This window comes from Atractosteus spatula, chromosome 13 (genome assembly GCF_055471065.1).
Source record: "Atractosteus spatula isolate fAtrSpa1 chromosome 13, fAtrSpa1.hap1, whole genome shotgun sequence".
Classification (NCBI taxonomy): domain Eukaryota; kingdom Metazoa; phylum Chordata; class Actinopteri; order Semionotiformes; family Lepisosteidae; genus Atractosteus; species Atractosteus spatula.
The window spans coordinates 628,073-696,456 of NC_142718.1; the positions used below are offsets into that span (position 1 = coordinate 628,073).

Here is a 68,384-nt window from a genome sequence, read left to right on the forward strand (position 1 = left end):
CCGCAGGAGCAAGACGGGTCGACAGGAAAGGTGTCGCTCCAGAGCTGGATTAATGAGCACGTCAGAGAAATTGAGCCTCTTGCCGGTTTCTCATGAGAGCGCAGCTGCTGTCCCCGCAGCGTGTGCCTCAGCGCCGCAGCCCGCGCAACCCGACCCGCTCACTGTGAAAAAGACTGACCACAGTATGCCTGAACATTTCATATTTCACAGCTGATTGAGATCTCAGCCAACCGCTGTCGGCTGTGAAAGAGTCTCGGCTCAGTGTTTGTTCACGGCAGGCCGGGGTCCGCTGGCGGTTTCCAGTAAAGTGTCTCGGTCTCAGTGCACTGATTACTGTAGTGTCTCGATCTCAGTGCACTGATTACTGTAGTGTCTAGATCTCAGTGCACTAATTACTGTAAAGCGTCTCGATCTCAGTGCACTAATTACTGTAGCGTCTAGATCTCAGTGCGCTAATTACTGAAGTGTCTATATCTCAGTGCACTGATTACTGTAAAGCGTCTCGATCTCAGTGCACTGATTACTGTAGTGTCTAGATCTCAGTGCACTGATTACTGTAGTGTCTCGATCTCAGTGCACTAATTACTGTAGCGTTTAGATCTCAGTGCACCGATTACTGTAGTGTCTAGATCTCAGTGCACTGATTACTGTAGTGTCTAGATCTCAGTGCACTGATTACTGTAAAGCGTCTCGATCTCAGTGCACTGATTACTGTAGCGTCTAGATCTCAGTGCACTAATTACTGTAGCGTCTAGATCTCAGTGCACTAATTACTGTAAAGCGTCTCGATCTCAGTGCACTGATTACTGTAAGGCGTCTCGATCTCAGTGCACTGATTACTGTAGTGTCTCGATCTCAGTGCACTAATTACTGTAGCGTCTAGATCTAAGTGCACTAATTACTGTAAAGCGTCTCGATCTCAGTGCACTGATTACTGTAAAGCGTCTCGATCTCAGTGCACTGATTACTGTAGTGTCTAGATCTCAGTGCACTAATTACTGTAAAGCGTCTCGATTTCAGTGCACTGATTACTGTAGTGTCTAGATCTCAGTGCACTAATTACTGTAGTGTCTAGATCTCAGTGCACTGATTACTGTAAAGCGTCTCGATCTCAGTGCACTGATTACTGTAGTGTCTCGATCTCAGTGCACTAATTACTGTAGCGTCTAGATCTAAGTGCACTAATTACTGTAAAGCGTCTCGATCTTAGTGCACTGATTACTGTAAAGCGTCTCGATCTCAGTGCACTGATTACTGTAGTGTCTAGATCTCAGTGCACTAATTACTGTAAAGCGTCTCGATTTCAGTGCACTGATTACTGTAGTGTCTAGATCTCAGTGCACTAATTACTGTAGTGTCTAGATCTCAGTGCACTGATTACTGTAAAGCGTCTCGGTCTCAGTGCACTGATTACTGTAGTGTCTCGATCTCAGTGCACTGATTACTGTAGCGTCTAGATCTCAGTGCACTAATTACTGTAAAGCGTCTCGATCTCAGTGCACTGATTACTGTAGTGTCTCGATCTCAGCGCACTGATTACTGTAGTGTCTAGATCTCAGTGCACTAATTACTGTAAAGCGTCTCGATCTCAGTGCACTGATTACTGTAGTGTCTAGATCTCAGTGCACTAATTACTGTAAAGCGTCTCGATCTCAGTGCACTGATTACTGTAAAGCGTCTCGATCTCAGTGCACTGATTACTGTAGTGTCTAGATCTCAGTGCACTGATTACTGTAAAGCGTCTCGATCTCAGTGCACTGATTACTGTAGTGTCTAGATCTCAGTGCACTAATTACTGTAAGGCGTCTCGATCTCAGTGCACTGATTACTGTAGTGTCTAGATCTCAGTGCACTAATTACTGTAGCGTCTAGATCTAAGTGCACTAATTACTGTAAAGCGTCTCGATCTCAGTGCACTGATTACTGTAGTGTCTAGATCTCAGTGCACTAATTAGTGTAAAGCCTCTTGATCTCAGTGCACTAAGTACTGTAAAGCGTCTGGATCTCAGTGCACTGATTACTGTAGTGTCTCGATCTCAGTGCACTAATTGCTGTAGTGTCTAGATCTCAGTGCACTAATTACTGTAAAGCATCTCGATCTCAGTGCACTAATTACTGTAGCGTCTAGATCTCAGTGCACTGATTACTGTAAAGCGTCTCGATCTCAGTGCACTAATTACTGTAAAGCGTCTGGATCTCAGTGCACTAATTACTGTAGTGTTTAGATCTCAGTGCACTAATTGCTGTAAAGTTTCTCGATCTCAGTGCACTGTAGAACTCTTCGATCTTCGGTGCTTGAATGATTATATAGCGCCTTGATTTGTATGGACCCTCTGTCCACTCTGACAGTCCCTGGACCTGACTGACCTGTTGTGGATCAGGGAGTGTCTGTGCAGAGAGACTCTTCAGTTTCTGGTTGCGAGACAACCGGTCAATTTTCATGCTCTTGCAGTCTGTGGAAACTGTGGAGCGTGAGCTGGAATACCAGTCATTACAGCTGGAATACCAGTCAGGAGAGCTGGAATAAAGGTCAGTAGAGCTGGAATACCAGTCAGGAGAGAATACTGGTCAGGAGAGACAGAGCTGTAAGAGTCCAGGATATCGGCTTCAACAGCATGGCTATACTGCTTGTTCAATGCTCCCACCACACTTTGTGTAGAGATGTGCCTGCTGCTCTCAGTTCTATAGAGTTTGCCCCTGCTGTATTGGGTCTGCACACAGTTCTAGTTGACTGATTTCTGGACCAGGCTGACAGGCCAGTAACAGTGAGGTCAAGGCTCGAACCCGGGTGACCTGGTCAGGAGGCTGTTGTGATCAAGCAGCGCCGGACAGGCCCTGCAGCTCAGAGGGCTGCACACAGGCTGGCTGGCGCCGGTTCAGTCTGGTTTCAACTGGTTTGTCAACCGCAGCGTTCCTGTCAGCGGCTGGAGGGGAAACCTGGAGTGGAGTTTCTATAGAGACACACACACACTAATACACACACAGCACCACACACACACACCAATACACACACAGCACCACACACACACACTAATACACACAGCACCACACACACACACTAATACACACACTCACACACAGCACCACACACACACACACTAATACACACACAGCACCACACACACACACCAATACACACAGCACCACACACACATACTAATACACACACTAATACACACACTCACACACAGCACCACACACACACACTAATACACACACAGCACCACACACACATACTAATACACACACTAATATACACAGCACCACACACACACTAATACACACACTCACACACAGCACCACACACACACACTAATACACACACTCACACACAGCACCACACACACACACTAATACACACAGCACCACACACACACTAATACACACACAGCACCACTCACACACAGCACCACACACACACGCTAATACACACACAGACTGAGTAATACACACACTAATAGACACAAAGACTGACTAACACATACACACAGCATCACACATACTCTACACCACTCACACACACTCACAATCCTCAGAGCTGGTGCTGACACACTGGTGACACAACTCCAGGATGAGAAAGCCACTCCTGTGTGTCTGGTGTTCAACTCCCAGGACCCCAGGACACAGCTGTACCCCTGGGGTACCTGACCCTGTTTGTCCCAGCAAACCCAGCTGGACAGGCAGGAGCCCCACCTCTGCTCAGCTGACACCCCTGGGAGTGAGAGTACCCCCAGAGTCTCCCCTGGTTGTTCAGGGGTGCAGCAGGAGTCAGGGATATGAGGGTGACTCTCTGCTTTCCTTGGGTTCCTGAGCTTTGGGGCGCAGCAGGAGAGGGGACAGACAGGAGACCAGAGAGACCAGTGAGGGCTGTGAGGTGGGGAGCCGTGCAGAGTCTGACAGGAGAGCAGCAGGAGGTTGAAAACCTGCCGGGAACCAGTGCAGAGACTCCAGGACAGGAGTGATGGGATCACTTGTACTGGACCTGTCGGGCTCCAGGCTGCTGGATTCTGGGCAGACTGGAGATTGTTCAGTGAGGGTTCAGAAACCCCAGCGAGCAGGGCGTTACAGTAGTCAACACGAGGGAAGAGTGAAGTATTGACCAGCTTTTCAGCACCAGTTAGCAGCAACATCGAACGCAGTCTGGCAACATTTCCGAGGTGGAAGAACGATGTATTTATAATACTTTACAACACTCAGCATGGAAGGGTCAAAATTCAAGCCAGGATCGATTATCACCCATTCATTCTTCAACTGTGATTGAAGTTCACGCACCGTGCCAGTGAACCCAGCGGACATCCTCAGAACCAACAGTGAACTGTGCCCCAGAGGACACCGGTAAACACTACTGAAGGGCAACTATAAGTGAGAGCAGGAGGCACGTCTCTACACAGAGGGTGGTAGGAGAGTGGAACGAGCTCCCCAGCCATGTGGTTGAAGCCGACACCCTGGACTCTCTGAATAATACAGCCCGTGTTCAAGCCCCCGTCGCCGACAGGGACGCAGAGAAAGGCCGATTCACGAAATCCGTGAACCCGCACCACACCGCCTGCAGGAGCGGCCCCCGCCACGTGACCCGCGTGCCTGGGCGTCAGCGTGGCGGCCAGCTCGTGGTGACCTTTGAACTGTGACGTGCGCGCAGCCCTCGAACCGCGGCCCAGCGGCCTGTGCAGCGCCGCCGAGAGACTGTGGGCCAGCGGACGGGCTGGGCAGCTCGAGGTCGCCGGACTCCGTGGAAATGTTTTCCCTTGAAAATAGATATCAAGTTAGCCCCAGCGTCCGGAAATAAATAAAGATGGCATCCGTGCATTAGTTTAATTATAAATTGCGCCGCCGGCTGTTTGCTGATGAATTAATTGAATTGCTTTCAGCGACCCGCGGGCACGTGACCGGCCCGGGCTGCTGACGTACCCCGGGCGCGCGGGCACGCGGGGCGATTGCGTCACAGGAGCGCGGGTCTCGAGACGCTCGCACGCGTTTTTAACGTTTTTCCCACCAAAAAACCGTTTTTTGAAAACTGAGCGCCGAACCGGACCAAACCGGACCGGACCGGACCAGACCAGACCGGCCCGGCACGCAGCGGAGCTCGCCGTCTGCCCCGGCACTGTGTGTGCCAGGCTCGGTTCGGGACCGGCGGCCGGACTCGGGTGAGTTTGTATTTCTATCGTGAGAAAACCGGAGTCCGAGAGCCGCCTGAGAAGTGTAGAGCTGGAGTAAAGCTGTAGTACTGTTGTCGTACTGTACAGGCCTGTGAGTACTGCTGTAGTACTGTTGTCGTACTGTACAGGCCTGTGAGTACTGCTGTAGTACTGTACAGGCCTGTGAGTACTGCTGTAGTACTGTTGTTGTACTGTACAGGCCTGTGAGTACGGCTGTAGTACTGTTGTCGTACTGTACAGGCCTGTGAGTACTGCTGTAGTACTGTTGTCGTACTGTACAGGCCTGTGAGTACTGCTGTAGTACTGTTGTCGTACTGTACAGGCCTGTGAGTACTGCTGTAGTACTGTTGTTGTACTGTACAGGCCTGTGAGTACGGCTGTAGTACTGTACAGGCCTGTGAGTACCGCTGTAGTACTGTTGTCGTACTGTACAGGCCTGTGAGTACTGCTGTAGTACTGTACAGGCCTGTGAGTACTGCTGTAGTACTGTTGTCGTACTGTACAGGCCTGTGAGTACTGCTGTAGTACAGCTGTAGTACTGTACAGGCCTGTGAGTACGGCTGTAGTACTGTACAGGCCTGTGAGTACTGCTGTAGTACTGTTGTCGTACTGTACAGGCCTGTGAGTACTGCTGTAGTACAGCTGTAGTACTGTACAGGCCTGTGAGTACGGCTGTAGTACTGTACAGGCCTGTGAGTACTGCTGTAGTACTGTTGTCGTACTGTACAGGCCTGTGAGTACGGCTGTAGTACTGTTGTCGTACTGTACAGGCCTGTGAGTACGGCTGTAGTACTGTACAGGCCTGTGAGTACTGCTGTAGTACTGTTGTCGTACTGTACAGGCCTGTGAGTACTGCTGTAGTACTGTTGTCGTACTGTACAGGCCTGTGAGTACGGCTGTAGTACTGTTGTCGTACTGTACAGGCCTGTGAGTACGGCTGTAGTACTGTACAGGCCTGTGAGTACTGCTGTAGTACTGTTGTCGTACTGTACAGGCCTGTGAGTACTGCTGTAGTACAGCTGTAGTACTGTACAGGCCTGTGAGTACGGCTGTAGTACTGTACAGGCCTGTGAGTACTGCTGTAGTACTGTTGTCGTACTGTACAGGCCTGTGAGTACTGCTGTAGTACAGCTGTAGTACTGTACAGGCCTGTGAGTACGGCTGTAGTACTGTACAGGCCTGTGAGTACTGCTGTAGTACTGTTGTCGTACTGTACAGGCCTGTGAGTACTGCTGTAGTACAGCTGTAGTACTGTACAGGCCTGTGAGTACGGCTGTAGTACTGTACAGGCCTGTGAGTACTGCTGTAGTACTGTTGTCGTACTGTACAGGCCTGTGAGTACTGCTGTAGTACAGCTGTAGTACTGTACAGGCCTGTGAGTATGGCTGTAGTACTGTACAGGCCTGTGAGTACGGCTGTAGTACTGTACAGGCCTGTGAGTACGGCTGTAGTACAGCTGTAGTACTGTACAGGCCTGTGAGTACGGCTGTAGTACTGTACAGGCCTGTGAGTACTGCTGTAGTACTGTTGTCGTACTGTACAGGCCTGTGAGTACTGCTGTAGTACAGCTGTAGTACTGTACAGGCCTGTGAGTACGGCTGTAGTACTGTACAGGCCTGTGAGTACTGCTGTAGTACTGTTGTCGTACTGTACAGGCCTGTGAGTACTGCTGTAGTACAGCTGTAGTACTGTACAGGCCTGTGAGTATGGCTGTAGTACTGTACAGGCCTGTGAGTACTGGTGTAGTACAGCTGTAGTACTGTACAGGCCTGTGAGTACGGCTGTAGTACAGCTGTAGTACTGTACAGGCCTGTGAGTACGGCTGTAGTACTGTACAGGCCTGTGAGTACTGGTGTAGTACAGCTGTAGTACTGTACAGGCCTGTGAGTACTGCTGTAGTACAGCTGTAGTACTGTACAGGCCTGTGAGTACTGCTGTAGTACTGCTGTAGTACTGTACAGGCCTGTGAGTACGGCTGTAGTACAGCTGTAGTACTGTACAGGCCTGTGAGTACGGCTGTAGTACTGTACAGGCCTGTGAGTACTGGTGTAGTACAGCTGTAGTACTGTACAGGCCTGTGAGTACGGCTGTAGTACTCTTGTAGTACTGTACAGGCCTGTGAGTACTGCTGTAGTACTGTACAGGCCTGTGAGTACTGCTGTAGTACTCTTGTAGCACTGTGAGTACTGCTGTAGTACTGTGCAGGCCTGTGAGGAACGAGCTCTGCAGATCTCGACCGGTCCCATCATGTGTTTTGGCCTCCAGTACGTCTGCTTCTGGCAAGCTGGTTAAACAGACCTTCGATTCTGCCGGTGTGCTGGCTGACCCGTAACGGCCCAGTCGTGTTCTGACTCAGCGCTGTGGTTTTCCTGACTCGGCCTGTTGCAGCAGTAAGAACACCTGCGCTTCTCCAGTCTGCTCCCCTCAGTCCACGCGGGCAGGACAGTCTTGGTCAATCTAATGTTTCTGTCAGCTGTGCTTGAAGCTCATTCTCCTGTGTTTCTAGCTCTGAGTCCTGGGCCCTCCTGCAGTCTGTGCAGGTCTCTCTTCCTTCAACCAGTTCCAGGAGGGTCAGTGTGTCTCAGCTGTGGCTCTGAGCTGCCTGTTTTCTCAAGGCAGGCCGGTTTCCTGAGCTGCCCTCCCCTCCCCCTCTCTTCCCTCCCAGCGCATTCCTGCCACTGGCATCCTGCAATCCCCGGGCCGGAGCGCGGATCGGCGCTCCAACGCTGTGTCTCCGTCACCAGTCACTCTGAGACGGGCTGGTGCACACTCCCAGACTCTCTCCTCTCCCTGGGGGCGCTAGTGCTTGAACTCCACTGTCCCCTTGTCATGTGAAGGGTGCCGTTCGGTTTGAACCCGGGCTCGACAGTCCAGCTCTGGAAACGTGGGTGCGGTGTGTGTGAAGAGCTCCCTCTGTCTCTGTGTCTGTCTGCTCAAGACAGGAGACTAACAGAGCAAGACTGACTTCGCCACAGCCAGGCAGGGCAGTGCTCACGAATAACTTTTATCTCTCAAGCGCCTTTCCGGACACAACTGATACACACTGATAAAGAAAGAGTGTCAATACAGAGGAGATCAGAGATGTGTGATGCAGCCAGATTTCTTGGAGCCTTGAAGGTCAGACAAGCTCTTGTGTTGAATGCCAGACTATAGGCAGCCAGTGCAGGAGGGAGGTGAGTTAGCAGTGTAACTGCAGAGTTCTGGAAATGTTGCAACTTACTAAGACGAGAATTTGGGAGCCTATAAAGTAGAGCTGCAGAAATCCAGCCTTGATGTTATAAATGCAGGGAACAGGCACTTGGTATTACAAGGTTATGACTCCCTCCCTCTCCAGGGGACTGACCAGTGTCCAGGCAGGCAGGCAGGGCTGTGCTGACCCCTCCCTCTCTAGGGGACTGACCAGTGTCCAGGCAGGCAGGGCTGTGCTGACCCCTCCCTCTCCAGGGGACTGACCAGTGTCCAGGCAGGCAGGGCTGTGCTGTCTTCTCTCTCCCCGGGGGACTGACCGCTGTCCAGGTGGGCTGCAGACCACTGTCCCCTTGAGGGGTGAGAGGGGTGAGCATGACCGTTTCGTTATGTCTGTACGCGGGCAGGTCTGTAGTTCAGGTTAAAGGACTTTGTCACCGGGGGGTTCCAGGTTCGAGTCCCACCTCTACCTGACCCGTGTTGTGCAGTGCAGCCCTGCCCGTGTCCCTTGCTGCGGCTGTGGTTGTTAGGGTGCGCTGTTGCTTTAAGAGCAGCCCTGCGGTTGTGCTGCTGTCTGTGAGACAGGCAGGCTGGCACTCTGACCTCTGCAGGGCAGTCTGGGAACAGCAGCGGCGGCCATCTTAGCTCTGAGCAGAGAGAGCCAGGCTGGGCCCGGCTGCCTCGGGGACGAGACAAAATGGCCGACAGAGGGGGGGCGGGAGGGGGGGGGTCTCAGCAGTGCCCAAGTGGGCCATGATGTTTTCCAGATTTTCTGAGAAATCCTGTTTGTTTTGTCCTTAAATAATTTGAGCGGCCTGAATTGTATGTGGGCTGTTTCCATAATAATAACCGCAAAGATAAATAAACTTTCAGCAAGGTGCTCTGCTACAAAGATGCAGCGCTTGACCAACTCGTTGGCCCTGTGTGTTGCCTGGGATTGCCCTCGGGGCAGCTGTGCCTGGGGCAGGAGCGTTTGCCGGGCTGCCTGACTGGACCGGGCTGGACCGCTGCTCAGGCCGTGTTTCCTGGCGAGACGAGGTTTGCTAGGAAAGCTCCTGGGAGCTACCTGGCGGTCTGGGCCAGCTCCTCTGGGGCCGCTCCGAACCGGCTGGCCGCTCTGCTGTGGTCCTGCTCTGACCGTTTGGTAACGGGGAACAGCAGAGCCGTGCGCACCACCCTGACACCCTCCCCTCCCCCGGAGCCCTGTCTCCGTAGCGACGGAGCTACAGCACGCTCCAAACCCCGGACCGGAGTCGGCGCGCGAGCCTCCCCTCCCTCCAGCGGGAGCAGACAGTGGCGCCGCAGCGCTGTCTCTGGCCCGGGCGCGGAGCAGAGGGCTCGGGGCTCTGCTGTGGGGGCAGCGGGGGCAGGCGAGGGCTGGGTTCCCACCGGCTCCGCCCCGAGCCGCCGGAGCTGTGCTGTGCTGAGAATCTAGCCCTCTGTGGGCTGATGAGCAGCTCATGAGCGTGATGTGACACCACACACACACACAGAGGCTCAGGCTGCATGGCTGCTGCATTGAGGAAGTGCCTCCTGTCTGTACAGCCAGCCAGCCGGCCGGGGGGGGAGGGGGAGGAGGAGGGGGAGAAGTGAGGGCAGGAGGGAGGACACATAGCGTGGCTGGGGGGAGGAGAGAGAGAGAGAGAAGCAGGAAACGGAGAGCTGAGCGATTAGGGGAACGAATGACTGACTTGATTCTCCCCCCAGCAGGCACGCGGTCCTCCTGCGTGTGCAGTCGTGAGGCGGGCACGAGCGGGGGGGGGGAGGGGTGTGCACTGGTGAAAAGGGGAGGGGCGTGTGTGTGTGTGTGTGTGTGCGCGCGCGCAAGTGTGTGTGTCGGCCCTGCCTCCTCCCCCCTCCCCCCTCCTCCCCCTGCTCTTTGTGTGTGAGAGGGAGGAGGGAGCTGCTCTCAGTACAGGCAGCGCTCGGCTCCGCCAGGGGCCTCGCTGTGCTCTCTCGGTCTCTGTCCCCGGGCCTGCTGCAGACGCACCCGCCACGACTGCGCCACGCCGCGAGCTCTCCGGCACACCAGTAAGTGTTGGCGGGTTCGGGGGTTTCCGGGCTTGGTTGCTGGGCCAGCGGGGACCAGGCGTGCCGCGTGCCGTGCGGCGGTGAGGACAGAGGGGGCGCTCTCCCGGCCCGGGCTGGGAGGCGGGGCATGGGGCGGTAGCGAGCGGGTCTGCGCGGTCCGCCCTGTCTGCTCTGGAGGCCTTTGTGTTTTTAAAGGGACTTTCTTGCTGTTGCTCAGCTCTTTCTGACTTGCCGGGTTTTTGGGGTGCGAGTGTGTTGGGGTTCGGGCCAGGGCCGCCGGTGCTGTCGCCCCCAGGGGCGGAATTGTGTTCTTCAGGGTGTTTTCCGCGGAGCTGGCCCTTCGAGCTCGGGCTCGGAAAATCCGAGCTCGGTACCGGAGCGCAGCTGGGGCAACAGCGATTCCTGGGGGGGGGCTGAAGAGCGGCCCTGTCCTGCGGCTCCGGGGTACAGCACCGAGCACAGAATGGAGCAGGCACAAACCCGGCAGTGCTGTTTCCTGCAGGGCCTGACGCAGACGCTTGCGGCGTTGGTTCTAGAGTCTCAACAAAGCGTGTTGGTCTGTGGTAGCTGGTTGAGATTCCTGTCTTCAGACCTGTTGGAGGTCCGGTCGTACGGTGCCTACCGTCCGCCCAGGAGGACTTGGGTTCGATATCTGCACAGCGTGTGACCAGACTGTAGCCAGGACATGCCCAGCACCCGGGTGCGATTGTCAGCACTATCCTGGTGGGCCCAACAGCCTCCTCGTGTTGGTAAACTTGTAGAGGTGTCTGTACTTAGTGAGAATTTGTTCCTCTCTGGCATTACAGCTCCTTTGTATAACAGAGGATTGTAGATGACTACATCTAAGACACTCTTGGTGACTGGGTGAGAGGATTGTACTCGGTACGCACTGGGGCACAGGGTCCTGCGATCCCTCTGGGTCTGCAGAGGACTGTAGACTCCGACTCCTGGCGCTACGTCCTGCTGGTGTGCTCTGAACCGCTCTGCTGCTCCGGGAGCTAGCCCTGAACTGCAGGGGCTGCTGAAGTATCCTCTGGGTTCAGCCTTTCTTCTCTGATAGAAGCCTTCTCTGCAGGCAGCTGCTTCCCCAAATAGTTTGTCCTATCCTGCGTCGGGGAAAACTGAAATGACATCATAAATCCTGACATACTGGAGTGACATCATCGTACCCCGACGTACAGGAATCACATCATGGGTGCTGGCTCATCGGAGTGACATCATGTATCCCTGACATACTGGAGTGACATCATGGATGCCAGCTCACTGAAGTGACATCATAATACCCTGACATACTGGAGTGACATCATGGATGCTGGCTCACTGGAGTGACATCATAGTACCCTGACATTCTGAAGTGACATCATAAACATTCAAAGGCTTGAATTAGTTCAGGCGTTGAGTTACTGTAAAAACTGTGGAAGTGCTCGGGCATTTTAGTGTCCCCAGAAGCGTTGAAGAACTGCAGTGACGCCATTTATGGAGTCTCCTGTGGGAGGTAGTGATTGTTCCCAGGCGACAGCAGGTCGCAGTGATGGGAGCCCTGTTGTTGCCTTGTGTGGAAAGGCTTCATGATCACTGGGCTCGAGGCTGGCGGCCCGAAGACCTTCTTTCTTGTGAGTGTCTGATTCCGGTGAAGAAGAAGAAGCCGTTGTCTTCACGGTTCTCTGTCTCGGTGAAACTGGACTGTGCTGGAGCTGTGGGCGGAGATCACTGTGCCTCTTCATAAACAAGCAGGCAGTCCACTGGAGTGAGGACTGCAGTTCCCCACACGGAGACAGCAGGCCACACCACCCATGGCAACAGCAGCAGGGCCTGGCTGTTTAAGGTTCTCTCTTGACCTTTCTGTGATGATGGGATGTCCGGTCTCTGTAACCCCACTGTCACCCTGACACAGGACACAGAGGTGCAGACGTGTTGTTACACACTGAGTGTCTGTTCAGGAGTGATGATGATGATGAAGGGTGTCAGTGAGGGGCTCTGGGTGACTCTATCCTCTCTCCAGCTCCAGTGTCCAGTCTCTGTCTGTAACCCCACTGTCACCCTGACACAGGACACAGAGGTGCAGACGTGTTGTTACAGACTGAGTGTCTGTTCAGCTGCTCTACAGGAGTGATGATGATGACGATGATGATGACGATGCCTGGCTCCGTGTCCCTTGCTGCGGCTGTGGTTGTTAGGGTGCGCTGTCGCTTTAAGAGCAGCCCTGCGGTTGTGCTGCTGTCTGTGAGACAGGCAGGCTGGCACTCTGACCTCTGCAGGGCAGTCTGGGAACAGCAGCGGCGGCCATCTTAGCTCTGAGCAGAGAGAGCCAGGCTGGGCCCGGCTGCCTCGGGGACGAGACAAAATGGCCGACAGAGGGGGGGCGGGGGGGGGGGTCTCAGCAGTGATGTTTCCTTCAGGAAAGTGTGTGGAAGTGCGCTGGAGATCCTCTCACACTGGCTCTGTCGTTTCCAGGCTTACAGTGTGAAACCTCTTCATGTCAGACGCCACTCTTTGACGCTTGGAGCGAACTTGCCAGTCCGGCCTGCGAGGCCCGGTCAGCCCTCCGCAGCCTGAGTGTACCCCTGTACCCCTGAGGGCGCACCCAGCCGTGCAGCCTGGCGCCACACAGGGGGCAGTTTCTCTCTTCTCACCCCTCAGCCCGGCCTGGGCACGCGGGGGGGGTTGCCTTAGCCTGGGGTCAGCTGACTTTCCTCCTCCGGGGGGCGCTGTTGGCTGTGTTTGTGTCACAGCACTAGCCCCAGCGCCTGAGCCTCGCCCGGCTCGGGGTTTATAGAGAGACGGCTCTCGCTGCCTTCACACTTCCTGCAGCCGGCCGCGAGCGTCTGCGTGTGGCCCTGTAGCTGTGCGTGTTGGCGGCGGCCCTGCCGTGTGCACGCTGGCGGAATTGTGCGGTGTCATTTGCACAGCCCCCCCCCTTTGTGAGTGTTTGTTTACTGCCTCTGCAGGGCCTGTGGAAGTGTGTTATTGTAGCTGGTTGCATCATCCTTGTTGCCGAGCAGACTTGGGGAGCTGCCCCGCTGATTGGCTGGGGGCTGTGGGCCAATGAGATCAGGGGGAGGGGCGGGGGGGCGGGACTGTGATGTCAGCGGGGACAGTGTGCTGCTGATCTCTGCTCGGCTCTGATAGTTTCATAACGGCACAGAGTCCGGGCCAGGCTCCGCCCCCAGAAATTCACAGGTCTGGCCCACCTTCACCTCTGGCACGAGTGTCTGCATCAGGCCCTGCGGGGTCCACAAAAGGCCCCAGCCCTGCCAGATATAGTGCTGCTGTGTTAGTGTCTGCTCCGTTTCGTGCATGGTGTTGTGCTGTGTGTGCATTCTCCCAGTCGTGGGCTGCCAGCGGCCCTTTGCAGACCGTACTGGTGACCTGGACTTCCAGCCTCGCGCCCCTGTGAGCGGGTTTGTTCAGAGTGTCCATCTTCTGGTCCCAGTGCTGTCGGAGTGCTGCTGGTAGTTGAGCCTGGGGTGGATCAGACTGCTGTGGACTGGCGGTCCCGCCGCCTGCTGTGGGCGGGTCGCGCTCGGGTTTTCTGCGACTTGTCGCGAGTGTTTCGTGTTCAGTGGGTGTGGGCGGGGCGGGGCCACGGCAGCTCAGCTTGGGTGTGACCCCTTGACACCTCTCCGCCCTAACCGAGAACAAGCGGGGCTGTACACAGAGGGTGGTGGGGGTGTGGAACAAGCTGCCCAGCCGATTCCCTGCACTCTTTCAGGAAGCAGCTGCGTGAGGTCCTTGGACCACTGAGCTACTGACTCCTCTTGTCTGTGACCTTTCTGATGAGATCTAAGAGCAGGGCCTGCTGCCGTGACTGAGGTTCTGAACCGGCTCTCAGCAAGGTCGGGCAGAGCCCGGTTCTGTACTGGGTCAGGGAGAAGGCCGTTCTTCACTGGGTCGGGCAGAGCCCGGTTCTGTACTGGGTCAGGCAGAGCCGGGTGTTGTTGAAGTTCTGGTTGGAGCTGGGCTCTGGAAGATTCAGGGTTGCCATGAGGTTACAGGCAGGAAGGCCCAGTTTCAGCTGCCTGTGAGCCCTGAGCCACTCGGAGCGAGGCCGGGAGGGAGGCCCGGAGCGCCACAGGCCCGGTCCACAGGCTTTCAGGAGTGCAGAATGCGGAGATGTCAGCACACTGGACCCTCAGCACACCGGCGATCAGGCCTCTCTGCTCTCCCTGCGCTGTCTCTGGGGTGCAGTTATAGCCCTGCATGACTCGGGCTTGCAGAGACGTTATTAATTCAGCAGCGGGATACTGGGAGTGAATATCTCGCTCACACCCTCCTCAGTCTGCGGCCGATTCGGGGATCTCCCAGCCCCCTGAGCGCGGGATGGTGTGAGCCTGGAGGGAGAAGAGGCCTGAGATTAGTTATTTCAGTGCTCTCTCCTTTCCAGTTGTGTTCAGTGACGCTGCCTGTGAAGATGGGGTGTTCAGGCAGCCAGCAGAGCCAGGGAGTGTGGTTCCCGGCGGTCCTGCCGGGGATCGCCTCTCTGCGCTCCTGAGCCAGGCCGATTCGCAGGGCTGCCGGCGTTCCCCAGGGCTCTGTGCTGGGTCCTGACTTGTTAGTTTGCTGCTGTGGAGTCTAGGAGTCTCTGCTCTGTGGTTTCTGGGCTTCATGGGTGTTTGTGTGATGGGGAGCGGCAGGAGTTTCTTGAGCTGGACCGTGAGGCAGTGACAAGGCCTCCCAGTATCGGCCTCAAGAAGCTGGGGACTGGGGTGTAGCAGCTGGAAACTGGGGTTACTCTGGACCCTGCATCGTCGTTTGAAGGTCAAGACTGGATCCTCACCAGGCCCTTGTTCCTCCTCCTGAGTGAAGCTTCTGTTCCAGTGTGCTGAAGTCCTGACACAGCCTGTGAGCTCAGTGAAGACCCCAGACCTGTCCAGTGTGGCTGAAGTCCTGACTCAGCCTGTCCTGTGAGCTCAGTGAAGACCCCAGACCTGTCCAGTGTGCTGAAGTCCTGACACAGCCTGTGAGCTCAGTGAAGACCCCAGACCTGTCCAGTGTGCTGAAGTCCTGACACAGCCTGTCAGCTCAGTGAAGACCCCAGACCTGTCCAGTGTGCTGAAGTCCTGACACAGCCTGTGAGCTCAGTGAAGACCCCAGACCTGTCCAGTGTGGCTGAAGTCCTGACTCAGCCTGTCCTGTGAGCTCAGTGAAGACCCCAGACCTGTCCAGTGTGCTGAAGTCCTGACACAGCCTGTGAGCTCAGTGAAGACCCCAGACCTGTCCAGTGTACTGAAGTCCTGACACAGTCTGTGAGCTCAGTGAAGACCCCAGACCTGTCCAGTGTGCTGAAGTCCTGACACAGCCTGTGAGCTCAGTGAAGACCCCAGACCTGTCCAGCGTGGCTGAAGTCCTGACACAGCCTGTGAGCTCAGTGAAGACCCCAGACCTGTCCAGTGTGGCTGAAGTCCTGACACAGCCTGTGAGCTCAGTGAAGACCCCAGACCTGTCCAGTGTGGCTGAAGTCCTGACACAGCCTGTGAGCTCAGTGAAGACCCAAGACCTGTCCAGTGTGCTGAAGTCCCGACACAGCCTGTGAGCTCAGTGAAGACCCCAGACCTGTCCAGTGTGGCTGAAGTCCTGACACAGCCTGTGAGCTCAGTGAAGACCCCAGACCTGTCCAGTGTGCTGAAGTCCTGACACAGCCTGTGAGCTCAGTGAAGACCCCAGACCTGTCCAGTGTGCTGAAATCCTGACACAGCCTGTGAGCTCAGTGAAGACCCCAGACCTGTCCAGTGTGGCTGAAGTCCTGACACAGCTTGTGAGCTCAGTGAAGACCCCAGACCTGTCCAGTGTGGCTGAAGTCCTGACTCAGCCTGTCCTGTGAGCTCAGTGAAGACCCCAGACCTGTCCAGTGTGCTGAAGTCCTGACACAGCCTGTGAGCTCAGTGAAGACCCCAGACCTGTCCAGTGTGCTGAAGTCCTGACACAGCCTGTGAGCTTAGTGAAGACCCCAGACCTGTCCAGTGTGCTGAAGTATAGATACAAAGCAAATCTTCAGCTGAGACAAGCTGATCCAGGCCTCTTCACTCGGGGTCACGCAGTGAGGTATCAGAGCCTCCTTTCTCTGATGAAGACTGGGGTCACCAGTGAGGTATCGGAGCCTCCTCACTCTGATGAAGACTGGGGTCACCAGTGAGGTATCGGAGCCTCCTCTCTCTGATGAAGACTGGGGTCACACAGTGGGGCGACAGAGCCTCCTCTCTCTGATGAAGACTGGGGTCACCAGTGGGGTATCGGAGCCTCCTCTCTCTGATGAAGACTGGGGTCACCAGTGAGGTATTGGAGCCTCCTCTCTCTGATGAAGACTGGGGTCACCAGTGGGGTATCGGAGCCTCCTCTCTCTGATGAAGACTGGGGTCACACAGTGGGGTATCGGAGCCTCCTCTCTCTGATGAAGACTGGGGTCACACAGTGGGGTATCGGAGCCTCCTCACTCTGATGAAGACTGGGGTCACACAGTGGGGTATCGGAGCCTCCTCTCTCTGATGAAGACTGGGGTCACACAGTGGGGTATCGGAGCCTCCTCTCTCTGATGAAGACTGGGGTCACACAGTGAGGTATCGGAGCCTCCTCTCTCTGATGAAGACTGGGGTCACACAGTGGGGTATCGGAGCCTCCTCTCTCTGATGAAGACTGGGGTCACACAGTGGGGTATCGGAGCCTCCTCACAGTCACTGGTGACTGTTTTGGACCTCAGTCTCAGGACCAGCCTGCTCGTGCGGCTCATTTTGCTGTGGGCTGGTGTGGGCCAGCGAGCTGCGCTGCACCCTGTGGCTCTGAAGTGCGGCGCTGTCGTGCCAGAGTGCCGGCGCGCCCTCTGCGCCTCCCTCGCGGCCCGGCAGCGATGCATGCAGGGAGCAGGGGGCTGTGGGTGCCTCGTGGTGCTGCCAGCTTCCACAGCAGCTCTGGCGTCTGCAGGAAGAGCTCTGTCTCCCTCCGTGTCTCGGACTGCAGCTCCGCTGATGTCTGCCCGCGGCCCCTCCCCCGCCGCGCCGCCGTCGCCTGGCAACCTCTGCGGAGCGGGGGAGGGGAGCAGCTCGGCTGGCCCCGTGCTGCCGAGCGACTCGGTCCTCTTCGCAGAGCGAAGCAGCTGGCAGCAGTGCATGCTCTTGCTGCAGCGCGGAGCAGGGGATTTCCACAGACATGCAGGCACTCATCCCCCGACCAGCTCGAACCGGCAGCCTCCTGGGACACAGGGCCAGCGGTCAGACAGGACAGTCCCTCTCCCTCTTCCTGCACTGCAGCTGCAGGCTCTTAGTCTTTGGGTTCTCCCATCTGATGAAAGGCTCACATTTTAAACAGTGAGGAAGCAGTCTTTGCCCTTTAGATGACTGACGTGCCTGCAGGATTCTGTACGCAGTGCCCTGTTCTCTCTGTGCTCTCTGTGCTCTGTGCCCTGTTCTCTCTGTGCTCTGTGCCCTGTTCTCTCTGAACTGTCTGTGCTCTGTGCTCTGTTCCCTCTATGCTCTGTACAGTCTGTGCTTTGTGCTGTATGTGCCCTGTTCTCTCTGAGCCCTCTGTGCTCTGTGCCCTGTTCTCTCTGTGCTCTGTGCAATTTGTGCTCTGTGCCCTGTTCTCTCTGTGCTCTGTGCAATCTGTGCTGTGTGCTCTGTTCTCTCTGTGCTTTGTGCTCTGTGCCCTGTTCTCTGCTCTGTGCAATCTGTGCTGTGTGCTCTGTTCTCTCTGTGCTTTGTGCTCTGTGCCCTGTTCTCTCTGTGCTCTGTGCAATCTGTGCTGTGTGCCCTGTTCTCTCTGTGCTTTGTGCTCTGTGCCCTGTTCTCTCTATGTCCTGTGATGTCTGTGCTCTGTGCTGTATGTGCCTTGTGCTGTCTGTGCTCTGTGCCCTGTGAGGGTTCTGCTCTGCTGTCTGATCTAGAACCGCAGCTAAGGGTCCGTTGGCTCTGGAACGTGACCTCACTGCGGTTCTAGAGCGAGGGAGCAGCTGTGACTCGCCCCTCCCCTGCGGCAGACCGGCTCAGACCAGTTCTCCAGCTGCCTACCCATTGGCTGAGCGTGGGCTGTACCACGGCGCAGCGGGGGAGGGGAGGGCCGGGGGAGGGGACCGCTGGCAGAGTGTTCAGAGTTACCCCCGTCATGGCTGTCGGGAACAGGGCTGTGTCGTGCCGAAAAGGACGCTGAGTTATTTCCTGTGCTGTCTGGTGTTCTGAGCAGGGCTCAATTGAGACAGTTTGCTGTTTACCAGCGTGGGAGGGAGGCTATGAATCTCTCGCTGCACAGCAGTCTGATCCACTCCAGGGTTTACAGTGCTGTCAGACAGACTCCCAGTGCACAGCAGTCTGATCCACTCCAGGTGTTACAGTGCTGTCAGTCAGACTCCCAGTGCGCAGCAGTCTGATCCACTCCAGGTGTGACAGTGCTGTCAGTCAGACTCCCAGTGCGCAGCAGTCTGATCCACTCCAGGGTTTACAGTGCTGTCAGTCAGACTCCCAGTGCGCAGCAGTCTGATCCGCTCCAGGTGTGACAGTGCTGTCAGTCAGACTCCCAGTGCGCAGCAGTCTGATCCACTCCAGGGTTTACAGTGCTGTCAGACAGACTCCCAGTGCACAGCAGTCTGATCCACTCCAGGTGTTACAGTGCTGTCAGTCAGACTCCCAGTGCGCAGCAGTCTGATCCACTCCAGGTGTGACAGTGCTGTCAGTCAGACTCCCAGTGCGCAGCAGTCTGATCCACTCCAGGTGTGACAGTGCTGTCAGTCAGACTCCCAGTGCGCAGCAGTCTGATCCACTCCAGGTGTGACAGTGCTGTCAGTCAGACTCCCAGTGCACAGCAGTCTGATCCACTCCAGGTGTGACAGTGCTGTCAGACTCCCAGTGCGCAGCAGTCTGATCCGCTCCAGGTGTGACAGTGCTGTCAGACTCCCAGTGCGCAGCAGTCTGATCCACTCCAGGTGTGACAGTGCTGTCAGACTCCCAGTGCGCAGCAGTCTGATCCGCTCCAGGTGTGACAGTGCTGTCAGACTCCCAGTGCTCACTAGATTGATCCACTCCAGGTTTTACTCCAGGAAGTCGTACAGACTGTGCTGTGATTATTTATAGGCCTCATCCATTGAAGTTATTTTAGCTGCACGGCGGTGTTAGTGTTGTTCTGACTCGGGTAAGCGGGTGTTTAGGGAGGCTGGTGGTAAGTACAGGCGTTTCTCAACAGGGTGCTGACACCCCAGTTTTCCCAGTCTCTGGGAGAAAGGACTGGGAATGAAGGAGGTTCAATATAAATCTGTCGCTGGTCTGAACACCACGTAGAGCTGGGGAGATGTGGAGCACGCTCTCCGCTCCTGCTGCAGAGTAACCCTTCACTGGTGCTCTTGAGCACTCTTCATTTCCCAGGCAATTATTGTCATTAGCTGGGGCACCAGGATTGGTGCTGCCATCTTGTTGTTTAAAAAGTCATCAATCAGCTCAGCTGAACTCCCCTCCCCCCCTCACCCCCCCTCCTTGTGGTGCTGAGTGGTACAGTCCAGGCTGCTGTAATTTTCCACTCGCTCTGCCTGTGTGTGTGTCTGTGTGTCTCCCTGCGGCCACTCTGCCAGGCCGGCTCCACCCCCTCACCCCCGCGCCCCAGCGCTTGGTCCGGCCCTGCTCCTCCTCCTCCAGCCTGCTCTCCGGGGCTGGCGCTCCCTCTCGCAGTCTCCCGGCCTGCTCCTGCTCCACGCCTGCTGCAGGAGTCGTCTCGCCACGCAGGGGGACCGCCGGCTGCCGAGGTGCCTGCTTCGCCGGCTGCGTGTTCGCTGCTGCGCGTCCGGTCTGCGTCGGCCTGCGTCTGCGTCGGCCTGCGTCTGCGTCGGCGTGCGAAGGGGTGGAGCCAGGCAGTGGGAGGAGAATGGAAGGCTGGATTTGTGCTTGATGGATATTTTGGGCTGTTGTGTTTAAGTCTGAGGCACAGGTGGAAGAGCTCGTCCTGCAGGGCCTGATGCAGACGCTCGCCGGGAAGGCGATGTTTGTCCCGCTGGGCAGCCTGGGTGTCGTGATCTCTCGTGGGGGCCGGGTCAGCCTCTGGAGCGGAGCCGAGCGTGCCGGGGATCCGAGCGGACTGGCCTCGTGGGCTTGCTGTGGTGACCGAAGTGTGTTTGCGCTGGATGAGACAGGATATCTGGAGGTTTCCGTGCCAGGAAGGCTGGTGGGAAAGTGGCTACAAAACTCAGTGACTCGAGAGCTGAGGTTTCCTGGGCTGGGTTTCATGGCACAGCGCAGCATAGACTGGAGCTGCTGTACGGACCGGCGCGGTCCGGGCCGTAGCTCTGGAATTTCTGGTCCGGACAGGATCAAGAAAAGCTGGACCGCTGCCTTCTGTGCTGGCATGGGGGAGAGAGCAGGGACTAGCTGGTCAGCACCAGAGAGTGACGGTGCCACCTGGTGGCCCATCACCGGCACTCCTCTCACTCGGACAGCCCGGTTCTCCTGTGCGTTCTGTTCCAGCTCTCCAGCTCACGGGCCCAGAACCGGGTCCTTGTGCCGCTGACGGAGTTCCTTCGCGCGCTGTGTGTGGCCTGACCACCCTTAATTCCTGTCCTGGACTTGAGCAGATCGCTCTGACAGCACTACCCCACTGACCCACAGGGGGGCGCTGTTGTGAGGTTCCAGTCACAGCCCGTTGAGCTTCAGTGAAATTTGTGCCATTTAGTGTTGAAGGCTAATGATCTCTGTATGGTTACAGTGAGGTGACTGTAGGGGTACAGCGTGACCCAGACTGGACTGGCGGTCTCTGGACTGTAGGGGTACAGCGTGACCCAGACTGGACCGGTGATCTCTGGACTGTAGGGGTACAGCGTGACCCAGACTGGACCGGTGATCTCTGGGCTGTAGGGGTACAATGTGACCCAGACTGGACCGGTGATATCTGGGCTGTAGGGGTACAGCGTGACCCAGACTGGACCGGCAGTCTCTGGACTGTAGGGGTATAGTGTGACCGGCTGACCTGCGCTGGAGAGCAGGGCGGATTACCAGTCTCTTGCTGGCAGAGGGAAGGGAGGCGTGTGGGTTGTGCTTGCTGGGTTAGTCCACACTGCCGCGCGGTCAGGCACAGGGGTCATTTCCCCAGGCAGAGCTCGAGGACACGCTGTCCTGCTGCCTGAAGCACCACTGCCCCGAGCTGCAGGTCGTGTTGAACTGTGTGACACAGGTGCAGAATTATACAGGCTTTTACCTTGGAGAAAACTGGAGTGTTGACTTCTGGGAGATGTAGTATTTTGAGCTGTTGTGATATCTGTAGATTGAATTGACAGTGTGTAGCTCTAATTGCTGGGAGGTGTTTGACCGTTTTATTAACTGTGTTTCCCAAAGGCCTTTGCTTCAGGGATCTGCTCTAGAGCTGCTTGAATCAGTGAGCGCTGGCCCCTGGCTGCAGCTGTTGATTTTTTTATTTCTATGAGAATGCGATGAATCTCCCGCACAGTTTTACGTAGTCCTCCTTTAGGTAAAGGTGTTTTTCAGGCCTGGGAGAATAACGGGGCTGTATCAGATGCACGAAGGTTGTGAGACGTTAGAACAGAGTGGAGGTCAAACGAGGGCAGCAGTTCGGCCCGGTGCGTGTGAAGGCTCATATTAACTGATCCCAGTTTCTCGTCCCACTGCTTCCGGAAAGAGTCCAGGGTATCGGCTTCAACTGCACCATGACTGGGCAGCTTGTTCCACCCTCCCACCACCCTTGGTGTAGAGAAGTGCCCCCTGCTCTTCCCTGCGGCTGTTCCTGGTGTCCCCCCGGTCCTGCCTGTCTGGTGCAGCTGAAGCTCCCTGGGCTGAGCCTGTCGGGGGGTTTGAGGGTGGCGAACGTGAACGGGGCTCCTCGGGAGACTCGGCTCAGGTCTGTGTCGGCTCATCTCTGACATGATGACCGGAGCTGTCCGGCGTGTCCTGCGTGGGCTCTGGTGCTGTGTACACTCTTACTGCCTGCCCGCGGCGCCTGGCAGCTGTAGGCGATGAGCTCAGCTCAAGCCCTGTGTGGAGCCGAGTCCGGATCTTCCACTCCTGTAGTGTTGGGAGTGGTCTGCGAGCTGCACCAGAGTCGAAACCGGGAAGAGCCGTGGTTCTGGTACACATCCCTGCGGTACCCCCCCAGCCTGGGCTTCTCGGTCTCGCCGAGCCTGGTCTGACCGCCTGCGGGAGTGGCCGCCGTCTGACCACTCCGCGCAAAGAGGAGGTGCTGGAGTGGGGCCCCCAGTTCCGGTCCCCTGGAAGATCCCTGGCCGCGCGACGACGCGCGACAGCCCGGCGGCTGGCTCGCTTTCCGCCGTCTTCTGGCAAGAGCGAGCTGCGGCTTCCACGGCGTGTTCCCCACCCCCACCACCCTCTGCGTACAGAAGGGCCTCGCGCTGACTCCTGTTCCCTGTGGCTCCTGCCTGTGTTTCCCTGCTGGTTCTGAAGGCTGAGGGGTCGGAGGGGTGGGAGCGGGTCTGTTCGGTCAGCGCAGGGCTGAGGGCTGGGACTGGGGTGAGCCCGCCCTGTCCGGCCTGCTTCCCGAGCATCGTCCGCGGGTCCAGCAGTCAGATCCCTCGCAGGCCTGGGACGATCCCAGTATCTGCTCTCAAAGCTCCTGCCCCTGGAGCTTGGGATCCTGCCCCGACGGAGCGGGTCGGGTCGGGCTGCAGGTCAGCCCGGTCTGAAATCGGGTTTCTGGGGTGTGTGGCGCTCGTGAGGTCCAGGAGTCCCTGGAGGCGAGTCGCTCTCGCGGCAGTGCGGTTCTGAAGTCTGGGGTGCAGTACCCCAGGTCTCCTGGGCCCGGGGCGGAGAAGGCTGGCTCTGGGGCTCAGAGAACCGGGGTTCACTCGAGTCCCGCGCTGAGCGGGCCAGGACAGTAACTGAACACTGCCGCTCTGCTCTTCCAAGCCGATTGGCTGCACGGCTGCTTTCTGCTGCAAACAGCCCAGCCCAGCGGCCCAGAACTGCCTGACTCCCGACGAGCCGAGGCTCGGGCAGAACTGGTTTCACTGTAGCCGGCAGGGACCTGTAGCCGGTGACATCATCCTTGTTGCCGAGCAGACTTTGGGAGCAGCTCTGCCGATTGGCTGGGGCCCGTGGACCAATGAGAGCGGGGGGAGATGGAGGGGGCGGGCCCGTGTGATGTCACGGTGGGGTGGCTGCACAAACAGCACCTCGTGCGGGCAGGGAGCCCGGGCCTCTGTGCGTCCTGCCCCCGGGGGTACAGGGAGAGTCCCGCTTCTCCGCACGAGCGTCTGCGTCAGGCCCCGCCGGACGGCTCTGCCTGCTAGTGCTGCTGTATGCTGTGTCTGGAAGCAGGAGTCAAGTCTGGGGTCCAGTCCGGAGTCCTGACTGCTGCTACCGGACGGGCTTGAGGCAGGATCTCGGCGACGAGCCCTGCGGTCATCACCCAGTCTGACCAAACACCGACAGTTCTCCCTCTCTAGGCACCGCTGGAGCACCTGTCCCTGCGCTCGAGCGTCGTGTAGGTGCTGTTTCCAGCAGGATAGTGTTAGTGTGCCATCTGGTGGCTGAGCTGCGTACTGCAGCCTCCGTGACGCTCAGGGCGGTCACATGATCGCTGGGCATGTGCAGATGTTCAGTGCTGCTGCAGTGGACTTACTGTACAGTCGGGGCGTCTGCATTAACCCCTCCCCCCCCCCCTCTCTCTCTCAGGTGAAAGATGGATGTGGCCGTAGCAGAGGAGCCCCAGAAGAAGGTTTTCCGGGCGAGGAAGACGATGAGAGCGAGCGACAGGCAGCAGCTGGAGTCCATACACCGCACGCGAGAGAGCAGCCCCAAAACTGGAGACGCCCCGAACTTCCCCACCCTCACCTCCTCCCCTTCCTCCGCGCCGGCCCCCGACGCTGCCACACCGCTCGTCAACGGCAAGCACCCCGACAATGAGGCTGCACCCCAGCTGGCGGGGTCGCCCCAGCTCCAGGGCCGAGAGGCGAACAGCAGCCCCTCTCCCCGCCCTCTGGGGGAGGCGGGGTCCCCTTCGCTTGTCCTCTCCCTCTCTTTCTCCCCCTCCCAGGCGGAGGTGGACGAGGGCCCCGAGCCCCTGAACCCCAGCAGCCCCAGCCTCTCCCCGGGGCTGGGGGACCCCGCCGCGGCTCTGAAGAAGGCGGAGGCCTCACGGGGTCCCCCCTACCTGGCCCCGGGGCTCAGCAACGGCACGAACGAGGAGGGGCAGGGGGAAGGGGTGAGGACCCCCTCCCCGCCAGCCGGAGAGGAGAGGGGCGACACAAGGAGAGAGGCAGAGAGCGTGGGGGGCAAGGCACCCTCCCCCATCATCCTGCTGACCCCCCTGGAGAAGGAGCAGATACAGCGAGAGAGAGAGAGCACTGCACAGGTGAGGCTCAGAGAGAGAGAGGGGGTACAGCTCTGGTGAGGCTCAGAGAGAGGGGGGGCAGTGGGGTGTGCGGGTGAGGGCTGCACTGGGGACAGGTTGAGCCGTTCCCTCCTGTGTCGTCTCCAGGTGGGCTCTTTGAAGCTGGACTCGGAAGGCTCCGTGTCCTTGCCCTCGCGGCGATCCCAGAATTCCCCCGGGAGCACCTCCCCTGCTGCAGCAGCGCCGGGCGAGGACGGAGCGGGGGCCGAGGGGCCCGTCGCCATGGACACCGAGCCCGCGGGCTCCGGCGATCGTCCGTCGCCGCCGGCCGCCAGCAGCAAGGCGAAGGAGCCGCGGTCCCCCGAGCCCGGCGCGGCGCAGCCGGACAGCAGCGGCATCGTGCCCATCCTGGAGAAGCTGGCGCCCGCCCACCTGTCCAGCCCCACCCCCCCGCTCCTGCCCTCATCCTCCTCCTCCTCGCCGCCTCCCAGCGACGGCGCGCCCTCGCCCCTGCCCGTCTCCGACCCCGAGCCCAGCGAGGGCTTCCTCGTGCTCAGCGAGGAGGAGGAGGGCCCGGCGGACAGGGAGGAGGCGGCGCCGGAAAAGCAGGCCGGAGAGGAGGGCGAGCGTGCCGAGCCGGGCGAGCAGCCCATGGACACAGAGCCGGACCCCGCCGGCAGCCCCGCGCCCCGCCCGTCTCCCCCGGCCCCCGAGGACACAGGTAAGTGGCGAGCGTGCGCGCGGCCGCCGGCCCGGCCCTGGCCCCGCTGGCGGCCGCTCTGGGGTGACGGCTCCCTCGTGTGCGCCGCAGAGCCAGCCCAGCGAAAACGGCAGCTGTCCGGCGACGGGGGCACCGAGGGCGGGGCGCCGGCTGGCCGCGCGAAGGAGCCCCCCAAGAGGCCGCGCCTGCTGCAGGAGGAGGAGTACGAGGCCCAGCTGGAGGTGAAGATCAGCGCCAGGGACGCGCTGTCCGCCAAGCTGGAGAAGGTCAGTGCAGCTCGGAGGAACGACAGCGGTCAGGGATGAGGGTGAGAGCACCGTGCAGGTCAGCAGGGGAGTGAGGGAGACTGGGGTCAGGGGTCAGGGTGAGAGCAGCGTGCAGGTCAGCAGGGGAGTGAGGGAGACTGGGGTCAGGGGTCAGGGTGAGAGCAGCGTGCAGGTCAGCAGGGGAGTGAGGGAGACTGGGGTCAGGGGTCAGGGTGAGAGCAGCGTGCAGGTCAGCAGGGGAGTGAGGGAGACTGGGGTCAGGGGTCAGGGTGAGAGCAGCGTGCAGGTCAGCAGGGGAGTGAGGGGGTCAGGGGTCAGGGTGAGAGCAGGGTGCAGGTCAGCAGGAGAGCGAGGGAGACGGGGGTCAGGGGTCAGGGTGAGAGCAGCGTGCAGGTCAGCAGGAGAGCGAGGGAGACGGGGGTCAGGGGTCAGGGTGAGAGAAGCGTGCAGGTCAGCAGGAGAGTGAGGGAGACGGGGGTCAGGGGTCAGGGTGAGAGCAGCGTGCAGGTCAGCAGGAGAGCGAGGGAGACTGGGGTCAGGGGTCAGGGTGAGAGCAGCGTGCAGGTCAGCAGGAGAGCGAGGGAGACTGGGGTCAGGGGTCAGGGTGAGAGCAGCGTGCAGGTCAGCAGGGGAGTGAGGGGGTCAGGGGTCAGGGTGAGAGCAGGGTGCAGGTCAGCAGGAGAGCGAGGGAGACGGGGGTCAGGGGTCAGGGTGAGAGCAGCGTGCAGGTCAGCAGGAGAGCGAGGGAGACGGGGGTCAGGGGTCAGGGTGAGAGCAGCGTGCAGGTCAGCAGGAGAGCGAGGGAGACGGGGGTCAGAGGTCAGCAGGAGAGCGAGGGAGACTGGGGTCAGGGGTCAGGGTAAGAGCAGCGTGCAGGTCAGGAGGAGAGCGAGGGAGACTGGGGTCAGGGGTCAGGGTGAGAGCAGCGTGCAGGTCAGCAGGAGAGCGAGGGAGACTGGGGTCAGGGGTCAGGGTGAGAGCAGCGTGCAGGTCAGCAGGAGAGCGAGGGAGACTGGGGTCAGGGGTCAGGGTGAGAGCAGCGTGCAGGTCAGCAGGAGAGCGAGGGAGACTGGGGTCAGGGGTCAGGGTGAGAGCAGCGTGCAGGTCAGCAGGAGAGCGAGGGAGACTGGGGTCAGGGGTCAGGGTGAGAGCAGCGTGCAGGTCAGCAGGGGAGCGAGGGAGACTGGGGTCAGGGGTCAGGGGGCGTGAGGCCGAGGTCAGTGCTCTGAAGTGTCTGTCTATGTGTCCAGGCGGTTCAGCGCATCATCGCGGAGCAGCTGAAGCTGGTACAGTGGAGCATGTTTGAGCAGAGCCTGGAGCAGCTGAGGGACCGAGTGGAGAAGATGGACTGCAGCAAGAGACACGAACAGTCCCTGAACACACTGCAGGTACTGAGCACACTGCACGCACACTTCGGGCACCAAGCCTGAGCAGCCTGAATACACTGCACACACTGCACACACTGCACACACTGAGCACACTCCACACACTGCAGTCAGGCCTGTGCAGCAGGCTGAGGGAGAGGCTCAGTAAGAGAGCCCTGTGCGGCTGTCTGGGCCCCAGCTCTGTGGCTCTGAGCCGTCCCTCCTGCTGTCTCTCGCCAGGCCAAGTACGCGCGGCTGGCCAAGAAGTGGGGCGCTGCCACCCAGGCCCGCGAGGACGCCAGGAAGACTCAGGAGGTGAGGGGGGACAGGGGAGGGGTCAGGAGGGGAGAGGGGAGGGGGGACAGGAGGGGAGAGGGGAGGGGGGTCAGAAGGTGACAGGGGAGGGGGGGGTCAGGAGGTGACAGAGGAGACGTCAGGAGAGGGGAGAGGGGACAGGGCGCAGGGAGGGGCCAGAGGCGCTCTCATTGGGAGCGCAGGCTCCAGTGTGACCCACTCCGTTTGGAGTCTGTGCTTCCTGCCGGGGGGGTGTTACTGAGCGCTCACTGACCGGCCACAGTCGCTGTCTTACAAAGCAAATACCAGCTGTGCATCGTCATTGCAGAAAGGTGCTGGGTTTAACTTCGTGCCGGTGGAGGTTGTCACCTTCTGAAACGTGCAGTTTGTCCTGGGGAGCCCAGAGCTTCTGGCCTCCGTCCCAGCGCAGCTGATCTGACGGTGTTTCTCTCTTGGCTCTCTCAGGCGGCCAGTGCAGGCACTCCATCTGCTACCCCTTCAGCCGTTTACCGGTAAGCACAATCCCTGCTGGCGCTCGTTAAGCAAGTAGTGGCCCGAGCACACAGGCAGACCTCAGCTGTCGCTGCCCTGTGTGTGCCTCCGTCTCACCGCTGTCCTCCTCTCGGCCGGCAGGAGCAGCACCACAGTGAGGACGTTGTTGGACTCCCGCCGGGCCGAGCTGCCCAGCCAGACGCCAGTCGCACCAGCAGGTCGGTCCCGTCACCCCCCCCTCTCTGCACACCAGGCTCCCAGCTCTCTCCCCTCAGCCCCCCCTGACTCCGCTCCCTCTCCCCCCCAGCAGGCGGCGCTCCTCAGCCAGTGCAGATCAAAGCCGTCGCCCAGCCTGCCGCCGCCTCTGTGGTCAACACCGTGGTGACCCCCGTGCTGTCCATCATCAGCACCGCAGCGAGCACGGGGCCCACCTCCACCTCGGTCTCCGCCCCCGCGCCGCTCGGCCAACCGGGGGGCCTCACCCTGAAGGCCACGCCCCTGCCGGCCGGGGTCACGACCTCGGTGGCCTCCAGCTCGACCCCCGGCGCTGCTCCGCAGCCCATCTCGATCCAGCCCCTTCTCATCCAGCTTCCGCTCAGCGTCGCCGCCGCCCCGCCGGGGGCGCTGGTGAGCAGCCCCGCCTCGGGCATCGAGCTGATCCCCGTGTCGGCCGCCCCCGTCGCGCTGGCGGGGGGCACCCCCCACGGCAAGACCACCCCCGCCAAGTCGGCCGCGGCCCCCGTCGCCGCTGCCACCTCCAGCCTGCAGAAGTCGGGGTCCCCCCTGGCCCCCCAGATGGCGATAGCCCGGGCCACGCTGTACGGGAGCCCCGGCGTGGTGGGGGCGCCCGTGACAGGGGCGTCGTCGGCCCCCGCCTCGCGCGCCGCCCTGCCCTCGCTGGCCCCGGGGGCGGACGGCAGCGCCGCGGTGACTGTCGTCGGGGTGACCTCGTCGACGCCTTCCGCCCGGGCGCCGGGGGGCGCCGCGCCGCCAGGGGGCGGGCCCGCAGCCAGACCAGGTGAGAAAACCCTCGTGCCCCCCCCCCCCCACAGCCCTCGCTCGTCTGTCTGTGCCCCGAACCCGACTGCGCCCCGGGGGTGTCAGGGCTTCTCTTTCTGCGCCCCAGACTTGGAATATCGGGGAGTCACCTTCCCTGGGCAGCACCCATCGTGACGCAAAACCTTCTTCTTCAGACGGGCTCTTACTGAACCGCTCTGTAGCTGGCGCTGCTCTCTGCTCTCAGGGTCTCACTGTAAGGCTCTCCGAGAAGCCTCCTGTAAAGGCGCTATATGAGATGGGTTCAGCCACGTAGACCAGGCAGGGGCCGCTCTCTGCTCTCTGCTCTCTGCTCACCCCTCTCTCTCCTCTCCCCTCGCCTCAGACACCCAGCCCACGAACCGCGCGGCCGACTCCACCACCAGGGCTCTGCCTCAGGTAAGAGTGCCGTCCGGCGGCGTGCCCGCGGACACCGCCCGCCGTGGCCACTCCGGTAGCTCTGTGTCACAGTCTGTCCAGGGTTGAGTTCAGTGTCCTGCAGATTCTCGGGGGGTCTGTCCTCACGGTGACCTCAAGTCACCTTCCCCGAGCGCCCGAGTGCTTCAGGGGGCTTTCACTGGGGTGCTCTGCCCTTTGTACGTGTGGGACCTGTACTGCTCTCTCCCGTTCGGCAAGCCCCTGGGGAAGGCGCTATATAGAACAAGGCTGTTGTTAGTCAGTGTGCTGTTGCAGAAGTGGGGTGCTCGTGGCTCCCCGCTGTGACGGTGTCCCGCTGTGTTGCAGGCGGGCCGTCCCTCCAGCTCGGGAGCAGTCATTGACCTGACCGAGGACGACGACGACGTTCAGGGTGAGTGCGCCCACGGATGGCTCCCTCTGGCTCGGGGCACCCCGGGGCGCCCCTGGGGAGCAGGAGCAGGGGGACGGCTGGTGCAGGGCTGAGGCGCTGGGGTGCTGCTGTGAGGGGCTCCTCTGCAGTGGGTGTGGGCGCTCCGGGTCGCCCCGAGTCGGAGTGGGCACTGTGGGCAGGGCTGTGCTCCGGCGTTTAACAGCAACAGGAGCCTCGGTCAGCTACTGACGGGTCTGTCTGTCTCCAGTGACAGGAGTGAAGAAGGCACCTGTGCAAGCGCAGTCCCCATCTTCCACTTCCACCTCCTCCTCCTCGCAGCAGCCCCTGGGGCAGCGAGCGCCCCCCCCACCCGCTCCTGTGGCACCCGCACCCGCCGCCACCCCCCAAACACAGGCCGGCACCACGACCATGCACGTCCTGCCAACGAGTGAGTGAGGACAGGGGGCTGTCTGAGGGGCCTGTTCATGTACTGAGTGTCCAGTCAGTGTGTGTATTAACCCCCCTCTCTCTCAGTGCAGTGTTAATGTACTGGAGTGTCCAGTGTGTGTCTGTATTAACCCCTCTCTCTCTCAGTGCAGTGTTAATGTACTGGAGTGTCCAGTCAGTGTGTGTGTATTAACCCCTCTCTCTCTCTCAGTGCAGTGTTAATGTACTGGAGTGTCCAGTCAGTGTGTGTGTATTAACCCCTCTCTCTCTCTCAGTGCAGTGTTAATGTACTGGAGTGTCCAGTGTGTGTCTGTATTAACCCCTCTCTCTCAGTGCAGTGTTAATGTACTGGAGTGTCCAGTGTGTGTGTGTATTAACCCCTCTCTCTCTCAGTGCAGTGTTAATGTACTGGAGTGTCCAGTCAGTGTGTCTGTATTAACCCCTCTCTCTCTCAGTGCAGTGTTCATGTACTGGAGTGTCCAGTCAGTGTGTCTGTATTAACCCCTCTCTCTCTCTCAGTGCAGTGTTCATGTACTGGAGTGTCCAGTCAGTGTGTTTAGTATAAACAGTTTCTCTATTATTAACCCCTCTCTCTCTTTCCAGCTCAAACCACAGTCAATGTCCTCCAGCGGCCTCAGAACCCCATCTCCTGCCGCCCGCTGGCCCCCCGCGCAACATCCTTCCCCTCCCAGATTGTCTACACCTCTGTTCCCATGAACACAGGGGCCCCCCGCAGCCTAGCAGGGTCCACACAGAGCCAGGGCATCACAGGCAGCAACAGGCAGGCCAGCCCCCAGACCACAGGTACTGGGGTAGTGACTACATAGACTGTACACTGACACTGAGAGAGAGGGGTTAATACACACACTCCTCCTGCACACTACTGTACACTGACACTGCACTGAGAGAGAGGGGTTAATACACACACTCCTCCTGCACACTACTGTACACTGACACTGCACTGAGAGAGAGGGGTTAATACACACACTCCTCCTGCACACTACTGTACACTGACACTGCACTGAGAGAGAGGGGTTAATACACACACCCCTCCTGCACACTACTGTACACTGACACTGCACTGAGAGAGAGAGGGGTTAATACACACACTCCTCCTGCACACTACTGTACACTGACACTGCACTGAGAGAGAGAGGGGTTAATACACACACTCCTCCTGCACACTACTGTACACTGACACTGCACTGAGAGAGAGAGGGGGGTTAATACACACACTCCTCCTGCACACTACTGTACACTGACACTGCACTGAGAGAGAGAGGTTAATACACGCACTCCTCCTGCACACTACTGTACACTGACACTGCACTGAGAGAGGGGTTAATACACACACTCCTCCTGCACACTACTATACACTGACACTGCACTGAGAGAGAAGGGGGTTAAAATAGACACTGACTGCACACTACAGTATGTTAACACTGCATTGAATTTCAGCGTCTGTTGTCCGTTTTGAGCTGTTGAGTTTGTAATTTCCTGCTGAGCTGTGTCTAAGGTCTGTGTGTGTCCCCAGGTATGCCTGTCAGGTCTGGGACGCAGTACGCTGTCAGTGGACCTCAGCTGACTGTCCACCATCGGCCCTCGCAGGTAAGGACCAGCACACCAGTCCTAACCCTGACTCTCACCAGGGGGTCTGGAGACCAGCAGTGTTCTGTGTCTGGAGGTGTGAACAGGTCCGGGGGGAGAGTGCCTCCTCCAGGGAGCCCTGTATGACAGTGATCGCTTTGACTTGAACAGCAGAGCTCTGGCTGTTTCTAATAACCTCGCCGCCATCGTGACCTCGAGCAGTAGTGTTTAATTCTGATGCTACGTATTCATGTAGCTCGAGGGTCCTCCCATCACGCCGAAAGCTAGGATTTAGACCCCCACCCTCTCGGATTGCTCTGGAATTATTTGTCTCGAGTTAAGGTAAGCATCCCTGTAACGTTCTTTTGTTAAAATATCGTTTGGTCTGTGAGACATGAAGCTGATTGACAGCACCCAGAATGGACACTTTGGTCAGTTTGGGTTTTTAAAATATTCATCAACATAGTTTCCAATATCCACATTTCATTGAACTGCTCTCCGAAAAAGATTAGGACACGAGGAATCCAAATTAATGGTCAAGCTTTCAAACATTTACGGCAACCTACGTAACAGTGCAGGGATGTGTATCTTATTTCTAATGATGCAAAATATCAGAGCAGTCTGAGCTGGTGGAGTCATGGTGTGTGGTTTTAAATGGAATCACCCTTCACTTAGTTGACTTGAAATCAGACTCTTCTGTACAAGTTGGTGTAAACCCTGGAGTGGATCAGACTGCTGTGCACTGGGGGTCTGACAGCACTGTCACACCTGGAGTGGATCAGACTGCTGCGCACTGGGAGTCTGACTGACAGCACTGTAAACCCTGGAGTGGATCAGACTGCTGCGCACTGGGAGTCTGACTGACAGCACTGTCACACCTGGAGCGGATCAGACTGCTGTGCACTGGGGGTCTGACAGCACTGTCACACCTGGAGTGGATCAGACTGCTGCGCACTGGGAGTCTGACTGACATCACTGTAAACCCTGGAGTGGATCAGACTGCTGCGCACTGGGAGTCTGACTGACAGCACTGTAAACCCTGGAGCGGATCAGACTGCTGTGCACTGGGGGTCTGACAGCACTGTCACACCTGGAGTGGATCAGACTGCTGCGCACTGGGAGTCTGACTGACAGCACTGTCACACCTGGAGCGGATCAGACTGCTGTGCACTGGGGGTCTGACAGCACTGTCACACCTGGAGTGGATCAGACTGCTGCGCACTGGGAGTCTGACTGACAGCACTGTCACACCTGGAGTGGATCAGACTGCTGCGCACTGGGAGTCTGACTGACAGCACTGTAAACCCTGGAGTGGATCAGACTGCTGCGCACTGGGAGTCTGACTGACAGCACTGTAAACCCTGGAGTGGATCAGACTGCTGTGCACTGGGAGTCTTATTTTCGCTGCCCTGCATACGAGCAGCAGTTGTCTACTGTGAACATGCTGACTAGATCTGGCTGTTTGACCCTGTTTTCTGCTCTTCTTCACACAGGACCCCTCGTCCGCCCGCTCGGCCGCGGCCCCTCCTGCTGCCCTCCCCTCCTCCTGCCCGCCCCCTCCGCTCCCCATACACCCCGCGCCCCTGCCCTCGCCGCCGCCGCCCCCCGCCCGCCTGCCCCCCGAGGCAGCCAGCACCTCCCCCCCCCAGAAGCCGCAGCTGAAGCTGGCGCGAGTGCAGAGCCAGAACGGCATCGTGCTGTCCTGGTCGGTGACGGAGGTGGACCGCAGCTGCGCCGCCGTGGACAGCTACCACCTGTACGCCTACCACGAGGAGCCCGCGCCCGCGCCCGCCGCGCCGCCCTCGCAGTGGAAGAAGATCGGCGAGGTCAAGGCGCTGCCGCTGCCCATGGCCTGCACGCTCACGCAGTTCGTGTCCGGCTCCAAGTACTACTTCGCCGTGCGCGCGCGGGACGTGTACGGCCGCTTCGGGCCCTTCTGCGACCCGCAGTCCACCGACGTCATCGCCGCCGCCGGCAGCAGCTAGGGCCGGGCCGGGCCGGGCTGGGGCGACTCGGACCAGCAGCCCCGGCGCCTCGCCGCGGCCCGTGGTCCTGCTCGTGTCGGGGGCGGCGCCGCGGTGCGCTCCAGCGCTCCCTGAGGCGGTAGTGAGTGTTCAGGGTTCGACGAGGGGCGTTCGGCCCCCCCTTCGTCCGTTGTGACGAGGGGTTTGCGTTCTGGTGACAGCTCGGCTCCACTCTGCAAACTCGTGCGGTGCCACGCTCTGCAGGAGTGTGCTCGTGCAAACAACCTGACCTCAGGCCCGTGCGTGCGTGCGTGGACACTCCTGAGGCCTGTGTGTGCGTGCGTGTGTGCATGTGGACGCTCCTGAGCCTTTTTGTGCGTGCGTGTGTGGATGTGGACGCTCCAGGAGGTCCGTATCTCTACAGGTGGGATCTCGGACTCTGCTGCAGGAGAGGAGCCCAGGCCCTGTCCAGGGGGTACCTGGAGAGGCGCAGGCTTGAGGCTGGCCATACTGCAGCAGTACTGCGCCCACTCCTGCTTCACTGGCGGCTGAGGTCGTTCACGAGCTGCTCCCCACGAGCCGAGCAACAGCAGTCACTTACTGTAAAGCGTTACTGTTTCATGGAAAGTTTTTTTTTTTAAATTGGACAAAAGTTCTCATCTTGAACACGATCAGGGATGCTGAACTTCTTCGCTGTCTGGTAACCAGACTGCACTGCGTGCCGAGAGCTGGAGAGGGGCATGATGGGAGTCACAACGCCCCCCACGAGATGAAATGCTGTGTACTTTCCGAGTTCAATATTTCTATATTTTTTTTTATTGTTCATTTTTCTTCCTGTTTTAATAAAGCCCTGACCAGGAGTGTGGTGTCTGTCCTGGAGCTGTGGGAGAGGGGTCCTTAATGATGTCATTTATGTAGTGACTGTGTGGGTATTGGGCTACACTGTGTAACTGGTGTTATAATGGTCACCTGGTCACTAACGATCCCGGGGTGCTGTCAGTGAGAGTGGGGTGCTGACCCTGGTGTCTGACGGCTGGTCTGCTGTTCCCTGAAATGTGCTGTATCGCTACAAGAACGTGTTGGAATGGGAAACACTCCACATGAGAACAGCGCCTTTGTAGTTCCTGTAGTTCTGCTGTGGCTCGCTGTGCACAGATTGCCAGCGGGTCGCTCAGTTGTGCTGGCGAGTCATGAGGCTCTAACCCTTCCCTGGTGTGGGGCCGCAGTCCCCAGCACAGCCACCAGATGGCACCAGGCCCGTTCTAGAGTGAGGAATGGCCGTGAATGCCGGGCTCGTTTCTGGGATCCTGACTGAAGCCTGTTCAGTAGCAGCAATCAGGACTCGGGGCTGGACACAAGACTTAACTTGTCTTGTAGTTGGTGTGTATGTATGTCTATATACACACTGCACACCTCGAGTATGTAAACTACACTGTATGTATACTGCACACCTGGAGTATATATACTGTACACACTGCGCACCTGGAGTATATATACTGTAAACCTGGAGTATATATACTGTACACACTGCACACCTGGAACATACTGTGCCTTCAGAAAGTACCCCTCCACTTTTTCCACACTCTGTGTTGTAGACTTATTTCAAAAAGGATCGAATTCATTCTTTTTTTACATCAATCGCCACACAATACCCCCTAATGACAAAGGGAAAACACGTTTTCAGGAATTTTTGCAAATTATCACACATAAAAAAGTGAAATCTCCCGTTTACAGAAGTGCTCAGACCCTTTATCCAGTACGCTGTAGGACCCCCCTCGGTGGCGGTCAGGGCTGCAGGTCGTGGCGCTCGGGTCTGCTGTGCACACGGGGACGTGGGCAGTTTCTCCCCCTCGTCCCTGCAGATCCACTCCAGCGCTGTCGGGAGCTGCCGGCCCCTCAAGGACATTCCGGGACTTGTTCCGAAGCCACTCCAGCCTCGTCTTCCCGACAGGTGAGTCTTCGCCCCGGTCCCCGGCCGTGCGCTCCGGAGCAGGTGTTCGTGCAGGACCTCCCTGTGTTCGGCTCCGTTCGGCTTTCCCTCACTCGGGCCAAAGAGTTCAATTTGAGTTCAGTCTTTCTCCTCGTGCTCTCAGAGTCCTTGAAGCGCCGTCCGGCCAGCTCCAGGCGGGCTGTCGGAGCCCTTTCACCCCACAGAGACCTGACTGAGCGCTGTGGAGGTGGGTGTCCTTCGGCAGGTTCTCCCATCTTTACACTGGACCTCCGACGCTCTGTCAGTGTGGCCGCTGGGGTCTCGGTCACCTCCCTGACCAAGGCCCTTCTTGCCTGGATACCCCTTTTGGCCGGACGGCCAGCTCCAGGAAGAGTCTTGGTGGTCCCAAACTTCTTCCATCTGACAGCGACGCAGGCCCCTGTGCTCCTGGGAACCTTCAGCGCGTTGCCAGTTGTCGACACCCTTTCCCAGATCTAGGCGTTGACACAGTCCTGTCTCGGAGGTCTCCAGAGAGTTCCTGGAGTTCATGGCCTGGTTTGTGCTCTGAGCTGCGGGGCCTTATAAAGACAGGTGTGTGACTAAATCCTGTCCAGCCAGGTGAATTTGCCACGGGTGGATTACAGTCGTGTTCTGGAGACATCTCAAAGATGAGCAATAGAAATGGGATGCATCTGAGCTCAATGTGGAGTGTCACAGTAAAGGGTCTGAATACTTATGTAAATGAGACATCTCAGTTATTTATTTTAACAAATTTGCAAAACATTCCTAAAAACGCGTTTTCCCTTTGTCATTAGGGGGTGTTGTGTGGCGATTGATGGCAAAAAAGAATCAATTCGATCCATTTTGAAATAAGTGCAACACAACGTGGAAGAAGTGCAGCGGTCTGAGTACTTTCTGGAGGCACTGTCTATGCTGTACTGCAGACTACACTTACTGTACACTGTAATTTATGATTTCATGATTTTGTCTAAGTTGTCTTTAAGAGTTTTCCAAATAAGCGTTCTGTACGTCAAGTTTGAAATAATCGTAACAGATCGGAACCTGTCCTGTGCAGCTCCGCGCCTCTGCAGCGCTGTACAGCTGCGAGACAGGTGGGCGGGGCGGCAGCGCGGGAGAGCCCGTGTCTCACCTGTGCGATACGCGCTCTGGCCGCCAGGCGTCACTGTGGTACCGCCGGCTGAGGGCCAGGTGCCGGCGCGGCGTGTGTGCGTGTCGGTGTGTCGGTCACGCCGAGGGCAGCTGCAGCAGAGCGGGAAGGGAAGAGCGCTGGCCTGCGGGGAGATGGGAACCAGGTGTGGACCGTGTCCTGCGTGCCTGTGGGGGCCAGGCAGCGCAGACTGGGGGGCTGGCGGGTCACGGCGTTCGCGGGAGCGCGTCCATCCGTGGAAAAAAACCCGCCGGCCGCTCCCTCCACGCCCACAGAGCGCGGAGTGGGAGAGACCGGACACAGACTCGCCTCCTGCCGAGAGCCCAGCGTGCGCACGTGTTTCCGCCCCGCGCCCGGCACCCCTCGCCACGCGTGGGCAGCCCCCGGGTGGGCGAGGGGGTGTCCCGGTGCAGACTGGGTTAACAGGCGGAGGATCAGAGCACATCTGGCGCAGCTGGAGCCGGAGCCGGGGAGAGAGAGCGCGCGCGGAGCAGACGCTCCGGCACGCAGAGGGGGGAGGGAGGGCGCGCGCGACCGACCGAGACTTCCCAGCGGCTCGAGCGCTGACCCGCACGCAGCCCGAGCTCCCAGAGCACCGCAGGGGCACGAGGTAAGCGGACCGGCACGCGCGCACCTGAGCAGGGAGAGGCGGGAGAATCCGGTCCGGTCCGGTCCGGTTCGGTTCCAGCTCGGGCCGGGGGGGCGGTTTGCTCGTGTGTTTTTAAAACCAGGCGCAGCAGGTGGTCTGAGTTCCTGTCCGGGGATCCGAGTCCGTGTTTTACACTAGACTGCTGCACCCCAGGGTGCGCTGGATCGTAATAACACTACTAACACAACACTAACACCACTAGTACTACCACTACTACCAACACTAATAGTAATACTAACTCTACTTCTAATCATACTAAAACTACTACTACTAATAGTTATGCCAATACTAATAATGCTAACTGTACTACGAGTAACACTAATACCAGCTGCAGGAGGTCACAGCGCTAGTAGAGATGAGAAGGAGCACCAGTGTTCCTGCTGTTGGCTGTGTGAGATCGTGAGCAGGACACTGAGACACACACCAGCCCTGGACTCTGAGACACTCACCAGCTCCGGACACTGAGACACTGACCAGTGCTGGACAGTACTGCTGTCTCTCCTGAACTGCGTAGCTGATATCTCTGCTGCTACTGGTTGAGATGGTGTAGCAGTGGGAGTTTCTCTTGCACATGACTGTGGTGTTCAGGGAGTTAAAGAGTCAGATACTGTGGTGTTCAGGGAGTTAAGGGGTCAGATACTGTGGTGTTCAGGGAGTTTCTCTTGCACATGACTGTGGTGTTCAGGGAGTTAAGGGGTCAGATACTGTGGTGTTCAGGGAGTTTCTCTTGCACATGACTGTGGTGTTCAGGGAGTTAAGGGGTCAGATACTGTGGTGTTAAGGGGACAGATACTGTGGTGTTCAGGGAGTTTCTCTTGCACATGACTGTGGTGTTCAGGGAGTTAAGGGGTCAGATACTGTGGTGTTCAGGGAGTTAAGGGGACAGATACTGTGGTGTTCAGGGAGTTTCTCTTGCACATGACTGTGGTGTTTAGGGAGTTAAGGGGTCAGATACTGTGGTGTTTAGGGAGTTAAGGGGTCAGATACTGTGGTGTTCAGGGAGTTAAGGGGACAGATACTGTGGTGTTCAGGGAGTTTCTCTTGCACATGACTGTGGTGTTTAGGGAGTTAAGGGGTCAGATACCGTGGTGTCCAGGGAGTTAAGGGGTCAGATACTGTGGTGTTCAGGGAGGCAGTCATTTCTGTGAAGCAGAACGTTCAGTCTGCTGCTCTCCTGGGCGTGGAGGGAGTGTCATGTGAGTGTCTCTGCCTCTGGCTGGGCTGCTCTTGGCCCCTGACTTCGGAAAATCAGAGTAGAAACTCAGAGCTCTGACTCCCACACAGCAATCCGACTGGCACAGGCTGAGCTTTAACCCCTCTCTCTCTCAGTGCAGTGTTAAAGTACTGGAGTGTCCAGTCAGTGTGTCTGTATTAACCCCTCTCTCTCAGTCCAGTGTTCATGTACTGGAGTGGCCAGTCAGTGTCTGTATTAACCCCTCTCTCTCAGTGCAGTGTTAATATACTGGAGTGTCCAGTCAGTGTGTCTGTATTAACCCCTCTCTCTCAGTGCAGTGTTAATGTACTGGAGTGTCCAGTCAGTGTGTTTGTATTAACCCCCCTCTCTCTCAGTGCAGTGTTAAAGTACTGGAGTGTCCAGTCAGTGTGTCTGTATTAACCCCTCTCTCTCAGTGCAGTGTTCATGTACTGGAGTGTCCAGTCAGTGTCTGTATTAACCCCTCTCTCTCTCAGTGCAGTGTTAATGTACTGGAGTGTCCAGTCAGTGTGTGTGTATTAACCCCCCTCTCTCTCTGAGTGCAGTGTTCATGTACTGGAGTGTCCAGTCAGTGTGTCTGTATGAACCCCTCTCTCTCTCAGTGCAGTGTTCATGTACTGGAGTGTCCAGTCAGTGTGTCTGTATTAACCCCTCTCTCTCTCAGTGCAGTGTTAATGTACTGGAGTGTCCAGTCAGTGTGTCTGTATTAACCCCTCTCTCTCTCTCTCAGTGCAGTGTTAATGTACTGGAGTGTCCAGTCAGTGTGTGTGTATTAACCCCCCTCTCTCTCTGAGTGCAGTGTTCATGTACTGGAGTGTCCAGTCAGTGTGTCTGTATGAACCCCTCTCTCTCTCAGTGCAGTGTTCATGTACTGGAGTGTCCAGTCAGTGTGTCTGTATTAACCCCTCTCTCTCAGTGCAGTGTTAATGTACTGGAGTGTCCAGTCATTCACTCATTATTTTCCTGTTTCTTTCATATACAGTTGGTGGGTGTGCCTTCAAGAACATGTCTCCACCTCTAGTGATACTGTTAGCTGTTGCCATGACACTCATGACCCCATTGGCTGGAGAGGATAATGAGCTGGATTATGGGTATTGGAACTACAGAGAAGGAGGTGGGTGTCTTAGTCATACTTACACTACCACTACTAACTCTGTTATGTTACTGCTAATCACTGTAATATTGTGACCCCCCCTCTCTCCCTGTCAGCGGACAGAGTGAATGTGAACACGGTCCGCAGTGTAACCCGGCTTCTGGATCACTGGGGGAACCGGATCTTCACTGAAGTCAAGAACATCCTGCACAGCCAGCCCAATTCAGTGCTGCCCGACTACTCCAGGTAATACAGCCCTGTGACACTGTAGCCAGTACAGCCCAATTCAGTGCTGCCCGACTACTCCAGGTAGTACAGCCCTCTGACACTGTAGCCAGTACAGCCTGATTCAGTGCTGCCCGACTACTCCAGGTAGTACAGCCCTGTGACACTGTAGCCCAGTACAGCCGTGTGACACTGTAGCCAGTACAGCCTGATTCAGTGCTGCCCGACTACTCCAGGTAGTACAGCCCTGTGACACTGTAGCCCAGTACAGCCCTCTGACACTGTAGCCAGTACAGCCTGATTCAGTGCTGCCCGACTACTCCAGGTAGTACAGCCGTGTGACACTGTAGCCAGTACAGCCTGATTCAGTGCTGCCCGACTACTCCAGGTAGTACAGCCCTGTGACACTGTAGCCCAGTACAGCCGTGTGACACTGTAGCCAGTACAGCCTGATTCAGTGCTGCCCGACTACTCCAGGTAGTACAGCCCTGTGACACTGTAGCCCAGTACAGCCCTCTGACACTGTAGCCAGTACAGCCTGATTCAGTGCTGCCCGACTACTCCAGGTAGTACAGCCGTGTGACACTGTAGCCAGTACAGCCTGATTCAGTGTTGCCCGACTACTCCAGGTAGTACAGCCCTCTGACACTGTAGCCAGTACAGCCTGATTCAGTGCTGCCCGACTACTCCAGGTAATACAGCCCTGTGACACTGTAGCCCAGTACAGCCGTGTGACACTGTAGCCAGTACAGCCTGATTCAGTGCTGCCCGACTACTCCAGGTAGTACAGCCGTGTGACACTGTAGCCAGTACAGCCTGATTCAGTGTTGCCCGACTACTCCAGGTAGTACAGCCCTGTGACACTGTAGCCAGTACAGCCCTGTGACACTGTAGCCCAGTACAGCCTGATTCAGTGCTGCCCGACTACTCCAGGTAGTACAGCTGTGTGACACTGTAGCCAGTACAGTCCGATTCAGTGCTGCCCGACTACTCCAGGTAGTACAGCTGTGTGACACTGTAGCCAGTACAGTCCGATTCAGTGCTGCCCGACTACTCCAGGTAGTACAGCTGTGTGACACTGTAGCCAGTACAGTCCGATTCAGTGCTGCCCGACTACTCCAGGTAGTACAGCTGTGTGACACTGTAGCCAGTACAGTCCGATTCAGTGCTGCCCGACTACTCCAGGTAGTACAGCCGTGTGACACTGTAGCCAGTACAGCCTGATTCAGTGCTGCCCGACTACTCCAGGTAGTACAGCCGTGTGACACTGTAGCCAGTACAGCCTGATTCAGTGCTGCCCGACTACTCCAGGTAGTACAGCCGTGTGACACTGTAGCCAGTACAGCCCAATTCAGTGCTGCCCGACTACTCCAGGTAGTACAGCCGTGTGACACTGTAGCCCCGGGGGTGAGAGCAGTGAGGAGTCACTCAGGCTGGACAGGCCGGTGCAGCAGGAGTGAGCGCAGTTCCCCGTGTGCCCTGCAGGGTGCGCCCTCTCTCCGAGAGTCTGAGCGACCTGTTCAGAGAGGTCACCCTGCTGCAGCGCCGCGTGGTGGAGCTCACGGACCGCCTGGCCAAGATGGAGGCCATCGCTCGGCGCCACGGGTACCGCGGCAGGCGAACCAGGGTCAGGGCGGGCCCCCCAGCCCCCGCCCCCCAGCGTCCGCGTCCCCAGTTGGCCCGCAGAGGGGGCGCCGTCACCTCGATCCTCCGCAGAGTACCAGCCCGCCTGAATCGGACACAGGTGACTCACCACACAAGGGCCAGACCCCAGCGACTGCAGTGGAGAGCTTCATCACGGCGTTTCAGAGAGCAGCTTCATCCTCATCACTGACCCACTGTCCACCTCTGCCTGGTCAGCAGCCCAACTGTCCCTCAAGCGCTTGTCCCTGGTGTCCACTGACAGCACTAGATCTACAGTCTCTCTCTCTCACACTGTAGGGTTATTCCACTGACAGCACTAGATCTACAGTCTCTCTCACACTGTAGGGTTATTCCACTGACAGCACTAGATCTACAGTCTCTCTCTCACTGTAGGGTTATTCCACTGACAGCACTAGATCTACAGTCTCTCTCACACTGTAGGGTTATTCCACTGACAGCACTAGATCTACAGGCTCTCTCACACTGTAGGGTTATTCCACTGACAGCACTAGATCTACAGTCTCTCTCTCACACTGTAGGGTTATTCCACTGACAGCACTAGATCTACAGTCTCTCTCTCTCACACTGTAGGGTTATTCCACTGACAGCACTAGATCTACAGTCTCTCTCACACTGTAGGGTTATTCCACTGACAGCACTAGATCTACAGTCTCTCTCTCTCACACTGTAGGGTTATTCCACTGACAGCACTAGATCTACAGTCTTTCTCTCTCACACTGTAGGGTTATTCCACTGACAGCACTAGATCTACAGTCTCTCTCACACTGTAGGGTTATTCCACTGACAGCACTAGATCTACAGTCTCTCTCTCTCACACTGTAGGGTTATTCCACTGACAGCACTAGATCTACAGTCTCTCTCACACTGTAGGGTTATTCCACTGACAGCACTAGATCTACAGTCTCTCTCTCTCACACTGTAGGGTTATTCCACTGACAGCACTAGATCTACAGTCTCTCTCTCTCACACTGTAGGGTTATTCCACTGACAGCACTAGATCTACAGTCTCTCTCACACTGTAGGGTTATTCCACTGACAGCACTAGATCTACAGTCTCTCTCTCTCACACTGTAGGGTTATTCCACTGACAGCACTAGATCTACAGTCTCTCTCTCACTGTAGGGTTATTCCACTGACAGCACTAGATCTACAGTCTCTCTCACACTGTAGGGTTATTCCACTGACAGCACTAGATCTACAGTCTCTCTCTCTCACACTGTAGGGTTATTCCACTGACAGCACTAGATCTACAGTCTCTCTCTCTCACACTGTAGGGTTATTCCACTGACAGCACTAGATCTACAGTCTCTCTCTCTCACACTGTAGGGTTATTCCACTGACAGCACTAGATCTACAGTCTCTCTCACACTGTAGGGTTATTCCACTGACAGCACTAGATCTACAGTCTCTCTCACACTGTAGGGTTATTCCACTGACAGCACTAGATCTACAGTCTCTCTCACACTGTAGGGTTATTCCACTGACAGCACTAGATCTACAGTCTCTCTCTCACACTGTAGGGTTATTCCACTGACAGCACTAGATCTACAGTCTCTCTCTCTCACACTGTAGGGTTATTCCACTGACAGCACTAGATCTACAGTCTCTCTCACACTGTAGGGTTATTCCACTGACAGCACTAGATCTACAGTCTCTCAGACTGTAGGGTTATTCCACTGACAGCAGTAGATCTACAGTCTCTCTCACACTGTAGGGTTATTCCACTGACAGCAGTAGATCTACAGTCTCTCTCTCTCACACTGTAGGGTTATTCCACTGACAGCACTAGATCTACAGTCTCTCTCACACTGTAGGGTTATTCCACTGACAGCAGTAGATCTACAGTCTCTCTCACACTGTAGGGTTATTCCACTGACAGCAGTAGATCTACAGTCTCTCTCTCTCACACTGTAGGGTTATTCCACTGACAGCACTAGATCTACAGTCTCTCTCACACTGTAGGGTTATTCCACTGACAGCACTAGATCTACAGTCTCTCTCACACTGTAGGGTTATTCCACTGACAGCACTAGATCTACAGTCTCTCTCACACTGTAGGGTTATTCCACTGACAGCACTAGATCTACAGTCTCTCTCACACTGTAGGGTTATTCCACTGACAGCACTAGATCTACAGTCTCTCTCACACTGTAGGGTTATTCCACTGACAGCACTAGATCTACAGTCTCTCTCACACTGTAGGGTTATTCCACTGACAGCACTAGATCTACAGTCTCTCTCACACTGTAGGGTTATTCCACTGACAGCAGTAGATCTACAGTCTCTCTCACACTGTAGGGTTATTCCACTGACAGCACTAGATCTACAGTCTCTCTCTCTCACACTGTAGGGTTATTCCACTGACAGCACTAGATCTACAGTCTCTCTCTCTCACACTGTAGGGTTATTCCACTGACAGCACTAGATCTACAGTCTCTCTCACACTGTAGGGTTATTCCACTGACAGCACTAGATCTACAGTCTCTCTCACACTGTAGGGTTATTCCACTGACAGCACTAGATCTACAGTCTCTCTCTCTCACACTGTAGGGTTATTCCACTGACAGCACTAGATCTACAGTCTCTCTCTCTCACACTGTAGGGTTATTCCACTGACAGCACTAGATCTACAGTCTTTCTCTCTCACACTGTAGGGTTATTCCACTGACAGCACTAGATCTACAGTCTCTCTCTCTCACACTGTAGGGTTATTCCACTGACAGCACTAGATCTACAGTCTCTCTCACACTGTAGGGTTATTCCACTGACAGCACTAGATCTACAGTCTCTCTCTCTCACACTGTAGGGTTATTCCACTGACAGCACTAGATCTACAGTCTCTCTCTCTCACACTGTAGGGTTATTCCACTGACAGCACTAGATCTACAGTCTCTCTCACACTGTAGGGTTATTCCACTGACAGCACTAGATCTACAGGCTCTCTCTCTCACACTGTAGGGTTATTCCACTGACAGCACTAGATCTACAGTCTCTCTCACACTGTAGGGTTATTCCACTGACAGCACTAGATCTACAGTCTCTCTCACACTGTAGGGTTATTCCACTGACAGCACTAGATCTACAGTCTCTCTCTCTCACACTGTAGGGTTATTCCACTGACAGCACTAGATCTACAGTCTCTCTCACACTGTAGGGTTATTCCACTGACAGCACTAGATCTACAGTCTCTCTCACACTGTAGGGTTATTCCACTGACAGCACTAGATCTACAGTCTCTCTCTCTCACACTGTAGGGTTATTCCACTGACAGCACTAGATCTACAGTCTCTCTCTCTCACACTGTAGGGTTATTCCACTGACAGCACTAGATCTACAGTCTCTCACACTGTAGGGTTATTCCACTGACAGCACTAGATCTACAGTCTCTCTCTCTCACACTGTAGGGTTATTCCACTGACAGCACTAGATCTACAGTCTCTCTCTCACTGTAGGGTTATTCCACTGACAGCACTAGATCTACAGTCTCTCTCTCACTGTAGGGTTATTCCACTGACAGCACTAGATCTACATTCCACAGACAGCTGTGTTGTTCTTGCAGAATTCTCTCTCCAATACATATATGCTTGTAGGTATTACACCAGGTCAGTATCCTGTGATAGAACGTTATATTCACTGTATTGCCATTAATCTGTTCTGACATATTAAACTGATGCAAAGCGTCCGTCCTGATGCAGCGCGGTGTGTGTTGTGTTTCTGGCTGGGAAGGTTGCTTCGTCTGGAATGTGTGATGTCAGAACGGGGCCGCAGAGATGTAATAGTGGGGTGTAATGGCACACGGTGTAATTCGTATCGGGGACAGCACTGCAGGTCACTGGGTTGAGCGCTGGACTGGCGGGTTGTGCTACAGAGAGGGGTCTGGCTGTGAATAAGCTTCCGTTTGGAGTGACTGGCTCAGCTGCAGTCTTGAGATCGCACAATCCCCCTCCCCTCCTGCCCTGGTGACATATTAAACCTCCTAAAACTCTCCGTAACACTGACACTCCGCGCTATGAAGCGCCTTTCACAGCGGTCAGTGACTGCTGGATGGAGCTGTGCGCGTTTTATTTGTCAATGGAAAAAGTCATAAAAAATGACCGGCCAGCGCGGAGAACAGCTGTGTGCAGTAGCACAAGGCCGCCGCCAGATGTCAGTGTTTCCCCGCAGTGCGGCGCCTGTCCCCCGCCGAGCCGCTTGATTCAGTAATTAGCGCTCATGAATTATCGAGCAGGAGGGGGCGCTAACGGGGCGCCGCGGGCCGCCGCTGGGGACCGTCTCAAAAATTCAGACCCCTGCCAAAAACGAAGTGGGGTTTGCAGCGGGAGGGATAAAGGGATTGTCTCAAAATTGTCACACCTGCTGCATTCCTGCAGAACTTAGTCCTGCACTAAAAATAAGTGCGATTTCTTATTGCCTCCCTTTGACGTGACTTCACCTCAGTGCCCTGAGCCACAGGGAGAGCAGATCAGGAGTGAGTGCGGACATGAGGCCGCTGGTGGTGTGGAGAGTGTATCACTTACCCTTCTCCCCATCTCCCTCTCTCTCCGTTCCTCTCACTTTCTCTATCCCTCCCTATCTCCTCTCTCCTCTCTCTCTCCTCTCCCCTCTCTCTCCTCTCTCTCCTCTCTCTCTCTCCTCTTCTCTCTCTTCTCTCCCTCTCCTCTCCCCTCTTTCTCTCCCCTCTCTCTCCCTCCCTCCCTCTCTCTCCGCTCCTCTCACTTTCTCTATCCCTCCCTATCTCCTCTCTCCTCTCAATTTCTCTATCCCTCCCTATCTCCCCTCTCTCCTCTCCTCTCTCTCTTCTCTCTCTCTCCTCTCTCTCCCCTCTCTCTCTCCTCTCCCCTCTCTCTCCTCTCTCTCTCCTCTCCTCTCTCTCCCCTCTCTCTCCTCCCCTCTCTCTCCCCCTCTCTCTCCTCTCTCTCCTCTCCCCTCTTTCTCTCCCCTCCCTCTCTCTCCATTCCTCTCACTTTCTCTATCCCTCCCTATCTCCTCTCTCCTTACTCTCTCCCCTCTCTCTCCTCTCTTCTCTCTCTCTCTCCTCTCTCTCCTCTCTTCTCTCTCTTCTCTCCCTCTCCTCTCCCCTCCCTCTCCTCTCGCTCTCCATCTCTCCTCTCTTCTCCCTCTCCTCTCCCTCTCCCCTCTCTCTCTTCTCTCCCTCTCCTCTCCCCTCTCTCTCTCTCTCCATCTCTCCTCTCCTTTCTAACGCACTGACGAAGCCTGGCACTGTTGCTACAGCAACCGCGGTCTCGCCCCCCCACTCCTCCACTCTGCCACTGTCTGTCTCTCGCCGTCCTGTAGCTGCGCTCTCCCCTCCTCGCTCCTCTTCCTCGCCCGCTCCGCTCTTGCGGAGAGTGTGGGTGTGCTTCTCCCTGGCTGGGAGAGTGGAGACAATAACAGGCCGGGCCCGCATCGCCATGGCGACGGGGTGTGAGGGCGAGTGAGTCTGTCGGGAAGCAGGGGGAGGTGGGGGGCCCACAGATGGACAGAGCGAGAGAAACAGAGGAGGGGAGGAGAGGAGTGAACAAAACAGACCATTAACCCTTCATACAGGAGCAAACATCTTCATCTTCATCATCACCACTCCTGAACAGACACTTAGTGTGTAACAACACGTCTGCACCTCTGTGTCCTGTGTCAGGGTGACAGTGGGGTTACAGACAGAGACTGGACACTGGAGCTGGAGAGAGGATAGAGTCACCCAGAGCCCCACACTGACACCCTTCATCATCATCATCACTCCTGAACAGACACTCAGTCTGTAACAACACGTCTGCACCTCTGTGTCCTGCAGTCAGGGTGACAGTGGGGTTACAGACAGAGACTGGACACTGGAGCTGGAGAGAGGATAGAGTCACCCAGAGCCCCACACTGACACCCTTCATCATCATCATCACTCCTGAACAGACACTCAGTGTGTAACAACACGTCTGCACCTCTGTGTCCTGCAGTCAGGGTGACAGTGGGGTTACAGACAGAGACTGGACACTGGAGCTGGAGAGAGGATAGAGTCACCCAGAGCCCCTCACTGACACCCTTCATCATCATCAGCCTCAGTCCAGTGTTAATGTACTGGAGTGTCCAGTCAGTGTGACTGTATTAACCCCTCTCTCTCTCAGTGCAGTGTTCATGTACTGGAGTGTCCAGTCAGTGTGACTGTATTAACCCCTCTCTCTCTCAGTGCAGTGTTCATGTACTGGAGTGTCCAGTCAGTGTGTGTGTATTAACCCCTCTCTCAGTGCAGTGTTAATGTACTGGAGTGTCCAGTCAGTGTGTCTGTATTAACCCCTCTCTCTCTCAGTGCAGTGTTAATGTACTGGAGTGTCCAGTCAGTGTGTCTGTATTAACCCCTCTCTCTCTCAATGCAGTGTTAATGTACTGGAGTGTCCAGTCAGTGTGTCTGTATTAACCCCTCTCTCTCTCAGTGCAGTGTCAGTGTGCAGGAGGAGTGTGTGTATTAACCCCTCTCTCTCTCAGTGCAGTGTCAGTGTGCAGTAGTGTGCAGGAGGAGTGTGTGTATTAACCCCTCTCTCTCTCAGTGCAGTGTCAGTGTACAGTAGTGTCCAGTCAGTGTGTGTATTAACCTCTCTCTCTCTCTCTCTCTCTCTCTCTCGGTGTCTCATGCTCAGTACAGGTCCAGCTTTGTGTGAAGGATCTGAATTAACCCTCGGTCTCCCTGTCCTCCCCCTCCTCTCTCTCTCTCTCTCTCTCTCTCTCTCTCTCTCTCTCTGCTTCTCTGTGCCAATCGAGAGTGTGAGACTTGGAGGTCTTGTTGCTAGGAAACAGCTAGTTGTTGAGTAGCAGGTCTCGGGGCTGCAGTGCATGCAGGGACTGTGGGGATGTGAGCAAGAGAGTTTCCGGTGTGCAGGCTGTCCCAGGCTTGCTGTGAGCGTCACTCTGTCACTACAGAGCCGCCGGGTCACTAGGGAAACTGCAGATGTGGAGTTGTCAGTTCTTTGGGTTTCTTCCCCCTCTGGTAATCTTTAATTACCATGTTGTTTAAGTGCTAATCAAATTGGAATCTAAAGTTTCTGATTAGAATGTTTAATCGGTGAATAGCCTGGAATCTTTAATTACAGATTAACCTGGAATCTTTAATTGCCAATTTACCTGAAACCAGTGACATGGCCAGGAGGAGGGTCAGAGCTCTGCTGTGAGCAGAGTTACCCATCATCATCATCACTCCTGTAGAGCAGCTGAACAGACACTGGAGCTGGAGAGAGGATAGAGTCCCCCAGAGATCACACACACAGTATGTATATATACACTCCAGTTGTACAGTGTAGTTTATATATACTCCAGGTGTACAGTATATATACTCCAGTTGTACAGTGTAGTTTATATACTCAACGTGTACAGTATATATACTCCAGGATATACTAGGATAGAGGATAGGATAGAGTCCCCCAGAGATCACACACACAGTATATATATATACTCCAGTTGTACAGTGTAGGTTATATACTCCAGGTATAGTGTGTAGAGTGGTAATCTGTAGGTTTTGCTCTTCACTCGGGTCATGAATTTCCAAGGACTGTGTTGCAGGAGTGTCATGCTTGATGAAGCTGAGGTGCTGATCACTTGGTTGTTAACAGTCCCAGGAGTGTTAGTCAGTGTCTGGGTGGGGGTAAAAGTCAAGTTTTTAATTCTGGCAGCCAGACTGAACTCTGCTCTGATCAGAACTATCTGTCTCCTCGCTGATCCGTTTCCGGTGGGGGTGAAGTCCCCTCTTGTGTATGTGGGAACCTTTGGGATGAAAGGCACTATATAAATGCTCAGAATTCTGATTGTCACGCTGATATAATCTCTCCGCAATCATTCATGTTGCAAAGCCTTTAACGAGAGCAGAAAAATTAACCTCATCACTATCAATATTTCACTAGGCCTTGCTTTCTAAAAGCGCATCTAAAAAATTCATGAGAATAAGACGGAGAGAGCTACACAGTGACAGTGTGTGAGACGGCCGAGAGGGGTGGACTGTGCCAGGACCCTGATGACAGTCATTTCGGAGTCATAACTCCACATAACGTGACACTTGGTTTTCTGTGGAGTTCAGCACACTGAACACATAGGAAGTGACTGTTACTGACTCTACTGGTTTCGTGTGTGTGTGTGTGTGTGTGTGTGAGGACTCTGGACAGTGCAGGTGAGGTGCTGTTTGTGTGAGTATTAGGACTCTGGACAGTGCAGGTGAGCTGCTGTTTGTGTGAGTATTAGGACTCTGGACAGTGCAGGTGAGCTGCTGTTTGTGTGAGTATTAGGACTCTGGACAGTGCAGGTGAGCTGCTGTTTGTGTGTGAGAAAACTTGATGGTCTCAGAAATCAGGGCTCAGTTTTTGGACAGGTGGAGGTTTTAGGTAAACCAGTCACTAGGAAGGGTAATTTGTTTGGGTCTAAAGAGCTCCAGCTGCCAATGAGCTGCATTTCCATTCCCCCTTGTCCATTCTGTTTCCTGAACCAGAGAAACAAAGTGAGACAAACGCACAAAACCACAGAGACAGGCAGAAGCAAGCAGACAGACATATTCAGAGAGAGACAGGCAGAGACAGTTGGGGACAGTAAGAGACAGGCAGAGACAAAGACAGTCCGAGACAGACTGAGACAGAGGCAGAGGCAGACAGAGACGGAGACAGAGAGAAACAGACAGAGACAGGCAGACAGAGACAGAGAGAGAAGCAGGAAGAGACAGAGACGCAGACAGAGACAGAGAGAAGCAGGAAGAGACAGAGACAGAGAAGCAGACAGAGACGCAGACAGAGACAGAGAGAAGCAGGAAGAGACAGAGACAGAGAAGCAGACAGAGACGCAGACAGAGACAGAGAGAAGCAGGAAGAGACAGAGACAGAGAAGCAGACAGAGAGAGAGAGAGAGAGAGAGAAGCAGGAAGAGACAGAGACAGAGAAGCAGACAGATACGCAGACAGAGACAGAGAGAAGCAGGAAGAGACAGAGACAGAGAAGCAGACAGAGAGAGAGAAGCAGGAAGAGACAGGCTATTGCAGTGACGCTGTCGACAGTTTTATTTTCAGTGTTTGAGTTTCTTTATTTTTTTTTTCCATTTTCTTTTTCGTAGAAAGTGACAGGAATTATTTTTTGTTGTTCAATAGAAAAGAGAATTTTCAATATATATATACAGAATCTGTACAGCTTGTCTGACTCGATGGGAAACAGACCCGAACTTCAAGTATTTACAGCGGAACAGCACATCACTGAAAGATCTCAACAGAAACCTCGAAAGAGTGGGCAAAGGAACAAACTGGAAATACAAAAGAACCCAAACAAAACGCAATCATCATTATTGTTCTTAAGATTATTGTCACTTAAAACTTCCATTCAGTTACAGCTTGTATTTTCAAAAAAACAGTATCATTAGTTTTATCATATTAATTATTTTAATTATTCAGGTTTATGTCTCTTTAAAACTCAACACAGCACAAAATTAATATTACCTGGTTTGGAATTATGTATATATAAGATTATATATTTTTCCTTTAAAAATTAATAAAATTAAAAAAGAAATCTTACCTACGGTTATTTACAAGTGAGTGAGGATCACATTAGAAGCTGACTGACGTTGTGAAATTCCAGCTGTATTTTTGAAGTGAAATCGTCCTCTTGGTCACTACTGTGGTGTGTTGTGCTCTGGACATGGTGCCCCAGAGAACACTGGAGACCTCAGCACGGCTCACCGCACCCCTCTGCAGGAGCCCCACGCTGTGTGTGCGCGTGGACATGGCATCGCAGGAGAAGGAGCAGACACAAGCCCTGGGACTGGTCAGGCGAGAACTAGCTCTCTGTACTCCACTGGTCACTCCCAGATAGTGGGTACTGGTCACTCAGCAGAAAGCACTGTGCTGCCTCAGCATTATAGCACTATAGAACAGTATTACCTATTATAGCACAGTATGATGTAGGGTACTGTATAAGAAATCACTGTGCTGTCTCACAGTACTATAGTACATTATACACAATACAGTGTGGTGCACAGTATCACCCATGAGAAATCACTGCGCTGTCTCAGTATCACAGTGCTGTAGTACAGTATTACAGCACAGTACACACACAGCACAGTATCACCCATCACTCAGTATCATTGTGCTGTAGTACAGTCTCACCCATCACTGTCAGTATCACAGTGCTGTAGTACAGTCTTACAGCACAGTATCACCCATGAGAACTCACTGCGCTGGCTCAGTATCACAGTGTCTCGCATTAGCAATCGATTTGTACCAGTCCTCTGCGTGTCCTGGATTATAATGAGTTGCTCCGCAGTGTCTATATATAGTGCAAGGCAGGGACACAGCCCTGGAGTGACCCTCCCCAGAGCAGGGCCAGTCTTGTACTGGACTCCATATAGACACCCAGCAGAGCCAAGCGCCTGTACAATCTCCTGCAGCACAGAATGAGGACAGATGGCGCTGAACCACCGCTGTCCAGTCTACCCCTGGCGTTGGCCCCCGTGTCCTGTTCGCGTGTTTTCCTTGCCCAGTTAGTGACGGACCCTGCTGGCACCTTCAGCAACATGCCTCTCTCCCACCACGGGCCTCAGAGCCCCGGTGCCAGGCCGGCCTCCAGGGGGCGATGCTTCACAGCAGGCCAAATAGCACCCCACCCCTCCTCCACCGGTGCCCCCCAGCCCTGCTCCTGGTCCACACGAGCCGCAGCAGCTCAAGAGCACGAACACAGCAACAAGCTACAGCCGCAAACCGCAAACCGAGCAAGAGTGACAGGCTCCCTGGAAACACGGCAAGAGCTTTATTCCTGAGCGGACACAGCCCTTAGAAAGTCACGATACGTTCCCAGAACAGACTTCCTGGGATTAGTAACTCATGAGCACTGACACCAGAGGAGATTTTGAGCAGAATGATGAACGAATGTGCATGAAATCGCATGAGGATTTAGTCAACTTTCAGCACCACAATGTCATTTCCTCTCCCCTGTTTAACTACAAGCACACCTCAACACAGACGCAGATCGTAATCAAGCCCAAAAATAGACATCGTCTAGAAAACACCAAACAATAGTAAAGAAGTATAGTCAGAATCAAAGAAGAACTATATATATGTATACTGCGTGTGGGGGTGGGGGGGCTCCTGGCCAGATCGCAGAGTTTGACACACATGAACCATAATCAGAGCAGAATCACACTCCCAGTGCACAGCAGCCTGATCCACTCCAGGTTTTAGAGCTGTGAATCAGACTCCTAGTGCACAGCAGTCTGATCCACTCCAGGGTTTACAGTGCTGTCAGTCAGACTCCCAGTGCGCAGCAGTCTGATCCACTCCAGGTGTGACAGTGCTGTCAGTCAGACTCCCAGTGCACAGCAGCCTGATCCACTCCAGGGTTTACAGTGCTGTCAGTCAGACTCCCAGTGCGCAGCAGTCTGATCCACTCTGGGTTTTAGTGCTGTGAATCAGACTCCCAGTGCACAGCTAGCTAAGTATTTCTTCTAAATTCGAGCTCTTCAAAAGATGTTTCTCCGTCTCCTTGCAGAGCGGTGTGCCGAGAGGAGGTGCCACCTCCTGTGTGTGCTCTAACTGTGCGGTCTGGTGACAGACTCTCTTCTTTTACCAACAATGAGGTGGTGCATACTCTATATATATATAACAGACTTTTTTTGCTTGTGACCATAAGTGCACGTGCAACGCACTTTAGGACAATACTGCACTCTTGGTGTGAACAGACAGTACACACTGGACACCTGGTGTAAACAGTACTCTGTACCTGTAAACAGTACACACTGCACACTTGCTGTAAACAGACAGTACACACTGCATACCAGGTGTGAACAGACAATACACACTGCACACGTTTTTGTAAACAGACAATACACACTGCACACCTGGTGTAAACAGACAGCACACCTGGTGTAAACAGTACACACTGCACACCTGGTGTAATCAAACAGTACACAATGCACACCTGATTTACACAGACAGTACACACTGCACACCAGGTGTGAACAGACAGTAAACACTACACAGCAGGTGTACATAGTAAAGTACACACTGCACACCTGGTGTAAACAGTATACACTGCACGCCTGTTGTACACAGACAGTACACACTGCACACCTGGCGTGAACAACCCTGTGCACACCAGGTGTGAACAGACAGTACACACTGCACACCTGGTGTGAACAGACAGCACACACTGCACATCAGGTGTGAACAACCCTGTGCACACCCTGCACACTTGGTGTGAACAGATAGCACACACTGCACACCAGGTGTGAACAACCCTGTGCGCACACACTCTGGAGCTGACAGCGAGTGTCCACTCTGAGCTGGACAGGGAGGTGCCAACAGGACACGAGTCTCAGCTGCCCTCTGCAGACAGACCAGCTCTGTGTGTCCACTGGCCTCTGACAGAGGTGTCACACACAGCCCCGCCTGGCCATGCTCCTGTGAACCCCCCCCACCCCCCTCCCCGGGCGGAGAGCAGCCTCCTGTCCCAGCACACGCGGCGTTCCGAAAAGCTCCGCTCCGGACCCGACAGGAGCCAGCGGCTCAGCGCCGGAGGAGTTCTGGATGCTGGCGAAGGCGGAATGAGACGCAGGCGGTCTGGTTCCGACCCCAGACTCTCGCGGAGCCTACGTGTAGCGATCGATAGAACACGAACCTCTTAAGATCGGTTTCTTCTACGTTTAAAACCTCAATACGAAAAAAATCATAAAATAATCAGAAGTAATAAAGGAATCATTAATTATTGTAATCAATTATTAAACACAGGAGTTAAAACCATTTTTTTATGTAATTACATTATATTTTTTGTCTTTTGATTTTTAAATTTTTTTAAATTTTGTTTTGTCTTGTAAGAAAACGTCATGAAAGGTACATCCGCACTGTCAGAAGCTATACAGGGAGATCTATGTACAGGGAGACCAGCAGCAGGAACGGGACTGGGGCTTTTGCTGGAATGGAATGGCTGCCTGTTAATCCGAGACCCAGGTCATCCTGAACACTGCTCAGCTCATTTAAAACAGCCTGGGGTTTCGCTTGCAAAAGTTCACTCTTGATTGTTTCGTGAGTTAGGTGCTGGCCTGGTACAGCGCACTCTGTAGAGTCCCCACAGGGGTCCCCAGCTGGCTCGAACCCCAGCCCCTGGAGCAGGCCACAGGCAGGGATTCGCCGGGCTGCTGGGCACGCTGAAGACTGAATGAAGAGACTCGAATTGCTGTTTTTAAATCCAGATTCTGACATTAAAGTGACATAGCAGGAAGTTTCCTGTGCCAGTATGCAGCACCCTGAGCCTGACACTCTGACACCCTAACCCTGACACTGACACTCTGGCACTGACACTCTGACACTGGCACCCTGAGCCTGACACTCTGGCACTCTGACACTCTGACACTGACACGCTGAGCCTGACACTCTGGCACTCTGACACTGACACGCTGAGCCTGACACTCTGACACTCTGGCACTCTGACACTCTGGCACTGGCACCCTGACACTGACACGCTGAGCCTGACACCCTGAGCCTGACACCCTGAGCCTGACACTCTGGCACTCTGGCACTGACACTCTGACACCCTGAGCCTGGCACTCTGACACACTGACACTGGCACCCTGACACTGACACGCTGAGCCTGACACCCTGACACTCTGGCACTCTGGCACTCTGACACCCTGAGCCTGACACTCTGACAGTCTGGCACTCTGACACCCTGACCCTGACACTCTGGCACTCTGGCACTCTGGCACTCTGACACCCTGAGCCTGACACGCTGACAGTCTGGCACTCTGACACCCTGAGCCTGACACTCTGGCACTCTGGAACTCTGACACCCTGAGCCTGACACTCTGACAGTCTGGCACTCTGACACCCTGAGCCTGACACTCTGGCACTCTGGAACTCTGACAGTCTGGCACTCTGACACCCTGAGCCTGACACTCTGGCACTCTGGAACTCTGACACCCTGAGCCTGACACTCTGACAGTCTGGCACTCTGACACCCTGAGCCTGACACTCTGGCACTCTGGAACTCTGACAGTCTGGCACTCTGACACCCTGAGCCTGACACTCTGACACTCTGGCAGTCTGACACTCTGACACTCTGGCAGTCTGAGCCTGGACTGGGGTGCCCCAGCAGGGTCGATCTCTGCACACTCCATTCTTTTTGCCTTTCAACAAACCAGCAAAACTGCCCCTGCCACGTCCTCACCCGACAGCGGCCCTGGCTCCCGCGATCAGTGACTCGGCGATTCGTACAAAAAGAACGAGAGAAGAAATGTCTAACTCGTAGTTCACTGGCTCGGAAAGCAGTGAGTGGCGTTATTTATTGATCTATTATCTTGTATTTTTACAAAATGCCAAACTGAGACAAACATAGTATTAGAATTGTTCTTATTCTAATTTTGAATAGCTAATTTAAAATATACCCTGTGATTTCACTTGAGAAAGTTCATTCTTGATTGTTTCGTTAGTTAGGTGCTGGCCTGGTACAGCTCAATCTGTAGAGTCTTCCTCTCCCTCCCCTCTCTCTCCTCTCTCCTCTCTCCCCTCTCCCCTCTCCCTCCCCTCTCTCTCCTCTCTCTCTCTTTCTTCCCTCTCTCCTCTCCTCTCTCTCTCCCCTCTCCTCTCTTTCTCCCCTCTCTCCTCTCCTCTCTCCCCTCTATCCTCTCCCCTCTCCCCTTTCTCCTCTCTCTCACTCCTCTCTCCTCTCTCTCCTCCCTCCCCTCTCTCTCCTCTCTTTCTCCCCTCTCTCCTCTCCTCTTCTCTCTCCCCTCTCCCCTCTCTCTGTCCCCTCTCTCTCCCCTCTCTCTCTCCTCTCTCTCCTCTCTCTCCCCTCTCTCTCGCCTCTCTCCCCTCTCTCTCCCCTCTCTCTCTCCTCTCTCTCTCCTCTCTCTCCCCTCTCTCCCCCCTCTCTCCTCTCTCTCCTCTCTCCCCTCTCTCCCTCCTCTCTCTCTCCTCTCTCTCCCCTCTCTCCCCCCTCTCTCCCCTCTCTCTCCTCTCTCCCCTCTCTCCCTCCTCTCTCTCCTCCCTCCCCTCTCTCTCCTCTCTTTCTCCCCTCTCTCCTCTCCTCTTCTCTCTCCCCTCTCCCCTCTCTCTGTCCCCTCTCTCTCCCCTCTCTCTCTCCTCTCTCTCCTCTCTCTCCCCTCTCTCTCCTCTCTCTCTCTCCTCTCTCCCCTCTCTCCCTCCTCTCTCTCTCCTCTCTCTCCCCTCTCTCCCCCCTCTCTCCCCTCTCTCCCCTCTCTCTCCTCTCTCTCTTCTCTCTCTCTCCTCTCTCTCTCTCCTCTCTCCCCTCTCTCCCTCCTCTCTCCCCCCTCTCCTCTCTCCTCACACGTCTGACTCGATGCTGGACAGTTTCTCGTACACGTGCCCGTTGCTGGAGCTGTTGAAGGGCCGCTGTGCCTGCGCTGCTGCGATCAGCTTGTTGTTGGGGCCACCGTGGTGGTTACCCAGAGGCCCCCCGCCCCCGCCGCCCCCCAGGCACAGCTCCTTGGGGAATCGGCCCCCCGGGGCCACGTTGGAGAGCACGCCGGCGGCGGCGGTGGCCGGGAGGAAGGAGGCAGCGCCCAGCGTGCCCGCTGCGCGGAAGTCCGGCCGCGCCGATTTCAGGAGCTGCTGCTGCTGCTGCTGCTGCTTCTTGAAGTAGTAGGACTTGGCGCCGTGCAGCAGGCACTGGTCGTCGCCGAAGGTGGGGATGAAGGGGTTCTGGTTGACCCGGTCCGGGTACAGGGACTTGCTGAGGGAGTACGCGCCGCCGCCCATCGAGCCGCCCCCGCCGCCGCCCGCAGAGCGCCGGTGCAGCTCGGCGCCCGCCCCGCCGCCGCGGAACAGCCCCGCGCCCCCCGCGCCCCCCGCGCCCCCCGCCCCCGAGCAGAAGGAGGGCCCGCCGGACTTGCCCCTGTCGCCCCCCGCGAAGAAGAAGGGCTCGGCGCCGGCGCCGTGCCTCTCGAAGAGGTGGGCGTAGGGGCTGGTGCCCTCCAGGAAGCGGTCCTTGTCCTTGAGGCTGACGCTGCGCGGCGGGGGCAGCAGGCCCAGCCCCCCAGCCAGGTCCTCCTTCTGCAGCTCCACGAAGGTGTCGTAGGAGTGCTGGCGGCGCAGCTGCTTCCCGCCGCCCGGCTTGCGGCCGCGCGCCGCCCCCGCGCCCCCCGCGCCCCCCGCGCCCGCGCCGCGGCCCCCCGCCAGCTCCAGCAGGGAGCTGTTGTCCTCGCTGATGTCGTACAGGTTCCCCGTCTTCTTGCAGGCCTCACAGCGGATGCAGGCCGCCGAGCTGGGGCGCCCCGAGCCCCCCCCGCCGCCGCTCCCAGAATTCCCACAGCCGCCCCCCGCGAAGCCCCCCACGCCCCCGCCGTGCAGCGCCAGCGGCTTGCCCCCCCCCCCTCCTCCGCCGGGGCAGTTGCGACACTCCCAGTCGCCCCCCGCCAGCCCCACGCCACTCTTCTCCCAGCAGGCCTGCGGCGCCGCGCCCGGACCGCCGGCGGGCCCGCCCCCCCCGGCCCCCGGCCCGGCCCCCCCCGCCTTGCAGTCCGCCTTCTTCTTGCCCTTGAGGAAGTCCTCCACCGGCACCAGGCTGGTGCAGTTGCCGCCGGCGCCCCCGCCGGGCCCGGGCCCTGGCCCGTCCGTCAGGTCCACGTGCTCCCACTGCGGCACGCCCTCCTTGGGCCGGAACTGGTCCAGGTAGAAGTCGCGCAGGCCCTCCTTGTCCCGCAGGAAGTAGGAGGAGCAGTTGGCGCGCTTGCGGTCGGCGGGCGGCGAGGCGGCGCGGCGCGGGTGGTGCTGGTGCAGGTGCGGCCGGCGCCGGAAGCCCAGCTCGATCTCGTCCAGCTCGCGGCGCGACTTGGCCGAGGCCGGCCGCTTCTTCAGGCTGTCGCGGTACTGCTTGCGCCGCTTGGCGTTGCCCTCCAGGTTGCCGTAGGTGACGGTGTGCGTGGAGATGTCGGACACGTCGGAGCGGATGTTGCCGTCCTCGGGGCAGTAGCGCTCGTGCGGCGAGCCGGCGCCGGCGATGAAGCCCGAGCTGGCCGAGGCGCCGCCCTTGAAGGAGAACTTGCCGTAGAGCTCGGCCAGGCCCGGCTGGAAGCCCGGTGGTGCCGGCTGGCCGCCCACCAGCTCGAACTTGTTGGCGCGGTGCGTGAGCGGGGCGCGCGGCTGGGTGGTGAAGATGGGCGCCACGCCGCCGCCCAGGCTGTCGCAGTCGTACAGCGGCCCGTCCAGCGAGCTGGCGCTGCCCAGGCTGTGCGGGCGCGTGGGCAGGCCGTGGTGGTGCAGGTAGTGGTCCTGGTACAGGTTGCTGTCCTTCAGGTGCAGGTTGCCGAACGTCCGCTCCACCTCGCTGATGTAGTCGCTGAACATGTTGTCCTCGGGCAGGTAGGGCGGCTTGCAGTCCGAGTGGCCCGCGAAGCTGCGCCGGTGCTCCGAGATGTCGTAGACGGAGGACTCCCGGCGGATGAAGTCCAGCGCGCTGTGCGGAGAGCCGTTCACGCCCGACAGGCTGGCCATGTTCTTGGCCGTGCGCAGCAGCCGCAGGATGTTGGAGTGCGTGTTGTTCATGGTGGCCGAGGGGGAGTTCAGGGCCGACTTGCTGTCCTCAATCTGCACACCGTGGATACAGCTGTAGATACCCTGAACACACAGAGAGAGAGGGGTTAACACACACACTCCTCCTGAGCACTACTGTACACTGACACTGCACTGAGAGAGAGAGGGGTTAATACACACTCCTCCTGCACACTACTGTACACTGACACTGCACTGAGAGAGAGAGGGGTTAATACACACACTCCTCCTGCACACTCCTGTACACTGACACTGCACTGAGAGAGAGAGGGGTTAATACACACACTCCTCCTGCACACTACTGTACACTGACACGGCACTGAGAGAGAGAGGGGTTAATACACACACTCCTCCTGCACACTACTGTACACTGACACTGCACTGAGAGAGAGAGGGGTTAATACACACACTCCTCCTGCACACTACTGTACACTGACACTGCACTGAGAGAGAGAGAGGGGTTAATACACACACTCCTCCTGCACACTACTGTACACTGACACTGCACTGAGAGAGAGAGGGGTTAATACACACACTCCTCCTGCACACTACTGTACACTGACACTGCACTGAGAGAGAGAGAGGGGTTAATACACACACTCCTCCTGCACACTACTGTTCACTGACACTGCACTGAGAGAGGGGTTAATACACACACTCCTCCTGCACACTACTGTACACTGACACTGCACTGAGAGAGAGAGGGGCTAATACATAGCAATTGTGCAGTATGAGTGCAGTAAGAGTGCAGTAATTGTGCAGTAAGAGCACAGTAAGAATGCAGTAATTGTGCAGTAAGAGTGCAGTAATTGTGCAGTAAGAACGCAGTAAGAGTGCAGTAAGAGCTCAGAAATTGTGCAGTAAGAGTGCAGTAAGAGCGCAGTAAGAGTGCAGTAATTGTGCAGTAAGAGCGCAGTAAGAGCTCAGTAATTGTGCAGTAAGAGAGCAGTAAGAGCGCAGTAAGAGTGCAGTAAGAGCACAGTAAGAGCGCAGTAAGAGCTCAGTAATTGTGCAGTAATTGCGCAGTAAGAGCGCAGTAAGAGTGCAGTAATTGTGCAGTAAGAGCGCAGTAAGAGCTCAGTAATTGTGCAGTAAGAGAGCAGTAAGAGCGCAGTAAGAGTGCAGTAAGAGCACAGTAAGAGCGCAGTAAGAGCTCAGTAATTGTGCAGTAATTGCGCAGTAAGAGTGTAGTAAGAACTCAGTAATTGTGCAGTAAGAGCGCAGTAATTGTGCAGTAAGAGCACAGTAAGAGCGCAGTAAGAGCTCAGTAAGAGCTCAGTAATTGTGCAATAAGAGTGCAGTAATTGTGCAGTAAGAGCGCAGTAAGAGTGCAGTAAGAGCTCAGTAATTGTGCAGTAAGAGCACAGTAAGAGCGCAGTAATTGGCGCCTCTCACCCTGCTGATGGAGAACACCATGCCCGGCTTGCCCGAGCACACGCCAATGAAGCAGTGGCGCAGCTGCCAGTAGAAGAGGTGCTCGCAGATGAAGGTGATGAGGCTCAGCGCCATGGCCGCGCCCAGCATGTAGAAGACTCCCGCCATGTTGTCAATGTCCAGCTGGCTGCTCATCACCTCGTTCTTCTCGTTGTGACAGATCCCTGTCAGCCACAGAGCCTCCAGCTCCTCCATCTCCCCTGAGGGCAGGGAGGAGAGAGACAGGGGCACAGGGTGGGGAGAGAGGAGAGAGGGGAGAGGAGAGAGGAGGGAAGAGGAGATAGGGGAGAGGAGAGGAGATAGGGGAGACAGGAGAAAGAAAGAGAGGAGAGAGAGAGGAGGGGAGAGAGGAGAGAGGAGAGAGGAGAGAGGGGAGAGGGGAGAGGGGAGAGGGGGGAGGGGACAGGGGAGAGGAGAGAGAGGAGACAGGAGAAGGAAAGAGAGCAGAGAGAGAGGAGAGAAGAGAGGAGACAGGGGAGAGGAGAGGAGAGAGAGGAGACAGGGGAAGGAAAGAGAGGAGAGAGAGAGGACAAGCTGGTTGAGAGGAGGGAATGTCAGCGCTAGCCTACATACCTGGGACGAGTGCTAACCTACATACAGGTCTGGCAGCGTTAACCTATATAGAGCTGCGAGTGGCAGCCGCCCCCGGCCTCACCGTCTCCGAAGAGCTGCAGGATGGCCAGGTCCACCTGCCTCTTCCAGCCCGAGTCCTTCTGGATGGCGATGCCGTAGCCGGTGGAGGCGAAGACCTTCCCGCTGCCGATGGTCACCAGCTTGCAGCCCTCGTCCCGGCCGGCCATGTAGTTCAGCACCGCCGCGTCATAGATGAAGGCGTCCAGCTTCCTGCAGGGGGCAGCGCAGACACGCGGCGTGGTTAGTGCCCCCGCCAACGGCCGCAGCCCTCAAGCTGCCATACTGACCGTGACAACGGCCACCAGCTCCAGTTCTGAGCTCCTGAGCTCCTGAGCTCCTGAGCTCTGCCTGTGTCAGACAGGACTGGACAGTGTGTGTAGGACAGGACTGGGCAGTGTGTGTACGACAGGACTGGGCAGTGTGTGTGTATATAGGACAGGACTGGGCAGTGTGTGTGTAGGACAGGACTGGGCAGTGTGTGTATATAGGACAGGACTGGGCAGTGTGTGTACGACAGGACTGGGCAGTGTGTGTGTATATAGGACAGGACTGGGCAGTGTGTGAGTGTGTGTAGGACAGGACTGGGCAGTGTGTGTGCGACAGGACTGGGCAGTGTGTGTGTGTATAGGACAGGACTGGGCAGTGTGTGTGAATAGGACAGGACTGGGCAGTGTGTGTGAGTAGGACAGGACTGGGCAGTGTGTGTGTCTATAGGACAGGACTGGGCAGTGTGTGTGTATATAGGACAGGACTGGGCAGTGTGTGTGTGTGTATAGGACAGGACTGGGCAGTGTGTGTGTCTATAGGACAGGACTGGGCAGTGTGTGTGTGTGTATAGGACAGGACTGGGCAGTGTGTGTGTCTATAGGACAGGACTGGGCAGTGTGTGTGTATATAGGACAGGACTGGGCAGTGTGTGTGTGTATAGGACAGGACTGGGCAGTGTGTGTGTATATAGGACAGGACTGGGCAGTGTGTGTGTGTGTATAGGACAGGACTGGGCAGTGTGTGTGTCTATAGGACAGGACTGGGCAGTGTGTGTGTATATAGGACAGGACTGGGCAGTGTGTGTGTGTATAGGACAGGACTGGGCAGTGTGTGTGAATAGGACAGGACTGGGCAGTGTGTGTGTGTGTATAGGACAGGACTGGGCAGTGTGTGTGTGTATAGGACAGGACTGGGCAGTGTGTGTGAATAGGACAGGACTGGGCAGTGTGTGTGAATAGGACAGGACTGGGCAGTGTGTGTGTATATAGGACAGGACTGGGCAGTGTGTGTGTGTATAGGACAGGACTGGGCAGTGTGTGTGAATAGGACAGGACTGGGCAGTGTGTGTGTATATAGGACAGGACTGGGCAGTGTGTGTGTGTGTATAGGACAGGACTGGGCAGGAGTACAGACCCAGTCTTGAGGCTGTGCAGGGCCTCGTCCACGTTCTTCTGGTTGTATTTCACCATGTAGGTGTGCATCTCCAGGTAGTTGTTGCGAATGTTCCTCTCTGTGCTGCCATTGGGAACGGTCCCGAACCGGAATGGGGGGGAGAAGTCATTGGGTCTCTGGAACTGGAATAAGAGGGGGGTGAGAGAGAGGATTAGAGGGAGACACCAAGATGACAGACAAAGAAAGACAGGCAGAGATACAGACAGGCACTGAGACAGACACAGGAGTGAGGACAGACAGACGCAGGAGTGAGGACAGACAGACGCAGGAGTGAGGACAGACAGGCAGACACTCAGACAGACGCAGGAGTGAGGACAGACAGGCAGACACTCAGACAGACGCAGGAGTGAGGACAGACAGGCAGACACTCAGACAGACGCAGGAGTGGGGTGCAGCCAGACAGGTACCTTCTTGTCGCTAAGCCCAGACACCTGGTCCACATACTCCTCCTGGATCATGAAGGCGGCCAGGTTGGCAGTGTAGCTGGCCAGGAAGATGACAGCGAAGAAGGCCCAGACCGACACCATGATCTTGCTGGTGGTGCCCTTGGGGTTCTGCACGGGCACAGAGTTATTGAAGACCAGGCCCCACAGCAGCCAGATGGCCTTCCCAATGGTGAACGAGGGCCCACCGGGCTCTGAGGGGAGAGAGGGAGTGTTTCAGCTGACTGTATCAGTGTGTATCAGTGTGCACACATCATCGGTGTGTATCAGTGCGCACACATCATCAGTGTGTATCAGTGTGCACACAAGTGTGTATCAGTGTGCACACATCAGTGTGTATTATAGTGCCCACAACAGTGTGTATCAGTGTGCACACCTCAGTGTGTATCAGTGTGCACACATCATCAGTGTGTATCAGTGTGCACATCAGTGTGTATTATAGTGCACACATCAGTGTGTATCAGTGTGCACACAAGTGTGTATCAGTGTGCACACCTCAGTGTGTATCAGTGTGCACTCATCATCAGTGTGTAACAGTGTGCACACATCATCAGTGTGTATCACAGTGTACACATCAGTGTGTATCAGTGTGCACACCTCAGTGTGTATTATAGTGCACTCATCAGTGTGTGAATCACAGTGCTCATCAGTGTGCAGTAGTGTATATCAGGACACTCACCTCTTCCGTCTGCCAGGCAGCGGTTGTAGCCTACAGGGCTGAAATACTCAAAGACGAAGACAGCCACCGCAGACACTATCAGCAACATCACAAACATCATCACCCAGACATCCGCACTGAAGGGCTCTAAGAGAGAGAGAGAGAGGGGTTAATACAGACACCCTGACTGGACACTCCAGTACATGAACACTGCACTGAGAGAGAGAGGGGTTCATACAGACACACTGACTGGACACTCCAGTACATTAACACTGCACTGAGAGAGAGAGGGGTTAATACAGACACACTGACTGGACACTCCAGTACATGAACACTGCACTGAGAGAGAGGGGTTAATACAGACACACTGACTGGACACCCCAGTACATTAACACTGCACTGAGAGAGAGAGGGGTTAATACACACACACTGACTGGACACTCCAGTACATGAACACTGCACTGAGAGAGAGAGGGGTTAATACACACACACTGACTGGACACTCCAGTATATGAGGAGGAAGACAGGAAACACAGGCCAAGGGTGACCTGGGAGTTTAGTGGGAGAGAGAGATGAAGGGCAGGACAGAGGAAGAGAGGAGAGACAGATCCCTCACCCAGGAAGGCAGAGGGTGAGACGGTGCCGTTGCTACGGGAGACCATGACACTGATGCCCGTCTCAATGAATGGCACGGAGAAGTCGATGACCTCTGACCTCTCCTCATTGATGGTCAGGGAGCCCACCGCCATGTGCGCATTTTTCAGCACCACCTAGAGAGGCAGAGAGAGACATGCGTTTGTCGTGATTCGGCTCACAGACACCGCGGTCAGAGATCAGGGCTGTCAGGGGAGGACAGGCAGCGCGGCGCCCCCTGTGGCTGTGCTTGGTGTGTGCAGGGCGGGGCGGCGCTGGCGGAGAGGGATCTGAGGGCCGGCTGTGGAGAAAAGTGGGGCGCAGAGGGGGTCAGGATTGAAATAGCTTGTCCCCCCGCTCTGTGAGAGAGAGAAGGATGTGTCTCCTCCTCTCTGTGCGTCTCTGTCAGGTGCTCTGGGGAGCAGAGGTGCAGAACAGGAATATTTATACCTGGGCCCTGCAGCAGCACGAAACTGGAGCAGCTGTCTGGCAGCGACTCGTGTCTCCTCTCCCTCTCCAGCGGGACGGGGCTCGTGTCTCCTCTTCCTCCTCCAGCTCCAGGACTCGTGTCTCCTCTTCCTCCTCCAGCGCCAGGACTCGTGTCTCCTCTCCCTCTCCAGCACCAGGACTCGTGTCTCCTCTCCCTCTCCAGCGGGACGGGGCTCGTGTCTCCTCTTCCTCCTCCAGCTCCAGGACTCGTGTCTCCTCTCCCTCTCCAGCGGGACGGGGCTCGTGTCTCCTCTCCCTCCTCCAGCGCCAGGACTCGTGTCTCCTCTCCCTCTCCAGCGGGACGGGGCTCGTGTCTCCTCTCCCTCCTCCAGCGCCAGGACTCGTGTCTCCTCTCCCTCCTCCAGCGCCAGGACTCGTGTCTCCTCTCCCTCCTCCAGCGGGACGGGGCTCGTGTCTCCTCTCCCTCCTACAGCTCCAGGACTTGTGTCTCCTCTTCCTCCTCCAGCGCCAGGACTCGTGTCTCCTCTCCCTCCTCCAGCGGGACGGGGCTCGTGTCTCCTCTCCCTCCTACAGCTCCAGGACTCGTGTCTCCTCTTCCTCCTCCAGCGCCAGGACTCGTGTCTCCTCTCCCTCTCCAGCACCAGGACTCGTGTCTCCTCTCCCTCTCCAGCGGGACGGGGCTCGTGTCTCCTCTTCCTCCTCCAGCTCCAGGACTCGTGTCTCCTCTCCCTCTCCAGCGGGACGGGGCTCGTGTCTCCTCTTCCTCCTCCAGCTCCAGGACTCGTGTCTCCTCTCCCTCCTCCAGCGCCAGGACTCGTGTCTCCTCTCCCTCTCCAGCGGGACGGGGCTCGTGTCTCCTCTCCCTCCTACAGCTCCAGGACTCGTGTCTCCTCTTCCTCCTCCAGCACCAGGACTCGTGTCTCCTCTCCCTCTCCAGCGGGACAGGGTTCGTGTCTCCTCTCCCTCCTCCAGCTCCAGGACTCGTGTCTCCTCTCCCTCTCCAGCGGGACAGGGCTCGTGTCTCCTCTCCCTCTCCAGCTTCAGGACTCGTGTCTCCTCTCCCTCCTCCAGATCCAGGACTCGTGTCTCCTCTCCCTCCTCCAGATCCAGGACTCGTGTCTCCTCTCCCTCTCCAGCTCCAGGACTCGTGTCTCCTCTCCCTCCTCCAGCACCAGGACTCGTGTCTCCTCTTCCTCTCCAGCTTCAGGGCTCGTGTCTCCTCTCCCTCCTCCAGCTCCAGGACTCATGCCTCCTCTCCCTCTCCAGCTCCAGGACTCGTGTCTCCTCTCCCTCTCCAGCTCCAGGACTCGTGTCTCCTCTCCCTCCTCCAGCCCCAGGACTCGTGTCTCCTCTCCCTCCTCCAGATCCAGGACTCGTGTCTCCTCTCCCTCTCCAGCTCCAGGACTCGTGTCTCCTCTCCCTCCTCCAGCACCAGGACTCGTGTCTCCTCTTCCTCTCCAGCTTCAGGGCTCGTGTCTCCTCTCCCTCCTCCAGCTCCAGGACTCATGCCTCCTCTTCCTCCTCCAGCACCAGGACTCGTGTCTCCTCTCCCTCTCCAGCGGGACAGGGTTCGTGTCTCCTCTCCCTCCTCCAGCTCCAGGACTCGTGTCTCCTCTCCCTCTCCAGCGGGACAGGGCTCGTGTCTCCTCTCCCTCTCCAGCTCCAGGACTCGTGTCTCCTCTCCCTCCTCCAGCCCCAGGACTCGTGTCTCCTCTCCCTCCTCCAGATCCAGGACTCGTGTCTCCTCTCCCTCTCCAGCTCCAGGACTCGTGTCTCCTCTCCCTCCTCCAGCACCAGGACTCGTGTCTCCTCTTCCTCTCCAGCTTCAGGGCTCGTGTCTCCTCTCCCTCCTCCAGCTCCAGGACTCATGCCTCCTCTCCCTTTCCAGCTCCAGGACTCGTGTCTCCTCTCCCTCTCCAGCTCCAGGACTCATGTCTCCTCTCCCTCCTCCAGCACCAGGACTCGTGTCTCCTCTTCCTCTCCAGCTTCAGGGCTCGTGTCTCCTCTCCCTCCTCCAGCTCCAGGACTCATGCCTCCTCTGCCTCTCCAGCTCCAGGACTCGTGTCTCCTCTCCCTCCTCCAGCACCAGAACTTGTGTCTCCTCTCCCTCTCAAGCTCCAGGACTCGTGTCTCCTCTCCCTCTCAAGCTCCAGGACTCATGTCTCCTCTCCCTCCTCCAGCACCAGGACTCGTGTCTCCTCTCCCTCCTCCAGCACCAGGACTCGTGTCTCCTCTCCCTCCTCCAGATCCAGGACTCGTGTCTCCTCTCCCTCCTCCAGCTCCAGGACTTGTGTCTCCTCTCCCTCTCAAGCTCCAGGACTCGTGTCTCCTCTCCCTCTCAAGCTCCAGGACTCGTGTCTCCTCTCCCTCCTCCAGCACCAGGACTTGTGTCTCCTCTCCCTCTCCAGCTCCAGGACTCGTGTCTCCTCTCCCTCCTCCAGCTCCAGGACTTGTGTCTCCTCTCCCTCCTCCAGCACCAGGACTTGTGTCTCCTCTCCCTCTCCAGCTCCAGGACTCGTGTCTCCTCTCCCTCCTCCAGCACCAGGACTCGTGTCTCCTCTCCCTCCTCCAGATCCAGGACTCGTGTCTCCTCTCCCTCCTCCAGCTCCAGGACTTGTGTCTCCTCTCCCTCTCCAGCTCCAGGACTCCTGTTTCCTCTCCTTCCTCCAGCGGGACGGGGCTCGTGTCTCCTCTTCCTCTCCAGCTCCAGGACTCGTGTCTCCTCTCCCTCTCCCTCACCAGGACTCGTGTCTCCTCTCCCTCCTCCAGATCCAGGACTCGTGTCTCCTCTCCCTCTCCAGCTCCAGGACTTGTGTCTCCTCTCCCTCCTCCAGCACCAGGACTCGTGTCTCCTCTCCCTCTCCAGCGCCAGGACTCGTGTCTCCTCTCCCTCTCCAGTTCCAGGACTCGTGTCTTCTCTCCCTCTCCAGCTCCAGGACTCGTGTCTCCTCTCCCTCTCCAGCTCCAGGACTCGTGTCTCCTCTCCCTCTCCAGTTCCAGGACTCGTGTCTTCTCTCCCTCTCCAGCTCCAGGACTCGTGTCTCCTCTCCCTCTCCAGCTCCAGGACTCGTGTCTCCTCTCCTCTCAGACCCAGGGCCCAGTGCGCCGCCGGCCGCTGACCGGTGCCCCTGGGCGCTCTGCTGTGGACCGGCCAGGCTGACCAGGCCAGTTCGCGAGGCAGTAACCCCCCAGTCGAACACACAGAAGGCTGGATGTGAGTGTGACTGCCCCGGCTCTCGGCCCCGGGCCGGGCGTCGCCCTGGAGACGGGCCGCGCTCACTCACCTCTCCCACCATGCCGTTCCAGGTGCCGTTGATCTTCTTGCCGTGCTTGCCGTTGGTCACCAGGTAGAGGTCGTAGGTGAACTTGACGGACTTGGCGATCTTCTTGAGGATGTCGATGCAGAAGCCCTTACAGCAGCGCTTGATGTAGATGCCACTCTCTCCCGTCTGGTTACTGAGGGAGAGGAGGGAGAGAGGAGGTCAGGGCAGGAGGCGGGAGGAGGGAGAGAGGAGGTCAGGGCAGGAGACGGGAGGAGGGAGAGAGGAGGTCAGGGCAGGAGACGGGAGGAGGGAGAGAGGAGGTCAGGGCAGGAGGCGGGAGGAGGGAGAGAGGAGGTCAGGGCAGGAGGCGGGAGGAGGGAGAGAGGAGGTCAGGG

General features: G+C 56.6%; 4 protein-coding genes across 10 annotated transcripts in view; 2 read left to right on the plus strand and 2 right to left on the minus strand.

Annotated features, from left to right (window-relative positions):
* Positions 1 to 9,994: 9,994 nt before the first annotated feature.
* On the plus strand, positions 9,995 to 34,452 carry atf7ip (activating transcription factor 7 interacting protein). Of its 7 annotated transcripts, none has more exons than XM_088930812.1 (15): positions 9,995 to 10,373; positions 23,978 to 24,656; positions 24,783 to 25,356; positions 25,447 to 25,622; positions 26,873 to 27,010; positions 27,227 to 27,301; positions 27,746 to 27,792; positions 27,914 to 27,990; positions 28,080 to 28,790; positions 29,154 to 29,206; positions 29,552 to 29,615; positions 29,863 to 30,042; positions 30,645 to 30,845; positions 31,576 to 31,649; positions 33,122 to 34,452. In XM_088930812.1, exons 2-15 carry the CDS (start codon positions 23,985 to 23,987, stop codon positions 33,611 to 33,613), a joined length of 3,534 nt encoding a protein of 1,177 aa, XP_088786938.1. In that variant the 5' UTR covers positions 9,995 to 10,373; positions 23,978 to 23,984; the 3' UTR covers positions 33,614 to 34,452. The 7 variants fall into 7 exon arrangements, with proteins under 7 accessions (XP_088786938.1, XP_088786941.1, XP_088786943.1 ...); XM_088930815.1 differs by having other exon boundaries at positions 28,083 to 28,790; XM_088930813.1 differs by lacking the exon at positions 9,995 to 10,373 and adding an exon at positions 19,646 to 20,088.
* Positions 34,453 to 37,201: 2,749 nt separating this feature from the next.
* On the plus strand, positions 37,202 to 41,676 carry LOC148821493 (uncharacterized). Its single transcript, XM_088930955.1, is given in 5 exon segments — positions 37,202 to 37,300; positions 39,535 to 39,666; positions 39,762 to 39,891; positions 41,356 to 41,481; positions 41,483 to 41,676. Coding segments are annotated over 4 exon segments (486 nt in total). The 5' UTR covers positions 37,202 to 37,300; positions 39,535 to 39,557; the 3' UTR covers positions 41,604 to 41,676.
* Positions 41,677 to 50,545: 8,869 nt separating this feature from the next.
* Positions 50,546 to 56,322, minus strand: LOC148821494 (uncharacterized). The gene is made up of 2 exons (XM_088930934.1): positions 54,895 to 56,322; positions 50,546 to 54,850 (listed from the first exon to the last, which is right to left on the minus strand). The coding sequence occupies exons 1-2, from the start codon at positions 55,642 to 55,644 to the stop codon at positions 54,797 to 54,799; spliced, it is 804 nt and encodes a 267-aa protein (XP_088787060.1). The 5' UTR covers positions 55,645 to 56,322; the 3' UTR covers positions 50,546 to 54,796.
* A 454-nt stretch (positions 56,323 to 56,776) lies between these two features.
* Positions 56,777 to 68,384, minus strand: part of grin2ba (glutamate receptor, ionotropic, N-methyl D-aspartate 2B, genome duplicate a) — a gene marked incomplete at its 5' end in the record, with an annotated part of 44,199 nt that continues 32,591 nt past the window's right edge. Inside the window, 8 exons of the mRNA XM_088930744.1 lie at positions 56,777 to 59,101; positions 60,431 to 60,669; positions 61,125 to 61,312; positions 62,504 to 62,664; positions 62,950 to 63,179; positions 63,665 to 63,790; positions 64,260 to 64,413; positions 68,011 to 68,182. Coding sequence (XP_088786870.1) covers positions 56,810 to 59,101; positions 60,431 to 60,669; positions 61,125 to 61,312; positions 62,504 to 62,664; positions 62,950 to 63,179; positions 63,665 to 63,790; positions 64,260 to 64,413; positions 68,011 to 68,182 — 3,562 coding nt within the window. The remainder of the gene's footprint in view (positions 59,102 to 60,430; positions 60,670 to 61,124; positions 61,313 to 62,503; positions 62,665 to 62,949; positions 63,180 to 63,664; positions 63,791 to 64,259; positions 64,414 to 68,010; positions 68,183 to 68,384) is intronic.

Bases quoted from the DNA above. Each gene is read 5' to 3' on its own strand.
- atf7ip (XM_088930812.1), top strand. From the start codon at position 23,985: ATGGATGTGGCCGTAGCAGAGGAGCCCCAGAAGAAGGTTTTCCGGGCG. The intron at 29,207-29,551 runs GTAAGAGTGCCG...GCTGTGTTGCAG, and splicing joins CCACCAGGGCTCTGCCTCAG to GCGGGCCGTCCCTCCAGCTC. The intron at 30,043-30,644 runs GTGAGTGAGGAC...CTCTCTTTCCAG, and splicing joins CATGCACGTCCTGCCAACGA to CTCAAACCACAGTCAATGTC.
- LOC148821494 (XM_088930934.1), bottom strand. From the start codon at position 55,644: ATGGAGTGTGCAGAGATCGACCCTGCTGGGGCACCCCAGTCCAGGCTC. The intron at 54,851-54,894 runs GCTCAGCGTGTC...CCAGAGTGTCAG, and splicing joins TCAGAGTGCCAGAGTGTCAG to GCTCAGGGTGCCAGTGTCAG.